The sequence below is a fragment of the Thunnus albacares genome, chromosome 17 (genome assembly GCF_914725855.1).
Source record: "Thunnus albacares chromosome 17, fThuAlb1.1, whole genome shotgun sequence".
In the NCBI taxonomy this organism is placed as follows: domain Eukaryota; kingdom Metazoa; phylum Chordata; class Actinopteri; order Scombriformes; family Scombridae; genus Thunnus; species Thunnus albacares.
The window spans coordinates 2884270-2956358 of record NC_058122.1 but is presented as its reverse complement, the minus strand read 5'-3'; the positions used below and the strand labels follow the sequence as shown (position 1 = coordinate 2956358).

Sequence of the window (72089 nt, the reverse complement as noted above, 5' to 3'; positions counted from 1 at the left end):
TTCACAGGCTCTCTATAGTCTGTGACATGGAAAAAGAAATGAAATTCACATAGATAAAGCTTTGATTTGCTGCCTTCCAATTGGAAGTGGCTCTACTTTGAATGTGTTTACTTCTCATTAGTTAATATAACCAGCTAGGACAAGTGAAAAAATGTATTATAAAACCTTAAAGACTATCTACAATGATGTAAAGCAGTGAGGACTATCGTGCAAAGCAGAAACCAAGAGCCCACTGGTGTTATTGCCTTTAAAGATGCTGTTGACTTCTTTGCATTTTATCAATGACACCACCTCAGTCAGCTGTGCAGTTCCAAGCCAAATGTGACTCCAAAAGGGGATTCCACTCTGAATTTATAGTCTTTAAAGAAGTTGGTTTATGTAGAGTCATTGTCTGCTTTTGTTAAAGCCTTCCAAAGGCGATGGAAGTCAGGCTGAAAGAAACACAGTGCGCAGGCAGTCTAACCATTAGGGTGAATTTTGGAATATAAGCTCCATCTAAATCAGTTAGGGCAACCCTAGAGCCAAAAAGCTTCTCCTTGTTGCAGTCTAATCGCAAAGAAACTAGATTTATCGCCGCATGCACAGCCAGGAGCAGATCAGGTCTGCAGGGCAAGGGGTTATAAAGGAGATTTTCTGTTCAAATGTGAAACGCAAACCACAGTCTTCCCTCCTTAAATGGCAGAAGGGATGATCTTATCACTCACATGTCATGGGCTTCAGCGCCTTTTGACGCCAAGCAGGGAGAATTAGAATATGTGTTTCCTTCCCTGAGGACCCAGTCTTTTTCCAAAACGAATGTTGCCAGTTTGGGTGGAGGCTCTGTCTGTCTTCAATTTCACTGGTAATATTTTACTGCTGTGACAATCATACTTGCTATGATGCCAACCCAATTCACAAAACTGCAAATGACATCCATAGCAATTCATTTTTTTTTTTCTCCACTTTGTGGACAAAGAACTGTTTTTGTGTGGCAACATGAGCAGAAAACTGTATTAGCTTTATGTTTGATCGGATTATCCTCTATATTATAATGGCTTACATGCATGTGTGCCGCTTTTATTCTTCATGGAAGCCCATAAGTCAAAATTTTGTCCTAAAAGTCACATTTCAACATTTCAAGTGAAATTATGAGATAGTAAGTCATAATGTTGAGATAGTAAGGGAATTGGGATTTGTTTTACATTTGATTCAGTATCTCATAATTAGGGCTTGTCATGTGTATTTTTATTTTAGTCATTTAAAACATTTCATCTACTATTTTTGCTTTCTCTGGCAGGGCTTCTTTAATTCCTGCCAGCCTAAACAAGCAAGAGTTGGACACAATGAATCAATACAGAAAATCTAAATCTAAGTCCTTAGTTTATATTGTAGTTTTTTTGTTGCTTTTTATTCTTTCCTGTTTTGTCAGTGACAGAGAGCAAATATTAAGCAACCTGTTTGGAATCCATGTTCTCAAAACAGAAACAGACCTCAAACCTGAACAGTTCCTCATCAGTGAATCAGCTTCGTTAGTGGTTCATGTCTGTCTACCATCTGTCTTCCAGGTTTGATTTTCTGACAAAAAGCAGCACGTCTACGTAAATGAACATGTGAGCACGACATGATCGCTATGAGAGAAGATCAGATTCATCGCCAAGATCTAATCAACTGCTCAATGAGCTATCTGCTCACCAAATTCCAACTGACACAGCAATCCAGTTCCAGAAATTAAGGAGAAAATTCCACATACAGTTATCACCAGATAACTGCCTCTTTGTTTGCAATTTTTTATAGAAGAGAGAGCTCTGAACAAAACAAGAAGTCTCATCTGAAATAATGGGAAAAGATAATTAAGGACATAATCATAATTTGTACAAAAAGATAAACATTTCCTGTTTAAAACATACAAAAATATCCAGACTGTATGAGCTCAATTAGAGTGGTTTCTAAATGTGAGCAACCCCATGATGAAAGCAGCACCACCCAGAAAAATTTAATAATGTGACCATTTTTTGTTTTGTTTTGGTTTGGTTTGTTTTTTTGTTTGTTTGTTTTGTTGTTGTTGTTGTTGTTGTTGTTGTTGTTGTTTTGTACTTTTGTAATGTTTCATAAAAGTAGAACCATGACTTTTTATCTGGTACTTTTTGCAGAATATGTACAGTACATAGTGGACGTAATGGCTGAGAGTGAGTCAAGGCATCTGAATTCTTTGACAGAGCATTTCTTGTTGGTTTTGCTGGTATAAACTCAACATATTAGATACAGACACAAGACTGCAGGGCCAAGATGGCTTCCAATGATGTATGCTGCATCAGCCAGCCTCTGTCCCTGTGTTGATCTGACAGAAAATAGCTCCTCCCTGTCTAATTCCCATAAGCCGAGTTAGTTAGCGGCTATCATCAGTAAATACGTCCTTAATACCCTCTGGAATCAATTTCCTCCAACATGGCCAGCATGTAGGGGATCGATTTCATCTCAGAGCAAAATAATGCCTGGTAAAGAGGTGAGGAGAGGATGGAGGGTAGGGTGGGGTGGGGGTGTACGGTGCTTTTGTCACACGGTAAAGTGGGTGCTTTGCATTCCCCGAGTGTATAATCACCTCCAAGACCATTCATTACCCTCCGAGCTGTGCCGCGACCATGGCTGTCACCCAGGATGACGGACCGGTTGAGGGGGGAGCGTTAGGGGTGGTGGAAGAGGGCCATGAGTTGTGGTGGACAGCGTAGATAGCTCTGTCTTTTTCTCCAAGGGGTGAGAAAACAGTAAGGATGACAACAGAAATAGAGAATATATCTGCTTGTATAGTCTTAACTTTAAGTTCTATCTCTAGGCTACTACGTCTATGTGGTTGCAGAAGCAATGTCTAGCGTGGATGTGACATGGACAGACACATAGATGAAAATAGTGATATTCCCATAAAGCTGTCTGCTGTAGCCTATGGCCCTGCAGCATGATGTGTTAAATTGTTGGCCAATGTGAGCCTTTGTCTTTGTGTGTATGGGTGTGTGTCCACAGTGATGAATGCTGCTTGCATGGAAACAGTGACCGAATCGCCTAAGACTAATATCACATGCTGTCTCTTTCTCTCTCTTGCTACCTCCCCTTGCAATTTCACCCTAATAGTTCCAGAAATTGACCCCACATATATCCCAAAGGCACATTATTACGTTTCCCGAAGTCGTATTATATCTCCCCCCCCCGACACCACCCCCACCCACGCCAACCCTTACACCCCATCTCACCCAGCCACCAACAGCAACACGCCAATTAATGGGGTTGTTCACCCAGCGTTATAACTTAATAAACTTCGGGGGTAATAACTTTCTCTCGCTCTGCCCGGCAGCAGCAGTGGCAGCAGCAGCAGCAGCAGCACAAAGGCTGAAGTGTAATCTTGTAGTTTATTCTGGATGGCCGCCCAGCACCAGTAACACAAAGAGAATCTGTAGCTGGATGCTGGATTTAACTGGATGTGATGTTTTGAAAGGTAGGCTTCCACTGATGTTATTCACAGAGCAGCTATTTTGAATACCTGGGGAGGTAAAAATCTGGCCCAGATATGTCCTGCTGTTACATGCCAAGATACAGTACATCATGCAGACTACTGAAAAGTGCGTCAGACTGGTTTATGAGACTCCAGGTGAACAGTTCACTATATTTGACCCCTTATCTCCTGTTGCCACATCCTGCTTTCAAACCAAGCTACTGATCTCAGAATTTCATCTTCACAATGCCCTCATTTAATCGAATTTACAAGTTTTTAAGTGGAAGGCTTTTGATTTTGAGTGTTGAGGATAAACATTGCATTCTGTCAGGAATGTTTTGCTTTCTGGCAACACATTAGAGGTACCAACTTGTTTGCTTTCAGAACTCCTCAAACACCGACTAACTGTCCAAAATTCCGTCTTATTATCAAACAGTGGTGAGGACTTCCAAGAATTCTGCCATACTGTAATGTTCAGCACGCTAACAGCGCATAAAGTCCAAGCAGGAATTTGGCCACTGTTGAAAAGGCACTGTCAGGACTCTCGTGTGAACACGTCTAATGGAGACAAAATATGACTTTGAGACAATATAAAGCCCAGTGTGGCAGCATATTATGACATTCATGGGTGGCAGAGTATGTAAGTATGTCCATGGTGACCAAGGCAACAAAGATGCATCTAAAATTTTCAGGACACCAGAGCCTGTCCTCCCAAGAAAAATGACACTATAGGACATAAATTCAGTCACCAAAAATGACCTATAGTTACGTTTGAGTGACAGACGCCATCTAGCGGCCGTAGTAATTATGACCTGGGGGAGTGATGCAGTTCAGATGACATCAGCTTCCTTACGAGGAGAACATGGGTTGGGCGGATAGCTAGATAGTTAGCTAGATGGCAAAAGGCAGCAAAAGCTGCAGGAGTCCACTGTTCTCTTCCCGTTTCCAACCGCGAGTGTCATGTTTTCAACTGCAAGTTGGGAAATTTTTTAAAAAAACGTAACATGGTGTTTACTGTCGCAATGACAACGACAGTCGCCACTTTTAACCAAGTGATCATTTTAACCCAAAACCATGATCTTTTCATAACCCTAACCAAGTGGGGGGGGTTTTTTGCCTAAACCTAGCCAGACCTTATGCCACAGCATTGTCACACCATAAAACATAATCATTTTTTAACAGTAATTTGTAACCGTTTTGGAAAGCGGCATATTACTGTCCTTTTTTGTAAAGCAGTGTGTTGCACTCCAATGGGTCATTCTAGAGTGTAGGTACAAATGACCCATGTGGTCATGTAATTTGGAGGACTTGTTGAAAGTTATTGTTACACTAGTGTTGTTTTCTGTTCTCAATCTTCATTTACATTGTCATGCATTGAAATCACAGATTTCCACATGGCTGACACCACAGTAACTTTGTACGTGTGTTAAAAGGAAGAGCTGTAATTTGTAGCCTATAATACATTTAACTCAAAATGATTCAAATGTGGACACAAGGAGGCTGTTTTTCTGACTTTAAACTGAGCAAAACCAAGACTAAAACCCTACTGAAACCTCAACCAAGTAAATCTTATTTCAGCATTTTGGGAAACATCCGTTTTCCTTTTCTTGCTGAGTGTTAGATACCACAAGTGTTACTCGGTTTTTTTTTGGAAGTGTTAAGGTATATTGAAACAAACCAGATATAATGTGTTAATTAGTAAGCTTTAGGGGTATTACAATCATGCAATGAAATTATTGAATAAAAGGCCAGTAAAATCACACCACTGTCACATCCTGGGAGCCCTTAACATGCTAAGTTTTGACAACTACACTGAATTTGCAGATGCCAATCTTGTCCGCAAGTATTTACATGTCTTGGCTGGCTAGGCTGTCTGCGACATGGTGCAACCATTACAAGCCTTTGGATTGTCCACTAGGAATACCACTGCAGGGAACTGTGAAGCATTGAACCGGAATACCTCTTTGGCCGGACGTCCTTTTCTATAAAGGACACATGGAAATGTGCTGCCAACTGAACTCAAAACAGACCAAAATTGTCACATTTTCAAATTTTGGGGGGTATATATGTATCTATATATCAATGTACATATATACATATATACATATATACATACATATATATATATGTGTGTGTATGTGTGTGTCTGTATGTGTATATATGTGTCTGCCGGCAAGTCGTACTGCTGTTCCTATAAGGTCAACAAAAAGTACTCTGTTGTCTGTGACCATGTTTTATGTCTGTTATTTTAAAGGCCCTTCTAGGGACAGGCATTAGAAATCAGCAGTAATTATAAATGCTGTGATGCACTGTATTGGATAATTACTGTGCAATTCTCTATGTATACTGTATCTGTCCCCAACAAATAAATAAACATGAAATAAATTAGCTAAGCTAACCAGCTTCTGGCAATAGCTACATATTTACTACACAAAGATGAGAGTGCTATCAATCCTCTCATTTAACTCTAAGCAAGAAAGCTAATAAGTGTATTTCTTAAAATGTCAAACTATTCCTTTAACCAGGACAAAAGAGCTACAGGCAGCTGTGAGGACAAGTTCATGACAATAGATATTAGACTACACATTTGTAGATATGTGATGGAAAATATGGCTGCCATTTGTAATATCAAAAGCAAATTGTTTGGAAAAAAAAGTACAATTCTGCCAACCTATCCTAACACTGCAGGGAAGCACCAACTGCCAATGCCAATCAGCTACAACCTTTGTAATGAATCACAATGTGCTGATAAGTCCAAACAATACTCATATACACACAGGAAAGAAGTTGAATCTGCTTATACTAGCCAGGGGTTGCATTAATCAACTCATCATTTAACATTTACATTGCTTGCTTATTTGGTAACCATTCAGTTTAGCCTGCAAAGAGAAATACGTAGATTTTTGCATCAACAGAGTTCAAAATGGCTGCCATGTGAACAATAGAGTCAGCCTTCACTTGCTGGATGGTGCAACTCCCACTACCTGCCACACTGACCCACTGGAATACAGACACATAAAAAAAAAAACAATCCACAAGAGAAACTGCTGATGCTCTGAAACAGCTTAGAGAGAAACTTTTTTTTCCCCTTTTATTATTGAGACGATTCTCAGTTTTGCCCATTTGAACACTGAATCCATTACAGACTGGCCTTCACCACCACCGAGCCAGACTGGGACACACAGCGGAAAGTCTAATAATTCAGACTGGAGGCTGCTGGGCTCCATCCAGCCCTTAACCAGCCCTCTGCTCTGATGGATAGCATGCTCAGATGCTGTAATAAGGTGCCTGAGTGTGCATCCAAGCATGTGTGTGTGTGTGTGTGTGTGTGTGTGTGTGTGTGTGTGTGTGTGTGTGTGTGTGTGTGTGTGAGAGAGAGAGAGAGAGAGAGAGAGAGAGAGAGAGAGAGAGAGAGAGAGAGAGAAGTGTGTGTGAAAGTGCCAGTGCAGTAATAAACTGTGTGTATGTGAGTGTGTGCGGTATTTGTAATTTGTATTTCTTCTTGTGAAAAGGCTGATGCGGGGGTGGAGGCCTCCCTCCATCTCTCCCTCTGTCTCAAGCACACGCGCGCGCACACACAACGCACGTACACAGATCTGACTGTCACGCGCTCAGACGGATGGCTCAGACTCTTGTGGCAGAAATAAGATTTATCCGGCGGGATTAGAGGAAGGAGAAAAAAAAAAAAGAATCCGTTCATATCCAGGCTCGGTTTAGAAAAATGCATAAAAAATAAAATAGAATGAATCTCTTTCCAGGGAGCATTTCTCTGTCCCACCCAAAATAAGTCAAAAATGAAAAGAGCGGCAGACTGCTAAAAGTGAGCCAACCCCGCCAGCAAATGATGGATTAAATGTTGTTGTTAGTGCGAGTGATGATAGAAAAACAGAACAAACCCATGTTATACTGGTCAAACCCTCGACGGCTTTATATCAAGATGATTGCGATTTCATGACAATATTATTATTATTACAGAGAGCAGAAGAATAAAATAGTAACTCACAAGCGACAGTATGACCGGCAGGCTGCAGACTATAATAACATGAAAACAGTTGTGTCTGGTGTAAAAACAAATTACTTATTAAAGATTTTTTTTAAGAAGCAGCTAGCTGAAAGTATGCATTTTATAAGCGATGAGGTTGCAGTGCGTTTTGTTGAATTTATATAATGGATGTTAATTTGTAAAAAAATCTGAAAATAATCATAATAAACGCTAAAAGTTCGCCACACTTCCCCCAGCTTTAAAAACGCTGGTATCCAGTGTCCTAAATATAAACTCACAAAATAATATCTTTTAGGTGATTCATATAATGTGTAATGTTGGCAAAAAGATGCCGAAATGGAAAGACATAGTTTAATTATTTTGTTTTCCACGCATCTTCTCGCTTGTCCACACTAAAACACCATCAGAAGCCTCTGCGTGATTTATCATCTTCTGTAGATTTGTACATGCTTTTAGAGTCCGGAGAGCTCGTCCTCAGATGTGAGCGGCGCTGAGTCCCGTACAGCAGAGTTAGTCCATGCTGCAGGCTGAGTTATGAGGCCTTTGGTCTATTGAGAACTAATCTAGCCTGCTCTGCGGCTCCGAGCCGCCGGGCCAATGATGGACGGCCTCGCTCCTTTTTATGATTTTTATGATTTTTAGAGGAAGACGTGCCTACAGAGGATATGTTCAGCTGATGATCAGGAGAGATTGTTGAGGGTTGGAGGACGGAAACAATAAACTGGTTTATCCTTGTTCTTATGTTTACAACTACAGAAGAGTGAGGATATTTCAACAGAAATAAGACAATAGAGCCTCACTCCCCTCGAGAAATACGAACATGTCTCTACGGGAGATGATGAAACGTTGTTGGCTGCAGAATTCATGTAAAAGCAACGCAGAAAACAATGTCTGACTGGCCTCCCAGAAGCGTAACTACACGACACAGCAGGCTATACAGCGACACCTTATTATATGACTGCTTACTATCGCTTATAATCCAACATGTCCAATAAAGCTCTGCAGCTCGATTTCTCCACACTGGAGATCTGTATTAACTGGTGATTAGAGCATACAAACTCTACACAGTGCAGTAGAATAAGGAGCCTACAGGTCTATACACAGGGCATCTTCTGTAAATACAGAATCCAGCTCTAGAGAGATTTTCACAGTTTGGACCGGGCGACCAGGCGGCCTTGTTACATTCTGACTGACATGAGGAGCGTTAAAACGCAGTGGAGCGCAGACACAAGGCTATGTGTGAAAGTGAGGGTGTGTGTGAGAGAGAGAAAAAGAGAGAGTGAGAGCCCCAAGACCTATAATATACCTGCAGTAAAAAAGACAAATCTGAAGCACCGACCACAGACAGAACTGCGCATGCCCTGGCAATCATTAAGAAATCCAAAGAGGTTACCCAAACTCTGAAACGTTCTCTAAATACTGCCACACTGATATATATATATATATATATATATTTGAGGTAAAAGCAGCAGATTAGAAAAGGTGAAAAACCTGACTAGGAGTTTCTTGTTTTTTCATATTTTAGTTCTGCTCCTTCCGAGTTACTGTAACTTTACAGGTTTTCACAAGTCACTGTAATATATTCATAGAAGGATTTATTCATACACACGACTTTATTTATACTAATTTAGTTGGGCTTTTGCCAGGTAATCCAAACTAACCACCATGAGAACTTTCACTTCGCTTACTTTCAAACTGTCACATGGAGATACAATAACAGCATCACCTTAATACAAAGAAATCTAATACAATAGCTCTTTGTGACGATGTCATGCTTACATGGCTGTGACAGGTGTTGATATTTTGTTAATTTAATTTTTAAGTAAAAGACTGATTCTATGTGTATTATTGAATGGATTAAATGATATTCTAAGTTGTTCATGCTAGTGCGTCCACCCCTTGCTATTTGAAGTCTTGTGTCACATTAGAAAACTGGGGGAAACTTTATACACAGCGGGACGGCTCAAGGTGAAGTCATGGTTATTTATCATTTTTCTATGTACCGTTCCTACAGGATCAGTATGTAACACAAGGATGAGACGAGCTAAATATCACAGTAAACTTAGAGAGCAGGAGGTGGGGGCACTTTGGCTCCCCGGCTCTTTGTTCTTGTTTTATGGCGGCATTAAAAGCATTTACAATCTCTCTCTCTCCGCTCTCTCGCTCCCTCTCCCGCGCGCTATTTCCTGTTTTAATAACTTACTTTGATCCAGGCCGTCTTTGTCTTCACTCCCTTCACAAATGTCCTTACTTTCTTCGAAACCTGCGCCCGGGATGGCGGCTGGGTGGAGGCTTAGCTCGCGCGCCGCCGTGGACGTCGACTCCAAGATATACGTGGTGGTCTCGTGTTGGTGCTGTCCGCCGATTTTGGGTGGGATCTCCCCTCCGAGATGACCGAGCTGCGGCTCCAGCTTGACCTGCCCCGTCTGGCCCTGCCCCGGGACAGATTCGGAGCCGCGCGGCGCGCAGTCCAGCCATGAGCGGAGGTACCTTGTGTCCGCGGCGGGCACGTGCTGAGCTGGGATGTACGGGTGGTAGACAGTAGGGAGGCCGCTGGCACCGTGGTGCGGACTGAATGGACTCCAGGACGACGAGAAGACTGGAGGCTTCGGCTGGAAGCTGCAAGATGGGTATGAATCAGGATGGGGATGCTCCGCGTGCGCTGCGCCGCCGGGCTGCCTTCCACTCGCTGCAGCGGCGGAGCTCGAGCTGGAATACTGGACGCTGGGAAAGCGAGCCGGGGTGGAGAGTTCATCGCTGTCGTGACTTATGATGGAGTCCACGTAATAGTTGCTCAAAGTCCCAGAAATGGACATTCTCGGACATTATCTGCGAAACGCCGCGAGTTCACTAAATGGAGAAGAAGAAGAGAGACATTACGAGATTTTTCTCTCTTTCCCTCTCTCTCTCTTTCTCTCTTCTGTCCTTTACTAGCTTGCCCCCTCCCTTCCTCTCTCTCTCTCTCTCTCTCTCGCTCTCTCTCTCTCTCACACACACACACACACTCTCTCTCTCTCTCTCTCTCTCTCTCTCTCTCACTCTCTCTCTCTCTCTCTCTGCACTAGCCCCCTTCCTTCCAAACAACTAGCTCACTATAGCGAAACAAAGTGTGACAGCTTCGCACAGTGCGCGGGGGTTTGTAGAGTATGTGCGCGAGGCGCAAACTGATTGGCCGGACTTTTTCTTCCAGCCTGATAAAGCGTAATGGAGCGTAAATCAATCCTGCACGCGGGCCTCTCTCTCTCTCTCTCTCTCTCTCTCTCTCTCAGTCTCTTTCAGTCTCCCTCTCTCTATTTAATAGATTGCCCCTTCTAAATAAATTGTCTTGTTTATATGCAATATGCAAAATGAACAGTCCGTCCGTATATCTGGTCCGTGTGTCTATGGCTGCTGTCAAGCCAGAATTATATAAAACCGTTAAATTACGCTCCGTCTGGACACTATGCATGAAATGCAGAGCGGAGACAATGGCTGAGAAATAAGTGGCGCCATTATTTTTAAATATTTATGTGTTTATTTATTTATTTTTAACCTAATCAAAATAGATGCGCGTGCGTGTCAGTGTGAGGCGCACGAGGCGCATTACCGGCAGCACACCCACTCTCGTTGAATTGTACGCAAGCAATCACTTAAATCAATCTCAACATCAGGGAGTCTGCTTTTAAAACGCCATTAGTATAAGCGCCAATAGTCTTATACTTAAGGTGAGTCAACAGCGGAGATATTTTCTATCCAAGACAAGATAGATTGTAAAATTGGCACCTAGGTGTGTTTAATTATTTACCCGGTTTCTGAATCTACTTGGAAGGTTTGTGTGAGCTGCGGAGCCTCCTGACACAGTTTTATTGGCAGATTAACAGTCATTTTTGTTAACGAGCGCCATTAAATCGGGCCCTGCGTGGTTATGCCCCTTGTCTTTACAGCGCAAACTACTTCAACTACTTTTTTTGGGGTCCGTTTAATACCATAATAAAATCCTACATCAGGGCGGCTGCTTTGGTTTTATAGGGCTGATATATGGCCTGTGGTGGTGCGGACCGTAAACGCGACTGAGGCTGTCGCAGCCTTCCTCCCTGCCGGGAAAAGGGCGCTTCTCACTCCGCGGTCAGGCTGCCATGAGTAAACACACCTCGGACAGGAGCTCGGTGGAGGTGCCCGGGGGACTGAGGCTGGACGCCGGTAACAGTCATCAAAGCCTTCTTCTGTTACGGAATACAAGGCCAGCTCGCTCTGCTGGTCTGGAGCTAGTGTCCGCTTGTGCTCAAAACCTCTCAGTCAGCAAGGTTTGAGGGATAAAATCCGTCACTGGGCATTTAATGAGGAGACTGAAGACCAGCAACAGACTGGAGTGGTTTGGAGTCCAGACATTTGACTTTCTGCTGACCTTTATCAAAGTCTTTATATTTCTTTATAATTATTACAGACATGGAGTCTTGGACTCGTTGGGGATGGCAGGCTGCTAGTCTGGGCTATAAATCCGATCTCTGCGTCGCATTCACAGCTAACACCGTTATTTACGACGATTAAATATGAACTACGCATTGCTTATGGGGCTAACATCGTTATTTACGAGGATAAAGGTACGCTATAGCAGTCTTCAGATCTGATGAGTTGGACCAGATTGAGCGGCTGGTGGAGCAGCAACAAAAACTCCAAACCAAGAGTCCTTAAACATCAGTCGCGACTCTGGCGCCCAGCTTTGGCCTTTGAGCTTGAATTCACCACATTCCTCGGTCCCTCCGTCTTAAAGGACCAATTTCCAGCTCATCTGGACAGCTTCCGTTGGATAACAGCGACCCAGTAAGGACCAGACTGAAAAGTCAAGTTTGACGTATTAGATGCGTAATCTGTGATAATTAAGTGGGTTTCTGCATTAAAGTTAGTTAAATTTAGACATGGCCTGCATGAGCTTTAGCCAATAGAAAACGAGTAAACAAGTAATAATAATAACAGTGTTGTGTGTTGTGGAGCAGTGTGAAGCCTCAGTGATGGAGCACAAAATGTCACACAGAGAGCTCCTCGGCCTGACTACCTCGCATGTGTCCGTTCACATTGTAAAGCATGCTGTTTTTTCAATAGCACAACCCTGAGCCTGCACTTTACGCGCTGTTTCCGGCATGCTTAGAGTAGAAACCTACTTTGTTTTTCAGTCAGAGATGCTCGGGATATTTTTCAGTCAAAATGGCCTCCCCTCAGACCGCAGGCTGTGGGAATTTTAATTTTCGGGAGGGCCTCCACCCATGCAGGCAGGGCTGCGAATCAGACAGCGCGTTAATTGGAGACACTGGCGCTGGAAAAGCTTGAAGACATTATCTGCTAACCACCTTCATTTTCTACACGTTGCCTCACTCCTATAACAGAATTGACTTGGACAAATAACCTCCTTCACACACACACACACACATGCACACAATTCTAACGATAAGGGACGCGTGGGGTTAAATTCAGAATATAGCCTACCTAATATTATGAGTCTTGTTTCATTATTGCACTTCACATTGGCCACAAATTTCAAAGTGCACTTCCAATATCATGGAGTGGAATATTTTTCCATCAGTCATTCCGCAGGTTGACCCAGAGAGATCGGCCCACTGGGAGAACCTGTATGGCCAACAACGGTGCTTTTGTTGTAGTAATGAGAACTGTGGAGTCCAGCATCGTCCTTTCACTCTCAGCCGTTGTTTGATATCTCGGCACACCGCCAAGTTAATAATATTATAATCAATTTAAGCAAGTGGCAAATTGACATTAAACACTCAGTTAAATGAAACTAAAATGTTCTCATATAACTTTTTAAAGTGAGTGATTTTCAAGCCAAATTAAGCTGTGAACACCTTCAACCGACAGGACGTTTTTAAGTTTACAAGCTACCAATGAAGGTTTAGTATTTACAGTACAATATATTACATTTATAGTATTTCCTTTCCTTTTCAAGCATAGGATTTAACAGTAATTCCCATGAACAGGTAACTGAGCGACCATAAAACCAGCTGGGTCATAAAAAAGAAGACTTTATAATAAACATAAGAAACACAAGTATGCCAGTGAACTCATCTTGGAGAAGAGCCTCATTTTCCGTATTACACACTATTCTATTTATTTTTTTGTTAAACAGATGAAAAACCTAAGCAGCCCCGTCCAAAAGGCTGAAGTAAGGTCGAGATCATCCCTGGTGTTTTTGAATTCCAGTGGATCTGGATTTAGAAGGCATACATTTAGACAGTATTTTTAATTACACTTTACGCACATCCACAGGATATTTTGTTCTGAAAGTGAAATATTGTCTACGGAAAGTGTTGAGATGCAGACACTGGCTGACACAGTGGAATTTATCAGTTAGAAATCCACTGGAGGTTTTAAAGGCTTTTGATAAATTGATATTGTCTGTTAGGCTTATTTTTTATTGTTTTGTTGCAGATTGCAAATGAAATCTGAAGCAGATTTGACCTTCATAAATGACAAAACCGTAAATGCTCGCATATTCCCGCATCGATAATGAGAAGTTAATGAACACATTTTCTTTGGTCAAAATCTCAAAGACGACAAATTTCCCTTAGCTCGATTTTTTTTTTTTTTTTTTTTTGATTCAGAAAGTGGGTCAAATTAATACACAGACTCAGGCCTATACTTCATAATACTGTAGAAATAGACTGTTGTGGGTTCCTGACTTATTTCAAATGTCACTACACATCCTATGTTTTGTATCCGAAATATCTACAAATGTCCACTAATGCAGACATTGCCTTCGAGAAGGATTATCAAATATTATACAACAAAGTTTTTTTTTTAAAAAAAGAAATAAATATGGAATTTAAATACTGAACATTTGAGGACCACGATCGACATACTCTCTTTTGTCTTGGTTATATTTAGTTTGATTATTACAATGTGTTAGAACTTCGATTGCGTTCTGGATTGTCATATTAAATGATGAATTAAGTTGCTGCTTTAAATGTTAAATTATAGTGGGAAGAACTGGCAACACTGTGAATACATTTACATATTTACTACGAGATGATACATATATATACATATATAATATTTAAGTGTTAAAGGGCCGGGAGAAAAAAAATAATTCACAGTAGCACATTTAACACAATATCACGGAGGCAAGTGTATATAAAATCGATTTCTCGCTCAGTTAGCCAATGAAATATATGCTGTATTTAACAGAATGCAGAACATGAGTTTATTTGAATTGATGGTATATTAATAATAATATTAAAACATGTTCTGGCCATTTATTGAACACATAAGTGAGCGGTATGTTTAAACATATTCCTGGACAGATAAATATTTAAAATATGTACAGGATGTCAAATATAGGCTCAGATACTAAGATTATCTGATGTAGATTCGTTCATGTGTATTCCTGCCTATGATTAATATTGTCTTGTTTCTTATATAAAACCATTCCCAGGATTTCAAATTTAATACACATTCTTCTGTAATGTAAGCCAATGTTTACCACAACAAACATTACCTACTCTGCAATTCAAGACAAACAACCTCATTGTATTCCTGTATCTGGATGATACACATTTAACACCTAACAACGTTAGTAATGACTGATATAGGTCTCATATTTTAATGAAAAAGCAGCAGCAGATGCCTTATAATTGAGCATAGTAACCTGTTAGATTGCTACGAGCTATATATTTTAATAACGGCCCATGCCTGGGCATCATAGATCATGTGCAGCATCATATTTCTCAGTTGAAAAGCTTGAGGAGGCTCCAGGCTTTTCCCTGAGCCTCTTTACAGCTCAGATGGTAAAGTTGTCTTTGTACAGTAAATGAAGTCAGTAGAGAGTTACTAACTGACTACCCACGACAGAAAAGTAGAGATGTATCATGATGTGGGGTTGGTTCCCAGCAGCGCCAAGAAATGTCCTAAAGCCAGGAGAGAAGAATTTGAAAAAGAACAAAAAGGCTGAGGAAAGTCCCGCTGCTGTGTGTGTGTGTGTGTGTGTGTGTGTGTGTGTGTGTGTGTGTGTGTGTGTGTGTGCATGTGCAATACCTCAGTCTATCTGCTCAAAACCACCCACTTTATATTAAAAAGTCTATAGGTTAAAGTTGATATCCTTTGACTTTGAATGATGTTGCCACCCTCATGCTATCATGCAAGAAAGTATGAAGATAGCACACAGTTAGACCTGCGTGTCAACATGTATGTTGTTGCTGTCCCGGTCTATAAAGCCATCAGTCATGTGAGCTTTAGAAGTTAAATCACTGTAATCTCAGTTATATGTGTCTCTATTTATGTCTCAAATAATACATTTTTTAGTGCATGTGGTGCATAATGTGCACCTAGACCCACTGGACTGTGTGCATGAAGTGTGTGTGTGTGTGTGTGTGTGTGTGTGTAAGAGAGTAACTTTTGAAAGCACTCAGGCACTTTTCTCATCCAATTTATTTGTGATTGCTTTATAGAGAATAAATCAAAAGACACATGACTTCATAACGTCACTGAAAAGCAAAGTTCTAAAAAATTGAAATTCCTAATTTTGCTGAGATTAACTCATGTGACCCCCACATCCCACCCCTTTAAAATTATATTTTACACTTGCAGAAGTGTAAAACAGTTTTGTGACTTTAATGCAAGACCGTACAAAATATCATTTCTAATTTGAGGACCGTACAAAAATTACCAGGAGGGGGAGGAGGGTATCAGAAAGGTTGGAGGAGGGTAGTGTCATTTTACTTTTTAAATTTTTTTTTCATTATTTTACTGAGGGCAGGGTAGTCTGATGCTTTTGGGAGAGCAGGAGACGGTCTTTTATATTTTCTTATCCTGTATTTATATTTCACTTCAAAAATGCGGCTTTCATGAGCACCATGGAGGCTATGCTCAGAGGTAAATAATCCTGTCCTGGTATCAGGGCTTTTTTTTTTATCAAACAAGGCAGCGAGGAGGACCAGTATGTCCATTTTGAGAAACACAACATGTGGAGCTAATTCAACAGATTGAACGTCATCTCTAGCAAAGAGCATTCATTTTTTCACTACCCTACAGTCACTGCTTTATTCTGCATCAGAGCAGGAAGCTGAACCACTGTGAAGTCAATGTTCTGGATAAACTTAGCATATAATATATGCTGTATGTGCCTAAATTGTGTACATTATGACAAGCCACTAACTATTACTGAATAAGATATGTCACAATGTACAGGTGCCCTCAAGGGACATTTCTACCAACAACATCAGACCACCAAACATCAACATTATTACCATTAAACACCAAATCCCTGTAGTGAAATGATCGCTTTTGTTTGTCACATTATGATCTGTGCTTTGAAAGAAAGGGGCAGCTGTGTCTCAGGAGGTGTCATCAGAGGATCGGTGATTCAGTCCGCATGTTTACGTGTCTTTGGGCAAGATACTGAATTGAAATTATTCCCGAATGCTGTGCCATCGATGTGTGTGTGTGTGAATGAGCATTAGAATCTCACCTCCTGATGAGTAGGTTAGCACCTTGCACGGCAGCCTCTGCCAACAGTGTATGGATGTGTGTGTGTGAATGGGTGAATGCTGGCATGCAGTGTAAGGTGCTTTGAGTGGTCAGAAGACTAGAGAAGCCTTATATAAGTGCAGTCCATTTACCATTCACCAAAGTGAATATCAGTATGTTGTAACCGCAGCAGCACTAAAAGCTTTGCTTGATGTTTGTGTGTCTTCACAGATATCTGTTTACTTGGCATGCTGTATTAAATTTTATAAAATTGTCCAGTAGAAAAATAAATTGTAAAACAACCAGGCATTTGCTAACTTAATGTTTGTTATTCTTATTTTATTCTATTTTATTTATATATATTGTATTATATTTTTCTTCTACCTCAGCTCGGGTTCTTTTCAAGCTGTAAAAGCTCGACACTATTTTAATTAACTGGCAGCTCAGTTTGAAATGTGCTTCCATCTTCAATCATTCAAACCACAAATGGAACATTAAAGCACTTCTAACAATTAATTTGCCGGCTACACATATCTTAACTCTGTAATGTCGGTCGCAATAACACTGCAACTTTGAATTATTATCTACTCCTCAGTTTAGTTTACAGTTTGTTTAAAGGACCCACTGTAAATGTAAGAGAAACTGAAGAATTACATTTTGCAATTTAAGGGATTCTTGGTTTATATTAAGGGGATTTTATGTGGATTAAATGCTTACAACCATTTTAATGTCACTGTAAGAGAGTCCTTGTGCACATTTCCCTTTTTTGCATCAATGTAGATAGTTTCCAAACTTTTATCAAATCAAGAGGCTGCTCATTTATCAAATGCCTTTGTGCTTATTTTCACAAATATAGCAAAAAAAATAGTAACTGTCTAAATGTTTAACTTAACACCAGTAAATGAGAGAGCGGTAACCCTTGTTGATCCCCAACATCCAACCCCACACTGCTCTGTGTATGTACCTTGTCATCTCCTAGTTCCTATTAAGTACAGTGTACAAATCAGACATGACAGCCTCATAATATACAGTATGCACAGTCGAAGAAACCAACCACTATGCTTGTGCTGGAAAAACATTACCTGGTCCAAAAAGTTCTGTGTCAGTTAGTTTGTGGTAATTTTATAAAACACAACTTAATTTAAGATCCCCTCCACACGACACAAGCACATAAAACACTCTGTTTTGAATAATACTTTTTGTGTCTGACATGGTTTTTCCACAAAAATGTTCAATTACCTGGTTATAAATTTTTAAAATCTCCTGCTTCTACCTCACTGAAAAATCCAGAATCTGTAAATATGCAAATATTGTTCATTTCACATGTTTAACTGTTGGACACAAGATGTCTCCTACTAAAACTCTAAAGTCCATTCTCAGTGTTTGTGCACTGGAGGCTTCGAGTTTCCACATCACACTGATGTAAGTTGCATACTGGACCGTGATTGGCTCCAAACTAGTTGTGATGTTACAAATCATGCTGGTAGGAAGATTTAAGATGAGCTCAGAGAAACTTTATTTCTTCAGCAGATGAATGTGAAAACAGCCTTCTAGTGTCAAACTGGGCACATACATCATCCTGCATGGTGAAACTCAAACATGCAACAAGAAGAAAACACATTTTTGAGCGGAGCGGGACTTTAAATTGTTTTAATATGCCTTTCAATACATCTGATTGTATCTCAATAGCTCAGAAACAAACATTACATGTTATAGTTTCCACAAAATAAATGACTTTGACAGTATATTTGGGATACTATAGGGAGCAATTAATTAAAAGATGAATTTGGACTCTTCACAGTTGATCACATTATGGTGCAAAAGCCATACAAGCAAAGCATGGCCGACACATTTTTTTTTTTTCAAAACAACTTAATTACATTAACAGAATACATTCTGGGGAAATTTATCTGGTCTGGTATCAAACCAGATGTTTATAATTGTACCCTGGGCATTTGTCACAAAACATTTACAAGTACATTTACTCTTGTACTTGAATACAAATCTGATTTATTTGTACTTGAATGAAATATTTGTATTTGAAGCTACTTTATTCTTCTACTACATTACATCCATCCACATAATATATTTGCATTTTAATACCAGGTGTAAATGAGATCCTGTCTCCTTCAGGAGTTGAATACAAAGTCATGCTACTCACAAACAAATCCATCAACAGACATGTGCCTCTCTCAGCCCACAGGAACTGATCACACCACAAACCTCCACCCGCACCCTCACATCTGCCAGCAGCTTGTTCCTCTGGGCCAGCCGTACTAAGCTCTGCACTATGGGGGATCGAGCCTTCTGCTCTGCTGCACCATTCTTGTGGAACAGCTTTCCTAACCATCTGAGGGCAGCACAGACCCTAGACTTTAAAATAAAAGGCCTAAAAACAGGAAGACTTGTTCCATCTTAACTCTTATTTTCTTTATGTTGTTTGTTCTGTGTTATTAATACTGTAGCACTCTGAGTTTCACTATGAATGAAAAGTGCAGTATATACATTAAATGCATTATTATTATTATTATTATTATTAGTAGTAGTAGTAGTAGTAGTAGTAGTAGTAGTATATTGTAGCCCATTTTATAATCTCTCTGTTTTAGCTTTTTCATGGCCAAACAGTAGAATGTTCTTGACTGTCCAAATCAGTCGCTTGACCTCAGAATCATGTAATTAATTGAAAAGTGACCAAGTGCTTAAGTACAAATTTGAGGTAGTTTCCATTTTATGGCAGTTTAAACTTTTACTGCTCTACATTTCAAAGACAAAAGTTGTATTTTTTACTCTGCTATATTTATCTGATAACTATGCATGATAAAATATGATTTTTTGTTATAAATAGAACTCCAACTGTATTTGCAGTAGTTCAAAAAATGTTGCATATTTGCAATTAAACCAAAGGAAACTCAAATATTTCTCAAAAGCTAATCTGACCCATAACTTTCAGAGGCATGCTGATACACTTCCATTATATTTTACAAGTCTTTATAAACTTCAATATGATCAGTTTGATAAATTCTTGGTTCAATGATCCTTCTATTTCATGACGGTGGTGAAGCAGGAATTCATAATTACAAGTACAAGCTCTGATGTTGAAACTAACAAACTTATCTACGTTCACTGAGGTAATGATTAAACATTAGTGGATTTCAATAAAATGCACCATGAGTTTTTACAGTGAACTGCTTCATTTACAATCTGGATGTCAACAACAATCTACATCCTGTGTTTGATGTAATGTTGAGAGAATGGGAAGCTCGTATGGGCTTCTGTACCGGCGCCAGAACGCAGCCAGACAGTGAACTGTGGCTGCTAAATGTTAATGTGCTATTAAACGCACTGCAAATTATACAGAAACCCTCTGCCGCTGACACAGGAGAGAAAGAGAGAGAACAGATTTACAGCTTCATGGCAGCACGCTGAACTTCATAAAACATATTATGTTTGAAAATGAACACGGCCAGCGTTCATCATCACAGCGCTCCAGTGAGAGCACGAGGAGAAGGCCAATTCTATCTGACCCTTCCCCTACAATACACACACGCACGCACACACACGCACACACACACACACACACACACACACACACACACACACACACACATATCACACAATTATTTGTTTTATTTTACCTGAGGACCAAAGTTTTATAGAGACAAATACTATATCTGTAAAAACAAATTTTAAACATGCCTAACCCAAAGCTTAAGCTAACCATAAATCCAGTCCTCAGTATGGTTATTGAATCATCTTATTCCACACTGTCTGAGAGTGACATATACATTATGAATCAGCTTGTTTCAGCTCTTCTTTGACTCTATATAATGTTTATGCTGAGTGAAATATTCAACTCAAAGAGACTCAAAAACCCAAGGATGGCTGCACCATTCCATCAAATGGAAATATTCCAGATATCTTGCGCATCATATTTTCCATATGTCATGCATATTACATATTTGGCATCTTTGGAAACACTGGAATCTCCACTAAAATTTGAAATAAGTCTTTGGCTTTGGTAAAGTGTTTGGCTGCACAGCATAAGTTTGCAATGACTGACCCACTGGAGCATCTGAGAGGTTCAAGGGTGTTAAACATTAATAGTTTAAATAGTTACCATAAATATTTTAGGGACATTTAACATTTAACGCATTTATCAAATATGCTTATTTGCTGCTGATATAGTCAGTCGATCTCTGTACATGCATAATTGTAGCAAACCTGACAACCACACTGTGGTGACAAGACTCTGGTAAGCTGTGCCCAGTTATGTTCAAGTCATAGCACGTAAAAACACATACAGTAACTCCCACTAACACCACAAACTTTTGTTTTTTTTAGTGGAAACTGAAATGTAAAAATATTTTTACATTCAGCTTGTGTACACATGAAACAAAGCAGTTACAGCGTAGTGAAGTTTAGAGGTCTTGGTGTATTTTTGAACCTGACAGAGCCAAACTATTGCAGTCCTTTTGTTAAGCTAGGCTAAACACATCATGACTCCAGTTCTGTCTTTAACACAGTTACCAGATTGACAGTATTTCTGAAAATGTTGAAATGTTTAACATCACGTTTTGCAGTGTGATGAATGACTAAAATACTCCAGCCCACACATTTTAGAATGTAAGAGCTGATGTCATATTTATATCATATCAGAATTATCATAATTACGAATTTCCGACTTGTAAAATAGCATTCACGTCAACATCCAAGATGTAATTACAACTGGGAACCTCAGAGTTTTCTGAAAGCTCCAATATATTCAACTTGGTGCTTCATATTACTGAAGTGTCTGGAAACTAAACAAATATGATCGCCACAAACCAGTCAAAGACCGTTATCCAATGTAATAAAGCCAAATTGAATGGATGTGGTGTTATATTGTCAATGGTGGTGTTATATTATCAATGCACAGTGTCTTAATCTTTACACAACTAACTACAACCATCATGTCATCATGATGGTTGTATGATAACATGATGTTGTACACTTGCAAGTTGTGATCATAGGGATCTCTAATGCAAGAGAATGTGCAAAACAAATTATTGTACCAAATAGCTGTAAATAATTGTCATTTTACTACATTTTACTCACAAATTGTATCTGATGTCCCTGCAGACACTGTGTAAGGTTTTAGGTTGTGAACAGGTTCAAATTTCACTTATTTTGGTTGATTACATCTCTTCTCAAGACTGTGCTTGATTAACCATTTTCACAGCAGACATTTGTCAAAACAAGAGGAGCACAGGTGAAGTTAATAACATTGATGATGGCTGAATCCTATTAAGTTTTTCCAATTTACGATCCTGGTATAGTGCATGATGGTTCACCAGTTAGGCTTCTTGGACACTCGAACAGAGCCAGAGCTATTGTTAATGTTATCAGTTCCACCTGTGCTTTTGCTGCTGTGACCAGGGTCTATTGACATCTCCCTCACTCTACTGCACCCGTTAACTTTATGTTTAATGACCTCAGCAGAGCAATGGCTCATTTCAACCTGAGCATAGTGTTAATCAACCAAAATACCTGAAAACACCTGTGTGGGTGGACACAGTCTTGACAGGTTGTTGACAAGAACGACTTACTTGTCATTAAAGTCAAACTGAAATTTTGAAGGAAGGAAATATAAACTATAATGATGCTGCAGGTATGGTGTATAAGGTGAGATTTTTCAAAAAAAGATAAAACCATTTTTTGATATATTTGTGGAAACAGTGGCTGTGTCCCTCGTTCACACATTCACTGCTACCTATATAACAGGCACTCAGTAGTTTACTCTACAGAGACCAATAAATTGAGATTTCGGACATTTGAATCATGAATAATCATAATGTCATCACTGACAGGTGAAGAGTCACACCATGGTTATTTTCACATCTATAAAATCTAAAGTGATGCATTGATTGTTAGCAGAAAGTAGTGTAGGTACCATGGATGCTACTCGTTAGTCAGAAAATGGAAGCTAGTTAACCTAGCATGCTACCGTTAGCGCTGAGTTCCACTAAACATTATTTTTTGTTCATGTTATTCCAACACCTGCTGAGTTACCAGCAGCTCCTGCACACAAAGTACTGTGTATGTCCCACATTATTAAAATAAGGGGCTTTTAGCTAGTCCTGTAACCTCAACACTGTGTACATTACTCCTTGTCATTATGACAACACACATAGTAGTAGTAGGCTAATGCATAGAGTGCTCAAATCACAGACACGTTGGACTCCAGTTGGTTAACTGTGTGTGGCTTTTGGAATTAAAGTGATACGATGAACAATTTTTAGTGCCTGCTCACACAGATATTGGACCAATCAAATTACAGTACCAACATTTTTAGTCAGAATTAAAAATTCACACCCCCTCAAGAACGCTGGTAAGGGATACTATAAATGCATGAAATATAAATAAATCTTAATTTCCTCTCAATTTTGACCAAAGAATACACAAGGCAAAACAAACACCAAATATATACAGTATACACTGATTTCTTGGCTAAATTAATCTTATTTCAGTTCCACTTTAATGATATAATTGTGTATAAACCTTTCCAATTAGTCCACTGTGAAACAAACCACCCCTAAAGGACACTGGATAGACTTCACTCATCCAACAAAGGTCACGTTAAAATCGAAACAAGAATTGAGAGCACAGGTGCTTTTTGGACACATTTTATTATTCACGCGATATTTGTTTTTTCATGTTGCATTCCTACTTTTGCATTTTCACCTGTACTTACTGTAAAAGAATAATTACTTCACGTTACAAAACTTCATTTCAAATCCAAAGACAAACCATGCTGATAAAAATGTTATTTTAATATGGTAGATAATATTACCAAAGACACCCAGAAAGAAAAAACATGAAGACATTTGGAAGCACCTTGCATGCTAACAAAGACAATATTTATTTTGGCTTCTGATGCAGCAACACATGGGTAAACCACCATGGGCCTATTTTCAATTTCAGATTCAAAGAACATATGTTTTGAATTCACATGTGGCTTTTGACAAAAGCAACCGATCTGAAAAGGCTGCAGTTTGTTTTAACTTTTACAGTGTCTATTTAGCAGCTTAGAGAAAGTGCCTTTGCCTTCTAAACACTACACAGCTGAGAGAGGTCATTCTGGCTGTGTTTGGTTTTGTCCTCAGTCAGTTGGCATGCAGCTGTGTGCATTTGAGACTAGTGTGATTCAGGCAGTTTCAGGTTCCTGTGATCTTAAGCATCCAGCCCAACAACTTGAAACTACCTACATCACACAGCTCCTGTCTCAATCCAGTGAATCTCATGGCAGCAGCATTGACTGGAACTGCCGGCAGAATCTCTCCAGCTGGTTCTGGGCTTAGAGAAGGTTAACAGAGCGACATCAACAGGAAAGAACGTTTCTGATTCTGTAGATACTTATATAGTGATAGGGTTGATCATCTCAATGACATTGTTTGTCATTGCTTTCCAAAACCATTACAAATGACCACCATGAGATCATTTTCTGATCTGCCACCTCTATGGTTAAGTTTAGGAACAAAAACTTGGTTAAGATTAAGGAAAGAACATAGTCAATGTAGTCAATGTTGACTATTGGGAGGAGGACGAGATGCCAACAGTGATCCCGTGTGTTAAAGTTGCATGATTTGTGCACCCAACCAAAGTGGTTCTATGGTACTACAATTTTAATCTTTTGAGAGAAGATGGTTATTAGTCACACAACCAAAAGAGGAAAAGGAAAAGGTTTGAATTGTTTAAACAAATGATCAATGCTGTCATTCCTCAAAACTCTCCATCAACATTTTGACAATCATTTCTTTTTAAACACTTTATTGTGTTACATATGATGATGCAATACTAAGACGAAAGGCTCTGTGGCCATTAAAATCAAAAAGGCTTATCTCATTAGGAGCATGAATGCAGTCAGCAAATTCCATACCAATTTGCTGGCTTAATAATTATTAGCTTTTACCTCCAAATAAAGTGGATTAGATAATCTGGTAAACTATCGGTTTGTTTACGACCTGTCTGATTATCTGAATGTTTCTTGCCCTGTCTGACTTCCTTTTAGCAATGTTGCCGTATTCTGAGATTGCAGTAATTACTTCCACCGTGAACAATTTTTATCATAACTGGTAGAACCAATGGCCGCACAAATGAGGATAAGATCTAATAATGTAATAAAGCAGAGATTTCCTTTAGTATTAGCAAGGATGTGTAGTCTAAAGACTGTAGAATACAAGAACATGCCAGGAAAAGGAGGGAGCTTTGTTGCTGCTTGTTGTTTCCACTGTTTATGACTTTACAGAACATATTAGCACAAACCTCATTACTTATAGTGTTAGATTCTTTCATCGGTTTAACTATCACCCCCAAAACTGCTCTCCATTGCTAGCCATGCTGGTCTGTTTTTCACATTTTACTTGGCATTCAATTCACATTTGTGGCACAGAATCAAAACACCTAAAGAAACCAGACCGAGGTTTAAACATGCCAAGAGTCATTTGAAAGACTGACAAATAAAACTGAATTACAGTTCGACCGTCACGCAAGTACAATAACTCGCTTAAAATTTTTGTGTGACGGTTGCAAGAGTTGCAGCGCTGCCTTCCTCTGGTTAAAATCAAATGATTAGAGTGCATGTGACTGAATCCAGCAGCAGGAGGTCAGCCTGCTGGTGTAAATCATATCTAACAAGTCAAATCCCTTCAGCACCAGGTTCCTGCTTGGCTTAATGAATATCCAACTATGTGACCCCAGTGTGAAAAGAAATCTGGAAACCTCTCAAGCTGCTCTGCCATCATCTGTTGCCGGGCAGAGAAGCGGCGAGGTGACGGCACATGAACTTTGTGAGGAAGCAGAGACGGCCTAAAGTTATCTAGGACGTGAGTCAGATTTTATAGATAAGTGTAGGAATCATGTTTAGGGGATGGGTTTAGTAGATGAAGATGCCTGTGAAAAAAGAGGAAAAAAATATGTCATATGTGTTCAGTAGATTGCCTCGGAGACAAAGCCAGCCATCAAAAGAGAATGAGACAGACAGGAAGGATGACAAAGGAAGGCGCAAACCTTCCTTTGGAGTGTCTTTTGTTGACCACCAATAGGCAATAAGGGGCAATAAAAACCGTAAAACCACAGTAATACCCAGCACTGGTACAACCACCTCCTCCACTTCCTCCAACCACCAATAAACTAGTTGGTCAATTACCCCTGTGGTAAAAAGTAAAGGTGGGAGAAAGCGACTAAGCAGAGACAGACAGGAAATGGGAACAGGCATGTAGAGAAGAAGACATGCAGACGGATAGAGATGAAGCTGGAGACAGTGTGGCGCTGCAGAAACATGGCGCCTTCAGGCCTGCAGCCAGGCAACTGAGACTTTCCTCCCTCCCTCCTTTTTATTATTCTCTCCATCTTTTCTTCTCCTCTTCCGTTTCCACTCCTTATTTGCTTCCTTCATTTTTCTTCCTGCTACACTGTTTGTATTTGCTCTCCTCGCTTTCTCTATTTTCTCCTCACTGAATTATAGTCCGCATTGCTTTCTTTTCTCTATACCGTCTTTTCTTTTCCTCCTCTCCTCTCCTAACAAACGGACAGCAGCTGGCTATTGCAGCAGCAGAGGAAGTTCAGCCATGTGTTCCTGATCAAAGCTCCACATTAAAGCCCCATGGGTCGCTTCTCATGCAACATAACGACTCAGAGTGTCACATTTAGCCTGCGATGAAACAGGGTGATGGTCAGGTTGAGAAACATGGCTCTGTCCTGTCTTAACATATTGAAATGTCCAACTGGAACTGAATTCTATAACCTATAACCCTGACATATGCACATGTATGGAACCCCTGAGCAGGACAGCAACTGATTAAATACAGTACGTAAGACTCCTTTCTGTAGCCAGTCTTGAAAATCTACCCTGGATCAGCCAAGAAACAGGAAAAAAAGTTATTTAGTGTGGCTATAAAGAGAAATAGAGAGACAGCAGGAGACATTTACTACAACTCAGTCCATCTGACACTGACAATACTGCTGGAGCCTGATGTCATGGTGCATTTGTACTACAGAAAGATATGTGATGCTTCTTGCAGGATTTAAATGCAGACCTTGTGGAAGCAACCAAGCAGTTTTCGACTTTATAAATAACACTACTGCCAGTGTTGCTACTGTCACTGGTGCTAATGCTGTGACAACAACAGCTCCTATTAACACATTACGACCACCACATCCGTAGTCCTTTCAAGAACTGGAAATAAACATTAAAATATGTTGAAATTTATATGAAAATAACTTGTTCCTGTGAGAAATCAGTAGATAAATAGTACTGTATGTAATATTCTGTACATATACCTGTGCACTCTTTGATCTGTTGACCACGCAGTACATAAAGGATGATGAAATATGTCTGTGTCTGTTTTTTATCTTTGCCTCTCGCTGTCTGAAGGAAAAATCTGACACCATCTGTATGTTGCGTCTAAGCGAACAGGAAGTGGAACTCGTCAAAATTCAGAAATAGAAAATAGAAAGCTCTCACAGGAAATATTAAAACATTACAGAAGAACCACTGAAATGTTTCCCACAGTTCAGACTGAACTGGGAAACAAAACTACAAATCTCAGGAATTCTGATCCCCAGTGGTATAAATATATGATATCTGGATACTCAATACTGGTAGTGCTGCTAATGTTATAACTACTAGTGATTCATTTAATACTACCACAACAGCAGTAACAGTAACGGGACTACTCGTACCACGCTGTCCTTTCTATTCCTTGTGTTTTCACATACGTTCAGCAGAGAAATAAGCCTTTACTCTTACATCACCAACATAATGCAACTAAAGGTAAGTCACAGCTCCCTGATAACATTACTGTCTGACTGAGTCTGGCAGAGAGGAAAACAGATTACATTTTTAAAGAAAGCTTCCACCTCCTCTACATATTTCATGTGTTATTCAATATAAAAAAAAACAAACTCTTGGAAAAGTCTTATGTTCATTTAATTTAAGGAGAACAGATAAACCTGATTGTTTTGACTGGTTGTGTGTCACAGTTGCACCATCTCCAACGTGCAGGCTGGTTTATTTTGGGTCAAATTACAGCTGCCGATTTTGACTTTGGAAAGACAGGAGATGACAACCATAGAGGCAAGCTAGATGTATAATTATAATATATCATAATTATGGAATTCCAGTGTGTTTTAGAGAAGAAACACCTAGTATTATGGTAAACATGATAGGAAATACCACCACACCACAAATCAAAAATTATTATTAAGTGGAATTATGAAATTATTGCCATTAAAGTCACTGTTTCTAACACGTCAAGTGTGTAACAGTAGAAAATCAAAGCACTTTATTAAAACAGTGTGTTATGGTAAGAAACAAGAGACAGGAGAGCAGCTTTACACAGTTACACAAAAAGGAAATATTCTTCTCAAAAACACACAAATTACAAATATGGAAATTTTAGGTAATTTTCACTGAAAAGCTAAAGACATTGCTTGCATCGATGTCATCTCTGTAATTTTTGGGGGGGAAATTGTGTGTTTTAAAAACCTGGTTGGGTTTACATTCTACAATTAAAAAACTCACACATGCAGGGTCTTTTCTCAGCAGATTAAAATAATAAATAAATATATAAAGACTGATCATTTCTTCAGACATTAATTAGATGTTCATGTTGGGAAGTCAAATTTGCAAAAACAGTTAACAGGATAAATAAAACATAAAAAAAAAATCCACTAAAACAAATTTAGAGATCTTATTTTTGGCATCTGAGAGTGGTGAGGCTTGTGTTGTGACCTCAGTATTTCTATAATCCAGGCTGCAGCCCCGGTTCATTCACATCCTTCCCGACTTGGAAAAAAAAATGAGTGAGAGTGCAACAAATAAAAAGTGATCATTACAAATCAGCTTCATCAAGTTGTAAACAGTCTGTGGCCTTTTACTTAACAACTTCCTGTCATTATGCACAGAAAAAAGGCACACACTCACCATTAGATGAAGACAGGCAGACTGAGTCCAAGTTGCCTGGATGAGAAACGAAAATAAAATGTAATTTAATTTAATATAAAAGGCCTTGTGTTTGTATTTGAAAAAAAAAAAGTGGACAGACGAGCTGGAACTTGTAAAAGCCGTCAAAACAACTAGACAATGTCCCACCCCCCCCACCCCCCACCCCCAATATATCCAGCCTACTTCCCTCTGAAGCCTCTCCTCTTCCTTTGAGGTGTCGGAGGACTTTAAAACGGAAAGCTTCGCCAGTTTGTGTGCGGGTCATGTGCTCAGCCTTGAATCCTCCAGTGGCCGCCACATCTCAGGCCGATGCACGCGCCCAATTTAGATGCTTTCTTTTTTTTCTGGTTCAACGTGGAAAGAAAAAGATCCGCCAAAAAGTCCAGCACACAACAAACAACATGAGCACCTTATCATCTGGAAGTTAATTAGGTGGTATATATATGTATGCGTCCAAAGTTTGAAAGGTTTGTAGAACTGTAGCAGACCTTGCATGCTCAGTTAAAAAAAAAAGGTTCACACCTCCTCTTCCTCATCCCCTTGTGTTTCCCAGCTTTATATAATCCGAGCTGGAAGGTGTCTAGCTCCTCTCCTGCATCAGTCCATCAGGTGCTGAGGTGATGCCGCGCGGCCCCGCAGCTCCGGTTGTGCAGCTCCTTCTTCATCTTCATCCTCCGGTTCTGGAACCAAATCTTTACCTGGCGGTCAGTCAGGTCAAGGCTCCTGCTGATCTCCAGGCGGCGCTGTCTGGTTAGGTACATGTTGAACAGGAACTCTTTCTCCAGCTCCAGGGTCTGCTGCTTGGTGTAAGGACAGCGCTTCTTTCTGTCGGCTCTGGCCGACAGCCAGGCGCCGACTGCCGGGCAATCCGCCGCCGGGACCGGGCGCCTCTGACCGAGCTCATCTGGAGAGAATCAGAGGGAGACAGACAACAGTCACATCTTGATATATTATAATTCACCTTCAACTGCCAGTATTGAAATGACTTCTTTTAAAGGAAAGAAGACAATGTTGTTATTAAAGGAAACTGACAAACACAATCCTGCCACTCAACTTCTTCATAAAATAGAGAAAATATTTTTATTAATTTGCATTTGATTTTTTTGGGTGAAGAGCAAAATACAAAAAAACATAAAATCATTTAAATAATCATAAAATCTAAAGAATTAATGTGTGTGTGTGTGTGTGTGTGTGTGTGTGTGTGTGTGTGTGTGTGTGTGTGTGTTTTAAATAAAGATGGAACTCTGTAATGTTACATTATTTTTGGTATTTTTATTTAGGTAGCAATGTACTACAGTTGGACAGTTACACGCTGAAGAACTACAGGTCAGACACTTTTCCCTACTTTCATTATTTCGGGAATGTCGTGTTGACACGTCACTCTCTCAGCACATGCCACTATTCTGGAGTATGTTTTTATTGAGGAAGGCTGTCAGGATGTGAAGCCTAGAGAGTTTGTTTCATTTGCAAACTAAACTATGTATGACGTGGTGGAAGCATAACTACACACAACACATGGACTCTTCCATGTTCAAATATTACGAACAAGGATTCTGAAGGCTTGAAACTCGTCACCATAAGAGATAAAACCATCAATTGTATTTAGTAAGTTTACCCGTAAATGAGTAAATAATACAATTTTTATTTGCATTATTAGCCTAAATATCTCCTCCATAATTAGAGCTAATTACTATTAATAATAAGCGATGTCAACACTAAATGTACAATTCTATATTATTATTATTATTATTATCATTACAATAGTTATTACAGCATGTTAGGACGTCATGACTGATGTCCAATCAGATAATAAACATTTACAACTGTGGTAAAATATTTATACATTTCAATGTTAAGAGATATCAGAACTACAACAAACAAACAAACAAAAGGAAAAGTCTTTAAAAAAAAATGAAATTAATAAATCATTTCATTTTAGAAACGACCTGTAATAATATGTACAAATTGATGTACACGCACTTCTTCATTTTCCAAAAATGATTTTGTCATTTTAATCTTGAGAGTAAACTGAAGCAGTTTTGTGTGTGTATACGGTGAAATAATTAAAATTGCATTTTGATGCATGAAAGAGTCCCACAGCTAGATACAGCCATGACGTCACCCTGGAGGATATTTTCACACACCTCTCTGCGCACTTTTAGCTTTCTTGTAAATTACAGGTTATTTGTCTCTGTGCACAGTGCGCTATGTTTCAGTTTTTTTATTCAATCCGCTTTGGTACAAAACCCAGTTTCATACATCCACGCGTCGCCATATTTAGGCAGGAAAATCCTCCCGCCTCTTTATCTTTCTTGAAATCCTCCTGCATATCAGAGCTGAGAGGAGCAGCGGGTAGCAGCCTTCAGCCAATATTAAAAATGAATTTACGTTTCTTTGTATGTTGACAGGCTCTGGCCGCTTTAAACCTAAACCTATGGTTTAATAATAATAATTTACGATGACAACCTTCCCATCCCACTAAGTAGATGTGATTTCACCTTGGTATCACTGCTTTCTCTCTCAGATCAAACAGATATAATCTGTATATTAAAGAATGCATAAATAACTCTACAATATGCAGCAGAAACGATCACACGCAGGTGATTTATAACACTCCATCATACCAAGGCTTCTGCTTATTGAGTCTCATTTAGCCATTTTAAAAATATGTATATATTGATCAAACCTTTCTCGTTGCTTATTATGGGATGGTGGTCACAGTGCTGCATGCAGAGGGGAAAAAAACTAAAATTTTCCTTTTGCTTCGTGTTTTTTCTAATTGTTCTGACTCAGAGCAGCTGCAAGATTCTGCCAACTGATAAATGTTGGGTTAACACAGAATTTTGATATTTAAAAAAAAACAAACATCCTAAGCACGTCTCTTTCCTGACTGAGGGAAATGCTTTCAGTTTGATCCTCAAAGTAGTTTTTACAGCAGAGTTGTGGGACACAGTCTGTCTACTTTCCCTTCAAATATAAAAAGCAGCTAAAAAGCAGTAATACTGGCTTATCTTTTCACTTATCAAATAGGAAACACATAAAATGTTGTTTCTTTTTATCTGTAGGTCAAGAGGCCAAATTGTTCTTAACCTGCAATTTGAATGCTCGACAAAACACTGACTGGGCCAAAGCAAAAATAAATACACAGATTTTCTATCAACGTGATATTTGGACGTTCAGGTGGAAAACTGTAGCTTGTTCAGTCAAAAGGAATAATTAAAAATGTATTAAATACTTTGCTCTGGAGGAAATGCAAGTAAGGAGGAATTATGCATGTCTGTGCGTTTCTGTTTCTTTTGCTAACTGGAAGTAGCTGCAATGTGCTTATGACTGCATTTTAATTATTTATTTAGTCTAGATCCATATTTATTCACTTTAAAGCCTCTTATTGTTTTATCTCCATCAAGTCCTTCATATTACTGATCATTTAATCATTTCTTAAGTCATCCATTGCCTTTTTTTAAAAGGTAAAGTCCATATACAGCTATTTTTTTTTTTTTTCTGAGACACGCAGGCGTTTGGTTTGTGTTAGAGTGTTTCTGGCACCACAGCAGGCCCAGCCGAGCCCTTCCTGTCCGGCTGCTGGACGGGAAGAGGGCAATTTAACCCTGGTGGAGCAATAAATTCATTTCAGGGAGAGTAGTGGGGGGCAAAATGACTCTCTTTGTCTGTAAGGGCCGGTCATAAAACGAAATAAAAGAAGTCAGAGAGACAGTGTGAGGCAGACAGGAAAGAGAGACAGAGGAGTCACCTTGTCTCGCCTCCAGACCAAACACCCCCCCTCCCCCTCCCCCTCCCACCACATCCCCCCACCTCCCCCCCAATCAATCCTTTCTTCTTCTACCCATCCCGAACACCCCTGCTCTCTCCTGAGCTGATACCCCGCTTCTTTCCTTCTTTCTATCTTCCTTCATCCGTTCGTCTTTTATTGTCTTCCCTCTCTGCTTTCATCACTCCTTATCTCTTCTTTCTCTTCCTCCTCTCTCACTCTTCGAAGTCACATTTCTTTCTCTGCCCATCCTGTCATCCTCTTTCCTTCTCCTCCGTCTATCAACCATACCTTGTGTTTGTGGTCCCGGTACCGTCCGCTCTTCCCCTATCAGGCCTTCCTCCTCCTCGCCGCTGCTACAGCTGACCCTGCGGCTGTTTTGGACCGGAACCGAATTACATCTTTCGTCAGTCCTTTCCATTAAGTCATCTTGACCTCTGTCACGGGGCATCAGCATCGCTCCTCTTCTTCCTACCTCCTCTTCTACGTCAGTGATCAGCCGGCTGCCGTCATCCTCAGAATCCAACGGTAACGGGTCGCTCTCATCCAGGAGGAAGCTCGGAGGATATGAGGTCTGCAGATGGCGCGAGGTCTCCACCGGAGGGAAGTTGTGCACGGGGTGCGTTAGCAATGAGAGAGTTCCTCTTTGGCTATCACCACCGTCACCACAGATCCGGTTATGATGGAGTGCAAAGCTGCTCTGGTGGATTTTAAACGTATCCGGTGTGCCGCTGTTACTGTGACGCTGAGCAGAGTCCAGTCCCGAAACCGAGCTCGCACCAGACGCACCCTGGAAGAAGCATCCGTGATGACCGTGAAGATGATGACTCGGTGACTCAGTTGTCAGGCTGCTAAAACCGGGCATGTGTCCGGTTGCAGGCGGCGGTCTGGACCTGAGCTGCCGGTTCGGTTCCTGAGTGACGTGGGAAGAGGAGGAGGATGTGACGGAGGAGGGGGGCTCGTTTTTGTTTGAATGCTGCGAGCAGTAAACACGTGCGCTGCGCTTATCCATAACCGGGAACCTACCTAGGTGCGTCTTGCACCATTCGGTACCGAAGCCTTGGTGGAGGCTCTGCGGTAACGGCTGCATCTCGAGCCCACCTGGCGGCGGCTGACACTGAGGTGACATCGGGGTTGTAGCTCGTGTTGCTGTTGCTCCTGACGCATCATCCTCCCCGCCGTCTGCTGCGCACACCTACTCTCACATGGTAACGGACACGGCAGCCCCGTTTTTTTTAGCCACTTTGGAGTCTTTAGTTTGCGGGGCAGATGAGAAGGGACATAATGGGGCAACAGCCGTCCATTAAAGAGTTAATGGAGACGCATGGTAACTGCTTGAGTTGCGCTCTGACATTGCTGGGAAAACATTTGGAAGGAGGAGGTGAAGGGGGCTAGGGAGGGGAGGGGGGTGATGTCCTGGGCTGATGGGTGTAGTGACAGAGTTTGGCTGGAAACGCTTCCTGTTAGTCGGCCAATGGCAGTCTGGGGTTCACGGGCAGGCCACGCCCCAAAGTCTGTCTGCTATTTTCCTTCTTTCTTCTTTATAATGGGACATCGACTGCAGGCTCCATTAAAACGCTCTCTGTCCATATTTCACCGCTGCTTCAAATGAGAACCTCGCGTGTTTCGGAGCCTGAAAGCGGGCAGGAGGCCGAGACAGAGGCGGCCTGATCCTTAAGCTGCATCCAATTACAGTCCAGTTTTATGCAGCAGCCCGCTGTGGAATTTCCCTTCCGATTAGGCCCGTACATTGCTCTAAGACAGCGGATGCTCTATGAAGTATTGTTATGTTCCTGAGGAATGCAGCACAGCGCACAGGATGGATCCTGGTGAAAAGTTTAGGATGTAATCTAAAGAGAAGTGAAAGTGGTTGCTGATGTAACTACAAAAGAAAAGACTGGTTTTGTTTTAAAAAATGTTGAGATCAAAGTTGAACAGAACTGCAGAAGTGAAACAAGTAAAACGTTTATTTCCCCACAAACAGAGCGCACTAAAATTGACCATGTGTGAATTTTATCTCGAGCTATCAAACAATAGAAATGTCACAGGTCCATATATTACATTTTTCGTTGCTGTTACTTATTTGTAGGTACTGAAATAAAATAGTCTAATTACAAAAAAGGTTTATCTTGATTTTACTTAAATATCCTCATCCAGCGTTCAGTCGCTTTATTGAAAGCGCGTGCAGCTTCTTAAGCGGCTGAAACATCTCTGTATATCAAACATTTCGCATTATACGTCATATTGATGGTTCATATATATTATATCATTTTCTAGCTCTAAATAAACAAACGAATAACAAGCGAGAGGAATATCAATTTCCACACTAAAAATCCAGACATAAACTGTTTTTTATTCCGCAATAATAGTAGCACAAATAAAAGGGGTAAAATATACTGTTAAGTGTTACAATTATGAACAGTTTAGCCAGTATTAAATAGCAGGTATTATACAAGTACTACTCTAATAGCCTGTTATGAATGTTGACATAAAAGTGATAATTAACATAAGTTTGACTGAACATAAGAATGAATCAAAGCTGAATAATATCAAGAAATGAGTGTTGGCAGTGGTGGCAAAATATATGTATATATATATAGTTTTAAACAATCTCATGAAAGTCTATTGTTAATACGATTCTATAATCTAAACAAAAATACATTTCATAGTCCTTGTAGATGCTGTACAGACGCGCAGCGGCAGCCGCTGTTATTTTGGTGCAATAAAAAGGATTTGACCCTCCAGGAGAGGAGAAAGAGGAAGAAGACCATATACTGCTGGCCTCTCTAAACAAAGCAAACTCTTCCTAGTGTTGCTCACTAACAGGACAGGGAGTGTGATGGGACGGATGCAGTGCACCATTTCTGCCTGCAAGTGTCGCTGTTGTCATTGACACATCACCTCATCGAACTCTACACCCTCCTTATAAACAAGGAGGAAGCATTATTTGCTGCAGTTGTGGTATTAGGACGCCACACTGATGAAAACTGCTTACTGTGCACATGAGAAATGGTTTAATTGTCGTATTTGAATCAGCGTGAAAGTAAATCGAGACAATACAACAAATAATAAAGCTTTAATGGAAAGTAGGCTACTGATGCAGCAATTTCTAAAAACCTAGACCACTTTCTGTGGATTGAATTAATTATATCTAAAGATTTATGAGTTCAGATGAAAAATCATTCCTCTGTAGCCTGCAGTAATTCTAGCACCATAGTTGTTTGTTCTCTTTCTTTTTTCTTTTTTCTTTTTTTTGTGAATTAACTCTTGTCTGTATTCTGTATCTGTTCGTTCTGTCACCTCTAGCGTCTCTAACGTTGTGTTTATGTCACTTCTTTTGCCATTCATATAGTTATTGCACAAAGCTCAAATAAAAAAGTAGAAAGAAAGTGTTTGTAGGTTCTGACTGAATGACGCTTGAGCTTTCGGGTTTTATTTGGCTTCAGAACTGACGGTAAATGTTTCGAGAGAAATGTAAGTAGGTAGCTATATTAAAATCAAAAGTTGTCTCTTTATTGGAAGAGAATGCAATCATGTAAAATGCTATAATGCTTATTTTCCTGGTGTGAAAAAATGACATGGTTGTCATGGGCTAATTCCTGTCTCCAGCAGTTGTAACCCAAACAGATCATCTCTCTGCGAGAATGGTGATCATTAAAACGGTAATTGAGTTTTACATAAACACCAGTCCTGAATCAAACTGGCTCTTGTTAGTAATTTCTTAGGGGACAAAGTCGCTAAACTCATGCAAATGTTTGGATGATTTGGACTAAATGACATTTCAGCTGCATGTGAGGCCCAGATGGATATTGGGTAAAAATAGTGTGTACAGATCTGTGAACAAACGCACATATGGTGTCCAGATAGACTTTTAATACTATTCTCGTGTCACTTTCAGCATGGATCGCACAGCACTGTAAATTGACGATAATGAGTCAAATCTGTCTGTAAATGGTGAATTTTCACCGCCTCACTGAAAGCTAAGCAGATCAGCAAATGTGCAATAGGATAGTAGTCTGGGTAGCTGCCAGAGAGGCAGTCAGCAGTAACTCACCGTGTTTGGAGGCTGCAGGCAGGATGACGCAGGACGCACGGCGCTGATCAAACACCGGGATGGACAAACCAGTTTCCTTTTTTCTTTCGATCTCTCCGAGGGTGTGTCTGCAATATTTTCCCCCTCTGTCAGTCACCTTGGTGCCGGAGAAATTAAGCCCCCTCCCTACCCTACCCTTTCCCGGTCCTTTCCCGGTCCTCTCCGCCACCAGTTGTGACGTTGAAGTTCCCGGAGTGAGGCCTGGTTTGCCTGGGCCCTGTGGTAAAAATGTGTGTGCGTGTGTATGCGTGTGTGTGTGTGTGTGTGTGTGTGTGTGTGTGTGTGTGTGTGTGTGTGTGTGTGTGTGTAACAGGCTATGGAAAGAGGAACCGTCTGCTTTCAGAGGTGACATTCCAATGATTTCTCCCTCTCTCTCTCTCTCTTCCACACACATCCTCTCTCTCTCTCTCCATCCTCCTTTCCAATTTTTGCACACACCCAGCCCCTGCCACCCCCACACTCACACACACACACACATTCATCCCCTCTTTCTTTCTCACTTTCCCTATAATTATAAACAGAAGAAGAGTTACCCCCCACCTCTCTCTCTCTCACACACACACACACACACACACTTCTGCAAATGGAGGACCCCCTTCCTCCATCCACACCCCCGGTCAAGCCCGTATAACTGGTTACCATGACAACTGGGCCCCAGATCGCCATAAAGTTTTACAGCACAGAAAGAGGCCCGAAACTCCCACTCTGCTTCTTTCTTCTGTGTGTGTGTGTGTGTGTGTGTGTGTGTGTGTGTGTGTGTGTGTGTGTGTGTGTGTGTGTGTGTGTGTGTGTGTGTGTGTGTGTGTGTGTGCGTGTGTTACTGGGAGGAATGGTAAAGAAACGGAATCCATGTCTAAACAGACTGTAATCTCTCTCTTTCTCCTTCTCATGCTTTCAGAAGTTGTTTCCATAAAAAACGAGACTCGAGGGAATTGAGGCATTTTTCCATTTTTCATTAAATCGGGCCAGTGGGCGCATTAGGAGAATTAAAACGTATTTATGGAGCTGGATTTGCATTTCTTACAGGTGACCTTGCGCATCTGAAGGTCGAGGTCGGTTCGCATTAAATGTAGGTTTCACTGTTCTCTGTGTTTCACAGAGCAGATCAATAATCTGACCTGCTCCAGCTGCAGGGTCTCAACAACACTGGTGCTGCAGAGGCCGTTTTATCACATTATCCTGTCTTTGCATTGGAGCTGAGAGGGTTTGGGATAATTAGCACACAATGAAAAAAGCAGGACCATTATAAAGTATGAGCATTTATTAGCCTGATCAATGGCACTTAAAGCAACAAAACTGATCCAGACACTAAGGACTCTTCACTCAAAAATCTGTTTTTCTTCTTGTTCCTTCACTTGGATGTTGGTCTCTTCTCTGTGCAGAATGATGTATGTGCAGAGTTTGTTTTCATCTGGTGAAGAGGGGAAATATATCTGTGCTCACCTTAAATCTCAGTTTAAGACATGCACAAATAAGTTGGGGTTTTTTTGTTGTTGTTTTTTGATTTTTTTTTTTTTTGTGGAAAAACCATATCAGACACAAATGACTATTCAAATGATTTTTATAATCTTAAAACATGTCTGGAGGGGACTCAAAATGAGACAACACCCACAAAAGCTGTTTTAAACTAACAAGTCAGTGTCCATATTTTTTTTCACCATTAAATATCCTTCTGAAAATCATTGTTTGATAGCCTACGAAATAATACATAATCTTACCTGTCACACATCATCTACATTGATCTGCCACCATGAGCATTCGTTTTATTATATATTATTTATCTTTCATTTTCATCAGGCTTTACTCTCTTTATAATCAGTTAACTGCACATTACAGAACCTTGAAATACCTTCAACTTCTGCTTCTGTAAGTAAACTAATGACAGTGATACTACTTAAGTTAGAGTAGTAATACTACAAGGGAAAAATAAAATTACAAATAAAAATTCTACATTCAAAATTATGCTGAAGCAAAAGTAATTATTATGAGCAAAATATACTTAAAATATCAAATGCAAGCGCTCATGCAGCAGAAACGTGTTATATACAGTATAACATCATGTTTTATAACCAATGTATTAAGATGTAAGCAGCACTTTGATGTTACAGCTGGTACAGATAGACCTCATTTCAACTACTTACAGATTTATTCAATTGTAATTAGTGCACCATTGTGTCTGTGTAAACTATTACCAAAAACACACCTGGTCCCTAACAGCTCAAAAATAAAATATATCATATGTAAAATGCACTGAGTTACCAGTTTATTGGATACAGTTGTCTGATCCAGTACAACAGCTTTGAAGCAGATCCTACCTTTTTGAAGTTCAATGTTCAGTTTGGTTGGTTCCAAACTTTCAAAATAGATAGAAATGTTTTTTTTTATGAATGATCCGAAATCCCAAAGCCAGTGAGTTTGTCAGCTACTTCTTCTATTTTAGTTGAATAGCCCTAATTACAATAAGTTACATCATGAAAACAATCATTCACGAATGATATTCTCCAGCCTCAGATGTTCAGTGTGAATATGGCAAATATGTGAAAATCTTGTCAAGAAAATAAAGCTAATGCTGTTGATATTACTTCCACCACATGCCGTGATGCTGCATGTTAGAAGCTCATTTCTACCAAAGCCACATGTTTTCTTCTGGACATATGGTGTGTCTGAAATAGCAGAATCACAATAGCAGTGATTTTTGTTGCGTTGCCAAACATCTCTCCTCTAAAATTATTTAAACATTTTCAGAAATGTGTGGGGGGAAACATGTAGATCAGTCAACTCTCTGAAGGCACCCCCCGCACAATGAGTTCATTAAAGGGGTTTGTTCATTTTCAGCACCTCTGAGCCACATGTTGCTCTTTGATTCATGTTGAAGAGCAGCTGCGCACAAGACATTAATGTGTTACTGATCTGAAACTCATTCTATTGACTATTTTCATTCTCTGTGTAGTTTAATGTGTTGTGTGAGGAGTGTTACAATCTGTATGTGAGCAGGAGGCTATTGACTGGTAATATGTGGCCCTACACTTATATCAGACAATACAAAGGATCATTTTCACATCTTCAGGACATCTGAGGTTTGTATCTTTTAGAAATACTTTAGGCTCAATCTGAATTATTAAGCATTTTATCCTATGATCAGTAAACAGACGGAGGACTGATTTGTCATCCAAGGGTTTATCCTCAGATAGAGACTATTTATTGTCAATGTATTCTTTCATATTATCACAGATGGCGCCAAAGAGGTTAGTCTTGCAGCAAATATTTGGTCAAAGTATTAGTAGTAGTGGTATTATCTGCCGTTTGAAATAAATGCTCCTGCAGTGCGCAATCATGGCCAGGAGGTGGCAGTGTGGTACAGAGAAAGAAAGAAAGAAAGAAAGAAAGAAAGAAAGAAAGAAAGAAAGAAAGAAAGAAAGAAAGAAAGAAAGAAAACATGTCAATTTAAAAAAGGTGGATAACTTCATAATCAGTGCAATGTATCGGATGCAATAATACAATAATGTTAATCAATTTCATATTATAATACATGACTAAGAGCGTGTTACACATGCATTGCAGTTATAATCACCAGTTATTTAAAAATCCAATTTAAAAATCTGTTATTTATGAAGGTTGCAGATTTCATAAGGTTTCACCTATTTAAAAGGACATTTTGATAAATATATTATATGATCTGGAAGTAATGAAATCACCAGCTGTATGTGATCTCACCTTTTATTGACAAACCTGTATGATGGGTTTAATGTAGTCATTTTCCAACTGAAATGCATCCAGTAATTTAAGTTTTAAGGTGAAGTGTTCTTTGTCTGATCTCTTCACCATCATCCACTACCCGGTGTTTTCTTTATTTCCGTCTCCCAGGATGCACCGGGCTCCAGCCTCAGCTCTTTTACGGTTGTGTATTTCACCGGGTCTTTTATTGCCACCGACAGACAATTAAAGTCTGCTGAACACACGCTTGCTGCCCGTCAGCAGGCTGCGGCTCCATAAAAAGCGGCTTTCTGTGAAAAATGACCGGCCATGTCGTCACGGGGAGGGAGATTAGGAGCAGATAGAAGACCCACAGTGATCAGGGTTTTATTCTGAGCTCTATAAAATCAGGGACCCCACAGCATCCCACCCCAAACAGGTATCATTGACCTTGAGACTGAACCAAAGTGCAGCCTGGTGCTCCTTTATTTGCTGTTTTTTTTTCTGCATCCCACCTGAGCTGGGGCAACATGACAGCTAGTGTTCTGCCAAAATGTGTTTTCCCCTTAAACAATGTCACCAGGGAAGAAAGTCACCAAATAAAGTCATCCTGTGTGTGTTGATATTGGTCACATACCTGTTTCATACTCCTTTCAGTTTCGGTTTTAGTCCAAGGTGCTTACAATGGATTATAGCACTGGATCATGAACCTGTTCATTAGTTACCAGCAATGGCCTAGTCTCAGCTCCTTTTCAGCCTTGGCGCTCTACCAGACAAAGCTGTTCCTTGTCTCCATTACTGTGTATCTTAACTTTAGAACCATTAGCATATGGCATCCAAAGGGACAGGGATATCTCAGGTGTTTTAATTGGTGATCATGATTTCAAACTAAATATAATGCAGGTGATATTTTGTCAACCTTGTCAAATCCATCACACTCTTTACCAAAAGTCTTAGAAATTATTAAATCATTTGGCAGTTTCCCAGGCTATAAAATAAATTGGACCAAAAGTGAAGCCATTTGTTTAAATCACTGTACATGCATTACTTATCTTGGACCAGCTGTTTTTATCTGGAAAGCAGATGGGATGGAATATTTGGGTGTAATGATTAGAACACCTATTAATAAAATATTTGATTTGTATGCACAATTTTTATTACATTCTATAAAGGAAGACCTTCGGAGGTGGTGCCTTTGTCCTTATGGGGCAGAGCTGAAGTGCTGAAGATGAACATTCTCCCAAGATAAACTATTTTATTTTCCTCTGTTCCTTTGTATATTCCAAAATCTTGGTTTGATAATATAAACAGAATGTTCTCATCTTTTTTTGTGGAAGGACAAGAAGCCTAGAATTAATCAGAAAAAACCATCACTGCAGAGAGATAGAGGGGGTCTTGGAATCCCAGATGTTTATCTTGCATTTAATGCCAGATATCCTTTTATTTGGGGTTATAAAAAGGATAGAAACAAAGGTAGTTGGGATTAGCTGGAGGAGTATCTTGTAAAGGACAAGAACAAATCAATTTCATTATCATCACTGTGGTATCAACCTGATCCACCTACAAAGCTAGATTGTATTGTATTTATTTACAGTTTTTAACATAAATGATGCACTGAACCAGAGTTAGCTCAAAGCTAATTTACATCTGCAGTCCCCCACAATCAATACATACAACAGCACAACAGCTAACAGTTCAAAGCAAAAAACACATGGAACACATTATACAAAATACAAAATACAAAGCTACACACAACAGCACATCACATACACCCATAATGTCAACTAGAAATTAATAATCTAAACTTGTCAAATTAAAAGCAAGATTACCTGCACTAATGAGAAGACCATAGATGAAATTTAGATTCAGTGGTTATGGAGCTGCCCTGCAGTCAAGTCCTTTTGGACAGAAGTGTTTCATTCAATTTCAGTATTAATGAATAAAAATTACTCTCCTTGTCCTCCTCCTTGTGAGTTTATTTTGAAACCTTGTCCCCCCTATACAGGTTGAGTAGACCCTGTGATGATCAAATGAATAATTAATTGTGAGGCGTATTGTGTACTGGATACCCCTCTCCTGTGTTACATGTTGTGGTATAATTTGCCAATGTACCGTTCTGTACTTGTCGTTGTTGTTGTTGTTATTGTTGTTGTTGTTGTTGTTGTTGTTGTTGTTGTTGTTGTTGTTGTTGTTGTTGTTGTTGTTGATGATGTTGTTGTTGTTGTTGTTGTTGTTGTTGTTGTTGATGATGATGATGATGATGATGATGATGGTGTGGTGTAAAAGTGTAAATAAAAAAATAAAAAAAAGATATTGGTGACATGACTGCTCTTGAATCCTACATCTGTTACAACAGGATTAAAAGTGAAGCTGAAATACTCATTGTAAAGAATACCAAACTGTTAGATAAAAGCTGAGATCATAAATGTGTTTTTTATCTCTAGCAGCCATGTTGAAGTAAATGTATACATGTGGTATCAAGGTCTTTGGCACACAGTTTAACATATAGTGAGATATGTGAGGTAGTTTTACAGGATGATTCATCCTGACTTTGATGATATTCATGGATGGATGATATCCATGGATCTTCAAATCACCAGAAGACAACAAAGATACTGGACAATTATGTAAAAGTACATTCACTGATAACCATTTTTTAATGTCCAATACCACCTTTTGTAAAATTCTCGCTCTCTGCATATTTGTGTATGACAACTGCTGTTGCCAAGTGCTTGCTCATGGGGGAATAGTTGGGTCTCTGGAAATTAAAGAGTACGGTCTAGACCTGCTCTATGTGAAAAGTGCCCTGAGATGACTTTTGTTGTGTTTTGGCGCTATATAAATAAAATTGAATCGAACTGTGGCTAAGGTAAAGGAAATATTGTGGTTGTATATACAAATAAGCAAATAAAAAAGATCCTGGTTACGATTAATAAAAACAAGATTATTAATTGAAGGTCTGTGACACAAGGCGAACTTCATCTCCTGCATGAAAGTCAGCCGTGCAATATGTTCTACCACCGAAACCTCTACACCATTACTTTCTGCATGGCTACACTAAGGGCACACTACTTCCTGTATTTGCACTGAACACAAATATAGACATCCTTTGGGGAGCATGAATGTCTTTACAAAATTCTCCCTTGTACTCCCCTGTACCCCTGCACACATGCTTTTTTGCTAAAACCTTTGAATTTCATCATAATTCTTTGTGCAGTAACAAAAAAAGAACACATGCAGAGGAAATATAATTAAACATTATTACTGGAGAATAGTAGTAAACAAAATTAAATGTATTTCCTCCTGTGCTCAGATCTGCCAAAAGGGAATCAAAAAGAAAACAGAAATCAAAAAGAAATTTCATCTTATTTATTAACATCTTATTCAGAGTCTGTGTGAGGGAAAGTGACAATATTACAAGTTTCATTCTGAAACTGATACAGTACAAACTGACTCTTGATACTATAGTTAAACGTATCATTAGTTTATATCAAAATCAAATAACTTTTAAGCATTGAGGGAAGGGGATTCACTGGCTGAACCAGCCTGGTGTTCGTCTGTCTCATTTAGATGCAGTTCAGTATTAAGAACACTAGATGGCGAAAGAGAGCTAAACACTGAACACACTTTCTCTCCTCCCTATATAAATATGAATCCATATCAAACAGATTCATCTTTGAGTTCAGCTTGCAGTTTTCGTCAAATTTATGGCAGAGTAGTATGTGTGGTATATAATTGATGCAGTGATTGATTTTTAATATTTAAATACTGAAATGTTACAGCTGCAAGTAAAAGGAATTCATTCTTCTTTTGATTTCAGACTTCCTGTTTCCCAGTAGTACAATCACTCCAGTGCCAACAGATCCTCATGTCTGTACTGAATTAGTTTTATATACTTAAACAAGTTTTTTTTCCTGATTTCTATATTTTCAGTATTTCCATATTTTCATCAGTTTGTTAATGTTCAATATGGATCAAACCACCAAGACACAGTTCATAAATGTACAAACTTAGCTGGCCACTAAAACTAACTCTGATTGTAAATAAATCCAATGAACTACAGGAAATATATTACAAATAAAAACATAGGGAGTGCGCTTTTCTAAGCTTCAGGTGTCTCCCCGCTCTGGAACAGAGACATCACACATTTAAATGAAGTCTTTTCAACTTCTGATATCAAAGCTGTGCTGATTTGTCAGTCTGCCAGTATTTTCCTTCAAGAAACAACCTGTGTGTGGAGAAGAATCAACTGTGGGATTATTCTGTATTTGTTGCCATCATCACTAATCCTGTTCAGTTTTAGAAAGACTTTTTTTTTCTTGGTGAAACATTACATCTATTGACTAAATACTCAAATTCTATTGCTAACTTGTAATGTTGATTAACTGAGAATTTAAATGTGTTCTATTGTAAAATAAGTGGAAGTCAAGTCTGGATGAGAATCATCTGAATACTCATAGGCGAAACTTACTTACCTGACCTTTTCTGTTTTTTGTCCCTGGAGACAACACCTCAGCCAAGTATTATTAACACATTCAACTAATATTGTGTTTACAATCATGAATAAGCTTGTTTCTCATTCACACTTCTTATCATTCAGTGACAATTTGTAAGGTTCCACACCAGCAGGACAAATGTCCTGGTGAACTAATGAAGAGCTACGACCACCACACAAAGTGTCTCACTATCTGAAACCCACTGCAAAACATGAGCTATCAGTTACTACATTGCATGAGGCCAAGCATTACAGTCTGACTGATGTGATGAACAGAAGAGTCTTGAAAGCCACATTAGGCTGCGTGCATATAGCTATTTTGTTGGTCTTCATGGCAGGATGTTGACAGGCAATTCACATTTTTTACATTGCCACAACACTTGAATGCACATACTATACAACTAACTGTATATTTTTTCAGTAAGGTTGATCTTTTTTTTTCTCTTATCTGAGTTTTTAAAATACGTGTTTATTAATTATCTATTATTGTTTAGTGAAATGCAGTTGTAGCACCATTAATACACAGACATTGTATAAATGAGAATAAATGAATTACAACAGAATTTTGAAAATATGTAAAACGACAGAAATAGAACAAGATAGAGTAAGAAATACTACAGTAATAACGCAGTCAATTTAATTACTATATTTCTAAAAGAAAGTATAATATTACATATTATAGATACACATTTTGTACAAAATAACTTAAGTTGTAGTGCACAGAAATGAGGTAGTAATGAGGAAGGGTGCAAAGGTACGTAGTGCAAAAGGATTGTTATGGTGTTGTGCTGAAGAAATAATATAACAGACTAATGGGGCAGCACAGTGAAGATTCACTAGATTTAACATTGTATTTGTAGAAAAACATATAGAACATACCTCATATGAAGGGGTGAGAGGAGTGTGAGGAAGATGAGGTGGAGCTGAGGAGTCTGGCAGCCTGAGGAGAGAAGCTGCTCTACAGTCCGGTGGGACAGCAGAGGATCCGTCTGTATTTTTTTGCCAGACGACAGCAGGGTGAATAGGGTGAGTACTGTCCTCCAGTATTCTCACCACTGTCATTGATGCCGATTAGACGAGCACCAATAATGTTGATTCAGAGCTGACAGTGCAAACGCCATGCCACTTTGTGATGCGATCAGTCAGGATGCTTTCTATTGCTACTCTGTAAAGTTTAAACAGCTACAACTACTTTGTAGCTTGGGGATAGTTGTGGTCATGGTTGAAGGAAAACAACTTTGACTGCAGGTAGAATGAATATAAATGATGATGTGATTTGCACACTCAAACATCCACAAAAGGTTTTGTGGTGCTGTAACAATGTCACATCAGCTCCATCTTTGCCTCTGAGAGCCGACCATCATTATTTCAACCACCAGAAGTGATACTCAGAGTTTTTAAAAAGACTTTACCTTTAACCTTTATTTCTTGTCTAACAATGACATATAATTAATAAGTGATGTTCTAGCTTGAAAACTGGGTTTCTCTTTATTGTTAATATGTTGATTTTGTATTGAGGATTCAGTACAAAATAATAAATCAAGAAACCAAAAATCAAAATTACCTGTAATGGACATACATTTTAGACTAACTTAAATGATTTCCTTATTCAAAATAATAGATTTGGGAGGACTAGACAAAACAAAAGGAAATAGCAAGGCCTATATATTTTTGTTTTTCAGCTGATATTTTACATTATCATTAAACCATAAACCCTTATAGAATGTTTACATGTGGGTGACAAACAGCCTCAGTGTCTGACTGGTGACAAAGAAGCTTTGAACTAATCAAGTGAGTATGAACATCTCTAAAAGTGTTTTCAGTCAAATCCAAAAGATTCAGATTCAGTTTGGTTGAAGGGAAAGTCTATTGGGCGTAACGCTAGTGCAATATATTTTAATTAAGGGTGTTTTGGAAATTGTATCATTTGCCTTGATATAAAACACTGTCCTGGTCTGAATCCACATAGTTTGAGATTTTCTTATCCTAAATCAGCCTCTAAAAATATCTCTTTAAATAAATAATAAGGCACTTAAATGATGTGATGGTTCCTCCCTCCAAATCAAAATATATGTGTTTACCATCTAGATATTTCATCATAATCTAATATAGCCAATCTGGAAAAGATTTTAAAAGATATTACATAATGTGAATTAAAACCAGCTGGAACAGTCTCTCAGCTGATTAAATGAGATTGCTTGAATTCTTATTTTTATTTTCTTAAATCTGCTGCACCATGTTTTAAAAGCTACAGATGGACATAGCAAGAAAAGTGAGACGGGTGCTGTAAAAAGACTTCGGCACACACACATACACACATCTGTTCAGGTGTTGATAAGCCACCCAGGTAGAAATCTTCTCTTCCTTTAATGGGACTCCCTAGAAACTTGGCACACAACACAGAGTTTTTAGCAGCAGTTTTTATCAGGCACACAACACAGAGTGATGAACGTTCTCATTGGCTCGCATTGTGAATGCTAGAATGGATCAGGGTTAGGTTTAAGGTTAGGGTTAGGGTTAGGGTTTCACAAATCATCCCTCTGGCTGCTTCAATCAAGCACCACATGGCACTGCATTGGATAGTCTCATCACTTTTAGGATAAACTAGCAATACCGTAACCTAAACGTTGTTGATTAACTTAATCTTCACCTTAACCCTTAGATTAAACCAACAAAAGACCTCACGCCTAATTGTAACTTCAAACAGAGGTGATTGTTTATTTTTTTGTGATCATTGATTTACAAAGATACACTTAGATTTTTGCTCTTTCTACTGCTTGCATGACTACAACTGCGACTAGACTTCCCTGCAGATTTTCAAATAACTTTTACCTGACTGTTGATAATTTCTCAAATTGACCATCATAACTTTATACTAGTAAATATGTACAACAAAATAGTGCTAAAATACATTGACATTTAGATGGACTAAATTATGTCCAACAACAAAAATCTATCTTGTATCTTGCATCAGTAGATGCCCAAACAGGTTTACAAGACAGACTATCAATTTCCATGTACATAGATGTGAGACCAAATATACAAATTATAGGAAAACATGAATAGTATATTCTGTATGCCTTCATACCTGACATGCATCAAATAAACTGATCTCATATTGTATGTACTGCATTGTAATAAAACTAGCCCATACTTTGCCACTCAGTCAAACTTCTCATTTTCATCAAACCAAAATAATTCATTTTGTTCTGCATTCTTACAAGTTATTGCATAATGGAGGTTATCATATAAAGTAGCCTACAATAAAACTAAGTGCAATTTATTTTCATCATCTCCCAGGTCACAGACCAATTACACTCTACCTTCTTCACTTACCTACTTCTATTCCCAGGGGTAGGATACCTCTTCTCAGCTGGACATAGCATAGGGTTCTATTCTATGTATTTGAGGGTCCGTAGTATCACCAAACTACATTTCAGTTGGTGCAGTCACCAGAGGCAGTGCATGTTACAACTGTTTGGGTCTCACAACTTGAATAAATTAGTGTTTGTCAAAATTAAAAGTAACTGAGGGCCCTGTCTTACATCAAGATGCTCAGCCCATACAGGCTTACAAGGCACACACAAGAATTACTTCCATGTACACAGATGCGAGACCAAATATACAAATTATAAGAATATTTTAATCGAATATTATGTATACATTCATATATGGCATGCATCTGCACAAACAACCTATCTCATATTGACTGTCTGTATTATTCAGTGTAGACCCCCCATATGTCACACCCTGCCTGTATGAAGATTTCACTTTATGTATGTGTGTAAGCAAGTGCACGTCTCTTCCTCATGCTGCTACGGCATCTCACCCATCTGTGAGAGACAAAACAAAAATACAATCCATCAACTGAATTTAAAAAAAATATGAAGGCAAAAATGCAGGTGGAATTCTTATAGGCATTCTGTCTTTTTCTTAGCACAAAGTTTTAGTAACACAACAATGCACTACAGACTTTATCAGCGTGTTGACAGATGTATATTCTACCTGACATAGATTTTGACACATTTTGGAGAGGATCAGATTCACATCCTTGGGCTGCAAAACAAGAGAGGAACATCTGTGTAACGTAAAGTTAATTTGTTAACAGTTAGCTAACGTTAGCTAGCCAGTAAATTTCATCCAATGTGTTCATGGCACATGATATAGGGCACATGTTATGACAGTCTAATATTAGCTGGACAGTGCAGATTAAAAGTAGTAACCTACATTATTTGTACAAAACTAACATAACTCACCTTCCATCATGGAAAACTCATGAACTTACACTCAGAGCACAGGCTGAGATGGTCACAGAGCTCACCGAAGCGTGCACTGCTACATCCTGCAAAATCACCAGGTGAAATACCAATACTGCGTTTCGAATGGCATGCAGCTGCACTTACAAAGTGAAGTACGCACACAATTGGAACTTCTTCATCATACAATTGCACCTTGAACTTTGACCCCCTTGACCATACATCCTTCTCAGTCCATAGTGCAATATTTGAATATTGTTGACAAAATGGTTAGTGCTTAAATGCGCTGTCATCTGTCATTGCGGCTTCTGTCGCTGCACTGGCTTCCATCATTGTACCGTCAATGCACTTCCATCTGTCCATTCTACGAGAGCAACAACGTGGCGGTCAGTGCAGGAAGTGACTCAGAGGTCAGCTGATCCCACACACATCTGCTTCTTATCACCATGCCAACGCTGTTTGTGTGTATGCGTGGACCAGGAACCCTCATGGGGACAAGGATTTGTTTACACGGTCACACTGTGGGGACTTGCCTCCCTTTTTGGGGATAAAGAGCAAGTCCCTGTAACATGAATAATTCAATCCAAATCCCAAACTGTGTTTGTGTATGTTAAATAATGGAATAACAAGTAATATTGATGGTGTTGCCTTCTAAACATTTATTTTATAATCACTATAAAGTCATAGTAATATTATAACAGTATTCTCTTTTAAGGCCTGTCAAACTTATATTGTATCATAGAATACTGTATTGGCATCACAAACCACAGATAAACCATAGAAATGAGTTAGGCAGTATTTATTGCAGGGCTGTATGTTGTATATAGAGCCCAACAGATTGTCAAAGTATGCATAAATAATTCAAGCATACATACACAATATTTAAATGCTGGTCATATAAAACAGGACTGTGAAAAAACTTCAAGGTAAAAGAGATGGTAAATGGTTATCATCAGGACAAAACTGCAGCATCCATCATTTAACAACATCACCAAAAACAAACTGTGTTTGAGTTTTATTCATTTGCATGAGTTAAAAATAAAACAGACAGAAATAAAAATGATAAATAAACTGCAAGGAGAGGGAAAAACACCTCTATCTAAATAAAAATAAACATCACAGAGGTTTAAACATGCTGTTAAAACTTTAAGAAAATTTTAACCTGATGACGTCTGTGAGTAAGATGTTTAAGTTGAAGTTTAGATGACAGTCTGTTTGCATTAAATGAAAATCTGAAGTTTGAAAAAAATGAAATTATCTGCAAGGCTAACCTCTCTGAAATGTATTGTGTATATACAAACACTGATATCACGAATTGTAAGAACCTGAAGTTTTGTGGTGATTGTATCTGCAGGGTCTTAAAAACAATGTCTGACTTAGTCAGCGTAGTAGGACTGGTCATAATGTCAAAGGGAGGAGCTTAGTGGATGGTCATATCATAAATCTCAGCTATAAATTGACCATTCAAGGATTCGAATTGTCATTGTTGCATTTATCAATAAAAGAATATACCAGTAACTCCATTACTTTGACACTGAGGTCTGGCTTGTTGCAGTTAGTCTTTGCCATATGTGGAGAAATAAGCCATCTGGTCACTCCAGAGTTATCTTTTTTGCATGTTGTGTCTTCTTCCCTGGCTAATTACCACGGGTAAGGAGCCACCTGGTATTGTTCAGAGTTGGATGGTTTCCGAACCCCTTGACTTCACTGTGAGTAGGAGACTTCTGTTGAGTGTCTAAGCTAACTGTTGATGGTCAGTAAATACATCCAGTAAATACCTCCTTTCTACAGCAAAGTCTCTTCAGGGGGTTTCATCCTCACCACTCTCCACTCCACTCACATATCTCCCGCAATGTGGACCATACTGTGTACAGTCTTTTTTTTCATTATTGTGTGTTTATTTTTTATTTGTTTGTTGTTGTTTTTTATTTATTTTTACTGTTGTTATGCTTGCTTGCTAATTTGTTTTTTGGCTTCCAGTGCCCTTGGGGAGGACACTTGAACAACCAGCTGGGTTTCCTCACAGCTGTTTTGTTTTGGATCTTTTTTTTATCTTAATTTTGTGGTTTCTGTGCAAATAAACAAACTAAAATGTGCTAATCAAAGCTTTCACAGCAACACTAACAGCCTCACTGGTTTCTTAATGATGTCCAACATGAGTCAATGTAAATGAGGGAGAAAATCAACCTGGATGGATCTCACAGCGCAACCCCTCGAACAGCAACATGCCTTCACCTCTCTTCTAAACAACCAGGCTACACAGTCCCATTTATAAGGTCAAGATCATTGTAGATGGCTGTAAAATTTCACAGATGACTAGTGCGTTGGCTGCCAGTACATTTGGTTGTTTAACAGCCGCATGCAGTCTCAAACTTTCCCTAGCTTTGTTTGAAGAGGACGAAGTTTTCTGTTCCTTGCTGCATGTTGGGCTGCTGCTCATTATAGACAGGAATGTGTGTGTTTGTGTTTGTGTGTACATGTGCATGTACTCCGAAGGTTGCTGTATATTCAACACCCAATTCCTCTCAATGTGTCTTTATCTTAGTCCAGTATTTTGGGAATTATGTTTATTATGGACAATTCTGCACCTCAAGATTTACATCCAACATTCAGTGCCAATGCAGGAAGTAGTCCTTTATGTATTAAGACAGAGAGTAAGTGTGTGGAGGTCTCTTGGGGTGAATCTTTTCATAGCCTTAATCATAGTTGCCATTCTCAGATACTGTAGAGGGCAAAAACAAAATATTATCATAGAATGTAATTCTGGCATTGCAGTTTCATCCAATATTACAGGGGGATTCCACCTTTTTTTAGACATCCATCTGCTTACAGATCTTGGGGAATACTACTGCATGGGTGAAAAAGTAGTATAAAGCCTTCTGCGTCTCCAGAAGGAGCTGTGTGAAATCTGATAAACTGCCTCAAATGATGTCACTTGAGTCAGCATTGTTTGGGGCTGAAGACTACAATTTTGAAAATGAAAAAAATCTGGAGCTGTGGAGTTAGAAAGAGGTGAGGTTACCAGACCTTTGTAGCCCGCTCCTCATCTCTGCTGGAGGCTAGCAGCTTCAGGCTACATTAGCCGCTACTAGCATAATACACTCAAAATCTGTACAGTCAAATAAATTGAGTAGAGTTACATTGTGGGTAATATAGGTGCAGTTTTGACATGGAATAAGAATGTGTGGGGAAAAAAGAGACAATATCTCTGGTTCTGCTGCATTTATTTTGATCCTTTAAAAAAAAAAACTGTCCATAATGAGTCTGACAGTGTTGTAGAAGTGCAATGTTTAATTGGTGGAGTACTCTTATTGTCATAATAACATCTTAATTTTCTTATCTAGTAATAGGCTAGAATAGTGTCACTAAGGATAGTGGCTTTATCCTTACTGATGGATGTCGAGGAAACAAATCAGAATATGTCTGACACCCAACAAGACAAAGTTGGCGGGATGGGTTGATCAAGTGGAACAGTGTGTAGGACAGATCATTACTCCCACAAGAAACCTGATTGGATACAGCCAGTCCATTCATTGTTCTTGCTGTGCAATCCCACCAGGGCTCTCTGTCAAGAAGGACCATATGACTTTTTAAGACCTTTGTACAACATTATGAGGACAAGAGCAACATACAAATATCAGTCGCACAAATCAAACTTTTATATTTTCATTGCTGTTTAGGGATTGTTTTCATGGTGTCATTCAGGAATATTAAGCAGGTCCCATTATTTCAAGGTGAAGATGATATTCAGCTTTTTTTTTTTTTTCTAAATTCTTTTTTTTTTCCTTTGGGGTTGGAAGCTCTCTCATTTAATTAGTTTGAGTTGAATTGTTTTATTTTTCAGCTGCAAAATGTTCTTCAAGCTTTGTCTGCTGAAGCAGGAAGCCTATAAACCTGCCCCACCACACTGACCTTTAGACCAAGGTGTGTTGTCCTTGGTCTGTTTGCAACAAAAGAGGTCATCTGTGTAAAAAACACACTTGACTTCTTTTGTGTAAGTTCTGATCCTGGCGCTGCATGGGGATGTTTCCAGTGAATATACTGAACAGTGCAGGGAGTAATAACAACCCTGGTTGACTCCACGGCCTCGTTCAAAGAATACTTCTCTGTTCTGTCCAAATATTTTAATCACACAGTCAAGTATTTTCCCACCGGAAACATCATGGAGAAGCTATAATGAAAGACTGTTGTGCCACAGAGAGTCCAAGTCTTTTTATAATCATCAAAGAGAGCATACAGGTTTAGAGTTTTGATGTACATGCTTTTGTTGTCTATGCTTTTCCTAAATCAATTTTAGGATCTATATGTTTATTTTCAACTTTTCAGCTTATCTACTGTGCTTGATATGATCAACACCATACATTTCTCAATTTTTTAAAAAAAATCTTCCTGCTTTTTGAAATCCCTTGAAAGTAAAGTCCAGATTTTGAATGTTTTGTACTAACTAACATTTTAAATTTCTGAAATGTGGCTTACTGTTATGTTTTTCATTTGTGCTGCTGTAAATTGTCATGTAAATCTGAAAAATATTACTTCTAAACAGTTACTACAGTTCGTCTATGGTCTAATGCGTCTTTGATTAAGTTTAGTTCATCATATGTGTATTTTCAGTCTATTAGTCTATTAGTTGTTTGTTTGTTTTTGTATTGCTTTAAAGTTTTATCAGACTAGTGGCATATTCATGATGAAGCTTTGCACATGTAATAAAATTTCCTTTCAACACTTATTTACCATATTACCATCACTTAGACTTTGCTTTTCGATGCAAATGGAAATGTTTAAATACATGATTAGTACTATATGGTTTATTCAACCTTTCTCTTTGCCATTTTTACATCTAAATTCCCGTAAGTACAGAGCTGGTGCTGGATAGACAGTAGACAAATAAACACATTTTGTTTTTTTAAAAGAGTTATCCATTAAGTTTTATCCAGATCAGAATTTAAATTAACTAAGTTAATTTAGTTCATTATGCTTATTTAGAAAGTGGATAGTAGGGACGTGCAGAAAACCTAGTATTTGTATTTGTATCTGTATTTGTTGAGGCAGCAAAATCATTTGTATTTGTATTCGAATAAAAGTGGAAAGAGGCTTAAAAATCCTGTTTTTGTTTTTATCACGCTTTTAATTTTAGAAAATTAAAGTGTTACAATAAGTGTTCATAAATAAACTACCTTATGAAGGAGGTCCCCACACTGGGTCTTGAACTGGAGTCTCCCTGATCATAGACAACTGCACTGACTACTGAGCTAAAAGTTTACTCATCGCCTCATTGCAGACAGACCTCTAACTAACAAATATTTTTAAAATATTTGTATGAAACAAATATTCATAAAAAACACGTTATTTTTGCTTTGCCGAATAATGTATTTGTATTTGGGCACACCCCTAGTGGATAGGTAGATATGTTGATGTGTACATTTTCATGTGCGATAATTAGATCATTAATATTATAATCTCAGAAGTTGTAGTCATCACATCAGTGGTTGAAGAGTGCAATATGTGGAGGTTAAAGCTAGTTATTGAAAAATTATTTGTTTAGATATGTAGTATTTCACAAAAAAATCAAAATCAGAACTTAACTAGACCAGCATTTAGAAACAATTCATCTAGTTTATCAGAATTGTGACAAATGAATACATGATGTCTCATGTGATTCTTAATGTAAGTGTTTTTTTCATGATGTGGTAAGAACCATCTCTGTCTGTGGGGGAAGATTGTGGTGGTAGGTTGTGGTTGTACATCTTGTTTCTCACTCATCTTTAATGTTTTTAGTCTTCCTGGTGCCACTGCTACTTTTCAAGACCGCACCCTGTGTCAGCAATGATTGTCTGTTGTTTTATATGTTGTAGTTTTGTTTCTTTATAATGTTGATTCTTCTAGGGTGAAGCAATAAGGATGTATTGTTTGGCATTTTCCCCTCACACAATAAAGATATCTTTCTGGAGAAACCTGTTATAGAGACCTGTTATAAATACAGTCAATTACAGGATTATGTCATTGTCCATGACTGTTGGTACCACCCACATATCTCTGAATCATAGTCCTAAATGTTTGATGATGTTTATAAGTTTGATTTGTCCCTTGTGATTTTCATTTCTTACTTTGTTATGATATGTACTATGTATGACTAATAATTCTCTCCTCAGTATGTCATAGAATAAATGAATAAATACCTAATACTGGTTCAACACTACAGACAGATATTTAACATCATCAACCCTTCTTGCATACCTCTGGTTATTAGAGACCCGTGACTTGTAACACAGATTTAGCTACAGATTAGAATAATATTACCTGCGTTTCAGAACATGTTAACAGTAATAACTCCCCTAAAAAAATATTGTCATTCATTAATTGTTTTCTTATCTTTTTCATGCCCCAAAACATTTTTAAACATTCATAATTTCAACTTAGTCTATTATATTATATTATAGGGGTGTGCAGAAAGCCCAGTATTTGTATTTGTATCTGTATTTGTATTTGTATTTGTATTTGTATTTGTATTTGTATTTGAATAAAAGTGAAAAGAGGCTTAAAAATCCTGTTTTTGCTTTTATTACGCTTTTAATTTTAGAAAATAAGTGTTCATAAATAAACTACCTTATGAAGGAGGTCCCCACACTGGGTCTTGAACTGGAGTCTCCCAGATCATAGATGACTGTGCTGACTACTGAGCTAAAACTTTACTCATCATCTCATTGCAGACAGACCTCTAACTAACAAATATTTTTAAAATATTTGTATGAAACAAATATTCATAAAAACAAGCCATTATTTGTGCTTTGCCGAATAATGTATTTGTATTCGGGCACACCAATATTATATTATTATGTTTTATATACATATTGATTACATATAGGTTGCTGTAAAAGCCCAATTACTGGCATTTAGCAAATTCAAATGGATTCACATATCATTGTTATGTAGTTATTGCAATATGTCTGCATGCATTGTCCACCAGTGTGCAGTTAAACTCATTTCCTCTGAGGTAGCATTGTCATATTCATGCTCAAATTCTGGCTCTAAAACATCTGCATAATCACTTGGAACAAAAACATAATCCTTTATCATCAGTTGCTTCAGAGACATGTGCTGCTTCATTCTTGTGGCTGCATTCATTCATAGTTTCAGTGACACAAAACCAAGCCAAAAAAGAAAATACTACATTACCTATTAATAACTGCTGCCTGCATAAAGACCTGAGGTATGCGTTAAAAGATTAGAAATACCTCACCTATTAAATACCTGCTTGTAGACCATTTACAATATTTACTGTGTAAAAAATAAAAGACACCCAGCATGATCTGAGCCGTCTGGATTATCACCATGTCAGTATCATCACTGAATGAGGTTTTGTGTTTCAGCTTTAAAACTGTGATTCCTCCTAGAAATGTGAACTGTGAGTTTGTTTTGGGATGAAAAAAAAGAAGAGGAAACTCGAGAGAAACAGCCACCAGTAACCACAATATCCATTCTATCTCCAGAAAAGTATATATGCTTCCTTCAAAAATCAGTTTCATGCTATTTATGTACACTGAATTGACCATTTATCTGCTTTATAAATGCAGTAAACTCCATTCAACTCATTAAATTTAGGTTGAACGCAGTTTCAGGTGTGACAGTAAAGATAAACATACCTTCTAGGCATTTTTAAAATCAGATTGAACCATTTTTGTTTCCATAGTATTTGACACAAGACTTAAAGTCTGAGTAGCACTGCATTTATTACACTATATGATGTCATCCACCACCACACATACACACACACACACACACACACACACACAGGCTTTGTTGGAGGCCTGTCCGGCTGTATAGTGTGTTTACAGTCATTTCCTTTTCTTCCTGAGCTGTTAAAACACACACAGAGAGAGAGAGAGAGAGAGAGACCCTGATCTGAGGTAGGACTGATTTTATTGTACTGCATATCTCAGTTAAAAGTCATTCCAATGCATTCTCATAACAAAATGACAAAATAGGTCTATTTCCAATGACTAAATCTCAAAATACTACAACTGAAGTCCAGTTTCTATCAGTTTCTTTCCATTCTTTTCATCAACTAACAGAGGCTGAAAGTCACCATGTTTTATTTTTATTTATAGACTGCACTTAACTGTCTTTGTATCTTGAAAACTAATCATTGAGACATACAAACACAGTACGTTTCTTAGTAAGAAATATCAAACAAAATCCAGTATCTAAAGTTTACTTTATTCTAAACACAAAAAATGTGAAGTCTCTTGTCGTCTTTTTTAATTGGACCTATTTGAAGCTGCAAAACATCTCTAATTTTATTTGAAGGTGTTTTTGTTAAAACACGACTGTTCATTCCAGTGTCCATGTCACCACCCTTTTGCCCCCCCAGGCCATTCCAGGCCATTCCAGACCAGACAGGGGCCAGACTACTAACTGTTTACAAGCTGTCTGTCTGTCTCAAGTTCAACTGCAAAGTCCAACCTGGAAAACAAAAAGACAGTCCGCAATGCAGACGGAGGAGGAGGAGGAGGAGGAGTAGGGGGAGGAGGGGGAGGAGGAGAGGGAGATGGTGGTAAAAGCGGTAGGGGAAGTGTGTGTGTGTGTGTGTGCTAATGCGTGTGCGTGTGTGTGTGCGTGTGCATGTGCATTGTGTGTGTGTGTGAGGGAGGGGGGTCTCCGTTGGACATGAACTTGAGACAGAAAAACGAGCCTCAGTCCTGCATTCCTGGTCTGAAGCATAAAGTATACTCTGGGGAGCTCTGTGTGTGTGTGTGTGTGTGTGTGTGTGTGTGTGTGTGTGTGTGTGTGTGTGTGTGTGTGTGTGCGCACATGTGTGTGTGTGTGTGTTTGTGTCAGGGGGTGGGTCCTCTCTCTCTCTCTCTCTCTCTCTGTCCCATAAACTGCCGTCGAATAGAATAGAATAGAATAGAATAGAATAGAATAGAATAGAATAGAGGAGAAAACTTCAGCTATTTTTTTTGTTCAAACATTTTAGAAGCTTGTTGTGTTATATGCTTGTCTGTACAGAAGGATGGAAGATGGATGATGTTGGACAGGAGGTGGAATCAGGAGGGCAGCTGTCTGTCTGTCTGTCTACTGACAGCTGACAGTCAGAACCTCCTTTATTTCTTACACCCAGGGGGAAGAGATGTGTTTTCTGCTCTCCTACAGTTTACAGATACCATGCAGAACTTTCATGGGAATTAAACGTCCCATATTATAGAAAATCAAGTTTTCCTCTGTATATCATCACCTTGGAATTACAAGGTTCTATGTGTGGTTTTAAAAAAGCTGAGGATAAAGTTTTCACATACTAGATATACTCCAAAATGTATGATATCAAAATCCTATCACATGTTTTAATGGGGGTTTCTATAACAGGTGGACTGCAGATAGAAGTTTCTATTGAAGGATTTGGAATTATAAGATTCAGCAATGATTTTTTTTAAAGTTGCCAATGTAGTCTTAGTTTTAGTACACAAAATCAATGTATTGACGACTGAATGGAGTTATGATGTAAGAAATTCAGGAACAGACAACAAACCATAAAGATGTTTTAATTCACAGACATCAAACATTTTCACTGACAGAATCAATGCTTATGTTTTCTCTCCTCGTCTCACATTTCTTTCAGCTGCTGTCCCTCTGTCTGCTGTGTTTTCTTAATCTTCTGTTATATTAGCTGCTCCCAAATTAGCTTTGACTTTTTTTTGACTGCATGAGCTCAGGACATCACTGTCATTGTCTGAGCTCTGAGCTCTGCTGCAGTACACAAAACAGATGCAAATTCACTTGAGGTATACTTAGCATCAGATGGCTAAAATGTTCAGCAGCTCATCTGCTAGAAACCTGAATTCACCTTAGAGTCTTTAAAATTTTAGCCATAGTTGCTTTAATTTTTAAAGCAGTCACAGTAACTTTGATTTATTAAATTAACATCTAATTCTTGCTAGCAAAACTTCTGATGATTCACAATTTCCTAATCTTTTCAGACTCTTTAACTGCAGTCACAGAGCAGTGAGGCAATGTGATGGAGGTGGAACTTGACGTTACAGTTGCAACATACAGTAAATACAACACATCTAAAATTATAGTTATAGATAGATAGAAAATTATAATATTCAAATAAATATTCAAATGATTTTACTGAAACTGTGTGAATTTATTGAATTTCCCAAAATCCATCCTTTTCCCCTCACTCCGTACTAACTGTCATCTCAGCTGGGTTTGCTACTCATTGGCTCTCCTCCCAGAACGACTGAAATCCATCCAACTGGGCTGGTTTGTAACATACGCCTGCTTCTTCTCTCCATGGAGCTGCTGCCCTCAGCCAGCCAGAGTCCACTCGTGCTGCATATTCATTCAGCTTTGAAGTGAACTACATTTACCTGCAGAACACTGTGACAGTCATTATCGTGATCCTGAGGAGACTCCTGACTGACTGTGAAGTCGCAGAGGAAGACCGTGCAGCTCTGACAAACAGGAAGCACCGTCTGCTTTCAGGAAAAGCAAGAGCTATAAGTTATAAGTTCCTGTCCTATAACTCCAGAGAGGATGATCATGTATATAGAACCACAAACGTACCTGTTGGGTCTCATCTGAAGACGCTGATTTTAATGCTCTGACACCTATTGAGGTGAGTTTTGGGTTAGTTTTCAGTTTTTTTTTTCTTATTTTAATTATAAAATAAATACCTAGAGTCCACACGGAATTATACAAACTCTATAAATAAAAAATAAGGACATGTGTGATTATTTGTACAAGTACAAATGTGGCATGAGATCTCACTCTGCCAGCTCCACTGACTCTCCACCTTTCCATTCAGAGATTGCAGCTGTCTGCAGGCAGGAATGTAAAGTGCTCTGTGTCTATTCACTTGGTTTTTACTACCATAGCAGGTCAAACCATGCATCCACTATCCTGCTTTCTGCTCCATTCTATTGTTTTAACGCAGTTCTAACAAGATGCAAAATGTACTTTTCTTTCTTTCTTTCTCTGTGAAAAAATAAATCTATATACAGACTGAACTCAAAGGCAGCCTTCTGAAAGAGCACTGAAAGAAATGAATTTAATTTTAAAAAACTTCTCTTGATTGTTTTCTTTCACTTTTCTTTTTCATTCAGAGACTTGTGAATATTTCTTCCATTAATTATCAGAGTGCTATGAGCTCTGACCTCTGACATCTTGTTAGTGTTGCTGAAGCATGGAGCTGCAGCTGCCTCGCTGTGTCTGTCTGCATGAGATTCAGATGTATTCCTGTTTTAAAACATTTGAATTATGTCTTTGCAGATAAAACCAGTTTAAATTAGATTTGTAGTTATAATGATCTCATTTCTATTCATCTGACTTTGCTGGCACTGCTGCCAACTTGTAGCATTTTTTTTTTTTTTTACCTTTTTATGTTACTTGCACGTCCTGATTTTCCTGCTCATGTTTACTGTATATAATGTTTCCTCTTAAGTTTTAAACTATTCAAATAAAGTATGACAGACTGGACTTATATATTTATTTATTACATTCATTCATCAGCTTTCCAATGCTGTCTCCTGCTCTGTATATACATAAACTAAATGATTCATATATTATACATATATTCAATGTACAATTATTGATCTTATAGCATATATCATTGTACATTATATTCAATACATATTACAAAGCTAACATCATGGCCCTAACTTTAGCCAGTTTGTTTTTATTTTATATTGGACTTAATCAGTTTTAGTTATTGCAAATAATTTTGCTTTTTAATTACATTTGTTTTTTATCTACATCATGTGTTTCTGCTATTTGACATTTAAACATACCATAGCCTATAAAATGCAATTATTTTATTTTGTTTTATTTTATTTTTTTTATCATTTTTTTAAATTTAAAATATTCTGTTTTGATATTGAAGAAGATACATTTTATTTATCTATTTATTGGGAATTTTGTTTCGCATTTGCATCGAGACATTTGCAGAAATTTTCATCAGTAATTTACCTCCACTGCGTTATTTATATTTACTCACAAATAAAGCGTTTTATAGACATATTTATTTTCTGATGTCAACGTGATAATATATATATATATACGTGTGTGTATGTGTATGTATGTATGTATGTATGTATACACACACACACACACACACATATATATATACATATATATATATATATATATATATACATGTATACAAGCAGGTGGGAATGTGACGAAACCTGATGTAAAAAAAATATATTTTTCATTCAAATGATATGAACTAATATGATGAGAAAATAAACCAACATGCGTGGACTGAGTTTGCGTGTGATTTTGTTGTGATGTGTGTAAATAAACTAACACCTCATGAGTCGGGTGGTGAGGCTTGCAGGCCTCCTCCTCGTCCTCCTCCTCCTCCTCCTCCTCTTCCTCCTCCTCTCTGTGGTATTTGGACTAAAGGGGAGAAAGAGCTTTATGAGCTTCAGGGCTTCCGTCAGTATTGTTGGTTTTAAAGGAGGACAGAGACGGAGCAGTAAAGAGAGTCAACAGGCCAGCAGAGCACACCGCCGTTTGTCAAGTTCAATGTTAATGTTTAACGGTCCGACACACACACACACACACACACACACACACACACACACACACACACAGCACACAGGAAGTGGAACTCGGGTTTACAGTGACCAGAATCGAGCTTCTTCTTCTTCTAATTATAAAATGTCTGTTCCCAATTAATATTTGATATACTAGTCTATTGATAATGTATTTTTCCTGCTTCTCTCAGACATATGCGCATGATCATAAATGCATCGTGTGTTTAAAGTATAATTTCACTTTTCAAAGAACGTGAAGCTTTATATTAGAGTTGTTTAACCACCGCAGCACTGCAACTGTAACCCTATTTAAAATATCCTAAAATCCTAATATTCTGTATTCTCAGTCACATCATTAAAAATCTACAGTAACTCTCTCCCTCTCTCTCTCTCTCTCTCTCGTGTGTGTGTGCGTGCATACACGACGAACGTTGCATGAGTGTATCTTGGCACTCGTTATTTAAACAACATTTCATCAAACCACAAAAGGCCTGGATCAGCAGAAACTGACAAAGTTTAAATTCACACGTCTGAAGATATGCAACACTTAAAAGACATTATATTTTCCCTCCTTTTTTTTTGAGATGTTAAAAGTTAAACACACAAGCAAAAAGTTTCTTGTGAACGTCCAAAAAAATAAATGTCCATGAAGCAGAGCGACTGTGTATTTTATTATTTGAATGTTTGGACACAGGGCAGGTTCATTCCGCCTCTCCAGCGGATCAAATGTGTTTTTTTTGAAACAGTGAATTCATATTTTTTGCCACCACAACAATGCTAATGATATCTTAAAATTATTTACTTCACTCACTCATAAATATCTGCATTCCAAGATTTGAACCTAACACTTAACACAGCACCAACAGTGAAGTATTATTCAGTAGGTGCGCAGCCTGTCTGATCTGTTCTGGAGGAAACGTCTCGGCCCTGCATCAGAGGACAAAAAACAAACACTGAGCTGATCCAAACAGACGTCGATGCTCGATGACGCGCATTGAACAAAATTAAAATCTTTGCTTACAATGAAATAATAATAAGCCTGAGGAGGACGCACAGAAGCTTTAATAAACCGTGTTCACATCCAGAAAGATTTGACTGCGCGATTCAGTGCTGAACATTTTAATCAAAGAAAGAGGAGGCTTCTGATTTGTTAGAGTTTGAATGACGCCACTAAATACAGAACACATTTATATTGATATAATAATCTGCAGGATGAATGCATGTGCTGTTTGTTATCCAGCTGATGCTGCATAAAGTTAATTTTGCATTCAACCCAGACTGTTTATCTGCTTTGGTATTAAAGCTGACAAATGTTCCACATGACATCAGAATCACCTAAATCCTCTACAGAACAGCAGCCGTGAGCGCGAGGCAGGCCTGATAAACAGTCATGAACTCCAGAGAGGCGTAGACTGCAATTACACTTATTGAATCAGTCAGTAGGAAGACTCAGCAGCTCGGACTGTGTTTGGGAAAGAAAAACCTCAGAATTCTATGAAAATATTTTTGTGACGTTCAGTTTGTGCTTGGATGTAAAAAATGTTGATGTGATTAAGAAACAAAGGGTCTCTGGATGGTTAGAGTCTGTCTGGCTGCTGATCGTGATGAGGATGATGATGATGATGAAACCACCAAACCTTTTACACTGAAAAACTGACGCAGACACGTCACGTGTGCCCGCAGCTAGCCGTCAGTCACTTGTCGCTGTGACGCGCAGCAGAAGCGGTGTGTGTGTGTGTGTGTGTGTGTGTGTGTGTGTGTGTGTGTGTGTGTGTGTGTGTGTGTGTGTGTGGTGGGGGTGGGTCTGTACCAGACACAACTGCACACTGCTGTTGTAAAATGTTTGCGGGAGAGCAGCCCGTTCCCCGACAGCCTATAGCTGGTCATGTGACTCTCAAGGTCAAGGGCTGATTTCTCTCTCTCTCTCTCTCCCTCACACACACACACATACACACACACACACACAAACACACACACACACACACACACACAACGTAGGATACAATGGTATGCAGGACGCACAAACAGAAGCTTAATAATTTAATGTCTCTAATCTGTTGTCTTCTTCTCTCCAGATGTGTCTGTTACTGTTTAAAGATGCGAAGGTCTTTTGAGCAAATGAGACATTTATAAAACAAAAACTAGTTTCAAAGCATTTCTTTTATTATTTTCTGCTCAGCCTCTGCTCTCTTTGCCGCTTTTTCGCTTCACGTCTATAAATGTTTTCTCCATTTTCTTCATAAAACATTTGAAGAAACTCTAAATTACAAACACGCACATTAAGTTAATAGCACGATTAGTAACGGATTTTAAATGATATATACTTAAACTGATTTCATGTAATTATATATATATTTATTTAATTTTTTTCTTATATTTATTCCACTTTTTGATGCTCTGCACTTGACAGAATCTGGGCGGGAAATTGTAATAGTTATGAGACATTATAGAATTTGAATCCAGCAGCTGAAGGAAGATGAGCTTCTTCAACTAAACACTCACATGAGGGAGAACAACGACATAAACTATATTGCTCATAGTGTGATACGCTTAACATTTTTCAGTGATGTTTAGTTAGTTGTTCACACGAGTCTATGCAGGCCTGTGAAACGATAGCAGGAAATGAACGGCATTGTTGTGGTGATGTCTCAGAGGGAGGCTCGATCCAAATATGAATCGACAGTCTCATAAACACGTTTAATCTGGGGGGTGGCGGGATCCTTCTCTTCTGTTTGTCCAGTTCACAGATTATCAACTTTCAGCCTTTGATATGAACTGAATGTGGATTTTGTTTGCACATTTTTATGAGCAACGACCAGCAAAAATAAAAACAAAGTTTGCGCGTTTAAGAATCCAAAGATTCCAGTTTACATATTGATGAATTTAAGATGTGAAGGACAATTAAGACCTAATAGAGACTACAGCGGGATTAAAAGAATTTATTAAGATTTGCACTATACTTTGATCACTGGTTTACAGGCGTTATAAACATTATGGACAGCATAATAGTGTGTTTTCGGCTATAGGGCTACTGGGCACGACAACACTGACAAACAGTAAAACAGACAGTAGACAGACAGTTACATCAAAGCAGGCAGAAAGGTGCTGTATTTACAGAATGCCTCTTCAAGATTTTTCAGAGGGCTTTGGTTATTTTTCTTTAATCTTATTTTGTCCTTTATGTCCTTTTAATTCTTCTTTTTCTTCCATTAGTTGGCGCACAGAGATGCGCACAGTCCGTCAGGAGTACCACGCAGAGTTTCTTTATTTTTCCTCATTTTTTGTCATTTCTCTCAGTTCATTTTTTTTTTTTAAATGTATAACACGCAAACACAACAAGTTCGTTCATTAATCGTCCAAACCCGCACGCTACGGCGCACTGTTCTTCACTTTAGCCACGAATTTCTTCTCCTTCACCCTCCTGTTCTGGAACCAGATGGTGATCTGTCTCTCCGACAGGTTGGTCGCGGCTGAAATCTTCCTCCTCTTGTCCTTGGTGATGAATTTGTTAGCGGCGTATTCTTTCTCCAGCTCCTTGAGTTGGAGCTTGGTGTACGGTATCCGCTTCTTCCTGCCTCGGCGGAAAGGCGAGCCGTCGTGCTGGTGCGCCACCACATCTGTTAAAAAAAGCGGACAAAGAGAGAGGACAGACCGGCGGTGTGAGGGTGAGGTTGGGACACGTTTTCCACACTCTCACATTTCTCTGTTTCTACTAGAGTGGATTTTTAAAAAAAAAATCTTTGTTGTGCTGAATTTAGTGCCCGCGGTTTACACGACGAGGAGGACAGCGACTCTATGTTCTGAGCGGTTTGGACATCCTGACATTCTGCAACACTGACAGGCAAACATGGTGGATATATCTGCTGGCTGCAAGCAGCACAACCATGAGGCCAAACTGACCTGCACTGTCTGTCCTCAAATATAGTGTATGAATCCACATGAAAATGGACAACAACTCATTTGGAAACCGCTGTTCTCTTTATTTTGGTTGTTTTATTTTTGCATTATTTTATTCAGTTGCATTATTTCAGCTGCTTCTGTGTGTGATAAATATAATTCAGATGGGTTTGAAACGAGCTGTCATGCACAAAATTAACAAACCAGCCTTGTTTCTAAATCTCAAATTAAAACACAGCTGAGTGAGATTATTGTGCTGATAGTTATAATGTATTATTATTATTATTATTATTATTATTATCATTATCATTATTATTATATGTGTTATACCACGATGTTAACAAGACAATGTGAGCATTAGTCACCAGATGATTTGTTAATTATCTGATTAGCAGATGGGTCATTCGGCACCAGGCAACACTTGACCTTTTGGTTTATAAGTGGCCTTGTGTAATGAGCATGATCTTTGAGCCAGAAACAAATCTAAATATTAATATTGTCCTCTACAGTAACACGTGCTCATCTCTAAATGACTCTCTATTATCATATACTGACTGTGATAATCTGATTCTCTGCTTGGTCTTACTTTGCGCACCAGTTGCACATGACGCACACAGACCAGATGGGATTTGTTTGAGCTGTGATTTAAATCAGCCACAAGTCTCTGCTAAAGCACACTGCTTATATGTGTATTGCAGGAAAAAAAAAAACTCCTGATATTAATTATTAAACTTTATTCCAAATTTAAATCTGATCTGAGTATATGAATCATGTCATTGGGTACGTTGTAGGTCAAGTTGATCATTTCTTCCTACTATGTCACACATGATTAAATGCTGTCTATCTGTGGGCCTATACATCATTCTAGCTGCACAAAGCTTCTTTAAATGCCTCGACTGAGTGCACATCGATAAGATGATTTTAAAGGAGAATAATTACCAGCCAGAGCGGACTTCCAGAGGTGTCCGGCCTGTCCCTGGTCCTTGGAGCAGTACATCTGTCCCCCCCAGCCGTTGGTCAGAGCCCAGGGCTGATAGCTGTCCATGGGGAGCAGGGTGTCATGGCGCGGCTCCCCGGTGCCCAGCGTTTGGACCACTGACACGTCCAGGTAGCTGGCCATGGACTGGTATGGGCTCGGGTAGCCGTGGTAAAATGCGAACTCCTTGGCCCGGTGGTTGGGGTACTCGTCAGAGTTCACCGTCGTGTCCATGTACTGAGAGCTGAGCGCGGCTCCAGCCGCCTGGGTGCACGACTTCAGAGAACCCCGCCCCATCCTGCACGGGTAGTAGCCGTTACCAAAGTAGCTATACGGTAAAGCGGTGGCGGCTGAGGAGCTCTGGTGCGGCACGGCGGCCGCCGGACACGGTCCCGCAGAGCACTGCTTCCCAGAAGACGCGATTGTCTCGCTGGAACCTGAAGCGGACACGTCCACCGTGGAGTAGCCCGCCGAAGAGTGCACCAAGCCTGACGGGTGGCCGCCCAGAGCAGCCGCAGCCGCCGAGTGCGCCATAATGTTGCGGCATTGGCTAGCCGCAGTGGCCGCGGCGAAGTTCCCGCTGCCCACCAGCCCTTCCATGTTCTTGTTCAGGTCGTCCAGGTTATTGTCATACACAAACATTACCGTTTCCGCTGGCCAGCGAGGGTTTAGGACCAGGGAGGCTGTCATAGGCGCTCCTTTTCCTGGTCTGACCTCCGTTGCCGTTTCCTCTCACACTCTGGTCCAGTCCTGGTGCGTTAAATTGCTACATTGGCTGAAGGAGGTGAACTGGTGCGCATTTATTCTTCTGTGGCCGCCTGCTCTTCTGCACACACACACAGCTCGGGTAATTCACTTGTAACGTCACGCGCGCTGTCATAGCACGTGTGGGCTGCCTTGTTGCACAGTTAAGTGACGGCGCTCTTGCTCAGAGGCAAAGACTCTCGGTAACCGGCCGGACCTCCGGTTACATCCCAGCCGCAGCCTTGACGCAACAAGCCCCCGGGACCACGAGAGGAGGGAGGGCGCGTGTCCATTGGATGAGACCGGGTGGTCACGTGATGGATGAGAGAAAAAAAAAGAAGGAGAAGAGAGACTGATTGGGGACTGTCAGTCAAAGAAAAATATTTTATGAGGTTCGAGCTGTGGCACGAGAAGAGCCGCCGCTTCTCCTCGTGCAGCTGCATTATGTCAAACTGAAGTCTCTGATGTCTGCGGTCGCCAGAGAGAGAGAGACATGACCATTGTTACTTTGGAAACTCAAAAATAAATCACTTGATCAGACATGTTTGGGGTTGTGCGTAAAGACGCATGGAGAGCGCTGTTATGCAAAGAGCATTGCTAATACCAGAACAGCTGACTAGTTGATATTATCAATGTTAGATCAATCTTGTAATTGGTCGATAGTACACAGGATGAAACAGGATGAAAATATGAAGTCAATTAAAAATCTTTTGACATCGGTTAAATTTAAGAGGCCTACTATTCATTTACAATAACATGCTTAATTCTTGTGAATATTGCCTATAATTATTTGAACTCTACGTAAAAATGTTCAGTATTACACAAAGTTATGGACACATTTAAAGACTTATAATCGGCGCTGCCAAATGCATGAAAAAAAGTTTATCGTTGTCGTAAAAGTATTAAAAATCATATCATAACAGGATTATTTCCAGCTTTTCAAAAGAAACATCTGATTATTAAAATAACTGTAGGCTGGGACATTTCTCAGACTAAATTTATGTGTGCTTTTAGTCTGAAAACATCTAACTGAAGGAAGCGTAAAAGGGGATTTATGGAAGGGATTTGGAGGTCTTAAGATTTGAGAAATATGGCTTCGGTTCAAAGCGCTTCAGAAAGGTTTCACGGCACTTCTGAGCTGCGTTATTTGCGTAATCATTTCACTGCCTGCTCATGCTTTTGAATTTATGTGAGAGAAGGTCTCAAACTGCGCCAGGTGCTGCTTTGAATGAATTCTTCTGTCGCTTTTTTTCAAAATGAATAAGGAAGAAAGAAAGAGGTGTTTTAGGATGGACCTCCTTATATAGACTGTCCCTCTCTAAAAATAATGAAATAAAAATAACAACGAATAGTGTGTGATTTTGTGTATTAGACTTCCCTAAATGTTAGATTAGTTGTTGAACATGAAAGTGAAAAATCATTGAGAGTTCAAATAAGTGACGCAAACAGAACCTCGTGCTGTCACAATAGTTCTATGTTACAACATTAAACACGTTGAGCTCTTTAACTGTCATCAAATATTCCTTCAGTATCTTTAAATTAAAAAACTCAACTGATGTAGCCCACGTGATGCGAGAAAACGCCATACTTTTTAATACCTCCATTACTTTATACAGATTTTTTTTAGATATTATACACATTAGTTTTCACAGATTTGGTATCAGTGGAGAATAATCTGTGGGGTTTGAACAAGCTGCCGGTCGCAGCATCACAGTTTGTAATGCTGAATCTTCCAGTAGGTGAGCCGACCTTCTAAACTGTGGCAGTCAAACATGGGCTCGTATTTTTATTTTAATTTATTTTATCTTATTTGACTTTATTTGATTTGTGTTTGGTTGGTCAGGAAATCCGCGCTGGTTGGTTGCTTTCACTTGTATGTGTAGCTACCACAGAATTGATGTCGTCCAAGTACACACGTTAGCTTTTTTTTTTACCTTAGATTGAATTTTAAACAGAAGTCACAGTTGTCTTTCAGCATGATCCAGTGGCGGCAGAGGACGGGAGCAGGTGTGAAGCTGCTCCAGGTGATGGGAGGCGGAAGCTGCGGGGAGCAGTGCGGATGAGAGAGGGACAGTAAACAGACAGATGTGGCTGTTTTTCTTTTCTGTGTTACTTCCACTCCACACATGTCCGGGACATGTGGAAGGGGAAATATGGCGGCAAGAAAGTATTTGAAAGTATTGTAAATCATTTTGAAACACAACCAGCAGCATAATTTGAATTTAAAACTCTCCTCTCTTATATAGCATATGATTAATTGACAATGGTGGAATGTAACTGAGTACATTTACTCAAGTAATGTACTTCAGTACAATTTTTAGGTACTTTCGCTTTATTAGAGTATTTCTATTTTCTGCTTCCCCTCCACTACATTTCAGACGGACACATTGTATTTTTTTTTTTATTCCACTACATTTATTTCACAGCTATAGTTACTACTTACTTTTCAGATCAATATTTTACACGTAAATCATGATCAGTTTGTCATATATGCATCAGACTATTCAACAGTATATGACGTTAAAATGTGCTCTTGTTGCTCTTGTCAACATAAAAAATACATGTACACATACAAAAATCAGTTTTAATATCCAAATAACATATATACGTATGATGAATGAAACATTCTAAATTGGGTCATTTTGCATAATGAGTAGTTTTACTTTAATACTTTAAGTACATGCAGGACTTTTACTTGTAACTGAGTATTTTTTTTCATTGTGATTTCGCTTCTTTTATTTAAGTAAAAGATCTGTGTATGTATTCCACCACTGCTAATGAAGTGAACACATTTTCTGACTGCAGCAGGAGGGAAGATTGATAACAATAAAGAAGAGTGACGCTGTTCGTTCCAGTTTTTAATATTTTTGTATTTTACTTCATTGATTTGACAACATTAATTGATTCCTATGTAACAATGGGACAATTTCTGATTTAAAGAGAATAAAATAAAACTCCAGACAAAGAAGCAAAAAACAAACAAAAAAAATCTTTGTTCTTTTCGACTACTGTTCCCAAGGTTCCACGATCAAGACATAGTAGGAAAATGTAGATCGATAAATAAAAAGAAAACATTAACTTACTGGATTAAAGGTCCACTTACTAGCTTTTCGGTCATTATATACTGTATGTCCTGATCCATGTGTAACACTGAAGAGCCACATAGTTCATTTATCTATCATGATAAAATTAGAGAAATGTTTGAAATAAAGGCAATAAATTATCATCTAGCTCTGGAATCACAGCATGGAAAACAATTCCAATCAGATGTGGAGCTGCAGGCTTTCATGTATCCTGATCTATGTGTGGTGACTGTCTGATGAGTGTTTGCGTATGTGAGGAGTCATATATCTCCATCCCATCATATTATAACACCAACATTATTCCACCAAACACCAAACTCACAGCAACTGGCTGCTGGTTTGAAAAGCTTTGCATGGAATTGTCTCTGAAGTGTTCAAACAGCTTGGGCGACAGGACACACACACACACACACAAACACAAACCACACACAAACCACCCAGACAGTCAGTCTCTCTCCCATAGTGTGGTCTGCTGGGGGGTCAGACTGGCCCCCGAGGGTCAAGGTCAAGTTTAACACGGAGAGAGAAAGAGGGGAGGGGGAGGAGGGCTGCGGATAGAAAGACAGACAGATGTAATGAGCTCAAGTTCAAGGCCACCGCACACCTTGAAGCTTCTTCTTCTCCTGTGTGTGTGTGTGTGTGTGTGTGTGTGTGTGTGTGTGTGTGTGTGTACAGATGACAGGGAAGACGCCATGCTGTCTCAGTGATGGGCATCGGCACGGTCCAATATAACCAGTATAACCGGTATAAACCAAACATCCAGGCCGCTGCACTCCATAAATCATTAACCCACAGAGATCCGCCTCAGCATCAGATAACGCGACTCATCTGACTCAAAGAAACTCGACAACCAAAAATACATCATTTCCCTTCAAAAGAAACGTGTTTAATGAACTTCAAACTCCGGTTCATTGAAGTGTGACTCAGGTTTTGCTCAGGAATAAATAATGAACACAGTTATCAATCAAACAGCAGCATTTGTGCACTTCCCCACACAGAGAGGATGTATTTTATACTGCTTTAGTTTCTGGGAAAGAGCTCGTGCCTGTCAATGAATGTGAATGAATACCTGAAGGAAAATAGTATCTTAACGGTGGATGATGGATAGATATAGTGAAACTGCTAGTCTCACTATATCTATATCAGAAGTGAATTAATCGACACAGTCACACAGTTCAGATTAGGAAATTATGCTTATACAATCATTAATACTATCTATAAGATACGGATGGTATAACAACGATGGACAGTAAGAGAGAGCAGTGGAATTTGAGTCGTTAATTACTGCAGAAATGCACATGGACGTACAGTATAATTGCACTGAAATATTTAACAATATTAATGTGCGCCTATGCGTGGAATGATTATTGACATAATGACCTAGAATCTTTGTCTTATAGTAACGAGAAATAAATAAATAAATAAATAAAGATGAATCAAAAAGCAGATTTACATGTTTACTAACCACACTGACTCATAGCACTGAGACGCATTTGTCATCACATCATGTTAACATTGTAACGCTGATAATGTTCTCTAATGTTTTTTCGACATCGATTTGGTGACATTGTAACTTTAAAAACTCATGATTTTCTTCCTGGCCTATAGAGAAAAGTCTAACAGTCGTTTCATCACTTGACAATTTCAGAAA

General features: G+C 39.0%; 3 protein-coding genes across 3 annotated transcripts in view; all 3 read right to left on the bottom strand.

Moving 5' to 3' along the window:
• Nucleotides 1–10357, bottom strand: part of hoxb9a (homeobox B9a) — a 16092-nt gene extending 5735 nt beyond the window's left edge. Inside the window, exon 1 of the mRNA XM_044332636.1 lies at nt 9667–10357. Coding sequence (XP_044188571.1) covers nt 9667–10279 — 613 coding nt within the window. The 5' untranslated portion in view covers nt 10280–10357. The remainder of the gene's footprint in view (nt 1–9666) is intronic.
• Nucleotides 10358–29042: 18685 nt separating this feature from the next.
• Nucleotides 29043–34049, bottom strand: LOC122967743 (homeobox protein Hox-D9b-like). Its single transcript, XM_044332534.1, has 2 exons — nt 32957–34049; nt 29043–29800 (listed from the first exon to the last, which is right to left on the bottom strand). Exons 1-2 carry the CDS (start codon nt 33792–33794, stop codon nt 29502–29504), a joined length of 1137 nt encoding a protein of 378 aa, XP_044188469.1. The 5' UTR covers nt 33795–34049; the 3' UTR covers nt 29043–29501.
• Nucleotides 34050–64657: 30608 nt separating this feature from the next.
• Nucleotides 64658–67563, bottom strand: hoxb13a (homeobox B13a). The gene is made up of 2 exons (XM_044331649.1): nt 66575–67563; nt 64658–65355 (listed from the first exon to the last, which is right to left on the bottom strand). Exons 1-2 carry the CDS (start codon nt 67299–67301, stop codon nt 65108–65110), a joined length of 975 nt encoding a protein of 324 aa, XP_044187584.1. The 5' UTR covers nt 67302–67563; the 3' UTR covers nt 64658–65107.
• Between the last annotated feature and the right edge of the window lie 4526 nt (nt 67564–72089).

Coding starts and splice junctions, on each gene's coding strand:
- LOC122967743 (XM_044332534.1), bottom strand. CDS start 33,794: ATGTCACCTCAGTGTCAGCCGCCGCCAGGTGGGCTCGAGATGCAGCCG. Junction 29,801..32,956: donor ACCGGGACCACAAACACAAG/GTATGGTTGATA, acceptor GATTCTCTCCAG/ATGAGCTCGGTCAGAGGCGC.
- hoxb13a (XM_044331649.1), bottom strand. CDS start 67,301: ATGACAGCCTCCCTGGTCCTAAACCCTCGCTGGCCAGCGGAAACGGTA. Junction 65,356..66,574: donor CTGGAAGTCCGCTCTGGCTG/GTAATTATTCTC, acceptor TTTTTTTAACAG/ATGTGGTGGCGCACCAGCAC.